The 72089-nt window shown below is 37.2% G+C and overlaps 1 protein-coding gene across 2 annotated transcripts; it reads left to right on the plus strand.

The window, feature by feature from the left end:
* The first annotated feature begins 17246 nt into the window (after positions 1-17246).
* LOC131028877 (uncharacterized) lies at positions 17247-57742 on the plus strand. 2 transcript variants are annotated; one of them, XM_057959251.2, is made up of 4 exons: positions 17247-17506; positions 17629-17746; positions 47790-48563; positions 57359-57742. In XM_057959251.2, exons 1-4 carry the CDS (start codon positions 17430-17432, stop codon positions 57608-57610), a joined length of 1221 nt encoding a protein of 406 aa, XP_057815234.2. In that variant the 5' UTR covers positions 17247-17429; the 3' UTR covers positions 57611-57742. The 2 variants fall into 2 exon arrangements, with proteins under 2 accessions (XP_057815234.2, XP_057815235.2); XM_057959252.2 differs by lacking the exons at positions 17247-17506; positions 17629-17746 and adding an exon at positions 47319-47378.
* The last annotated feature ends 14347 nt before the right edge of the window (positions 57743-72089 follow it).

Genomic DNA, 72089 nt, shown 5'->3' on the forward strand with positions numbered 1-72089 from the left:
GGTCACAAGACTATTTGGTGACAAATTTGATAAGAGAACCCTACGTGTCAATGACATAATTTACCCAGGGATTTATTAGAGTTGATTGTTCAACCCCACAGCTCCGAAGATCACCTGCAATCAAACACCTGCCATGAAACAAGAGAGAAAAAAATATCTATGGAGGCCAAAAGATTGTTGATCCAGAAAGATAAATCATATTGATTATCTAATGACAGAATGAATAATTACAAAGGGATCAATCTTTAAAAAGGAGACCAAAAAACCCTAATGCAACCCTAAAGGATGCATGTAAAAAAGAAAGAATTATTAAAATAATAATTCCTATAAAAAGCTTCCTAAATTTAGCTTAAGTGAAATAGAGAAAAGGTGAATTAATTATTAAATCAATATTATTTAATTAATTAAGTAAACTAATACCTTTACTCTAACACCCCCCCTTAAGATGAAGTTAGGGAGAAGCTAAAAAAACAACTAAGGACTAGATGCATGAAAGCCAAAAAATGGGTCCTAGCAACAAGGCCTGATGAGGTACCCAAGTACAATAAAATCTTTATAAAGTGGAGAAAAAGGAGAAAACCCCGTGGGAACAAAACTCCTCTCCAAGAAGAGATGAAAGCTCAAGTGAAGGACTAAGAAGCCTCCAAACAAGAATGTTCTAGTGAAGAATCACCAGAGCATGAAGAAGTTGCAAATTGTGTCATAAAGTGACTGCTAAGATGCTGAAATAAGAACCTTCACTGAAACAAAATATGATCAGGATCAAGAAGATATGAATCTGCATAAGTTCCCTCATTGACACTGCTTGAATCCGAATCAGATGGCAAACACAGGCAAAACATCTGGAACTCGAAGATACAGATGACACAAGTACCAATAGTCTAAAGAACTGATCGAATGAAAAATGGGAGGTTGCCTTCGAAAAAGGAATGCAAGAGTGTCCATATGGTAAGTATTCCATCTCACCAAAATGCATGGGTAACCAGCCGCTGCATCTGCCTAGTACATAGGAACAAATACTGAATACATAGCTCACTCCAATATGAAACCAAGGAAGCATTAGCACCAACAGTAGAACCCCCCCCCCCCCATAATGCTGACAAGGGAGAGGTATGACAAGTACACTGAATCTGAAAGGCATAATGTAGTGTATGAAGAAGAACTAAGAACATATGACCGTGCAAACATGAAAGTACAAGCAAATACAAAGGTTGTGAAAACCAAGGCACACATGCATGAGAAAGGTATGAAGGCAAACAAAGGAAAACATCAAACCACCACGACACTTTATGTCATAGTGCGAGTACAATAAGACACAAAACTGATGTGCAAGATCCCATAATATATGTGCAATATAGAGGTACCTCAGTGCGTTTACAAAATAATAAGTGCTTACAATGAAGCGAGTCTGCCATGTGAAGATGTGAAGGGACCACCAATTTTTTTTTAATCTAAACGTGCAACCACAAGCACATGGAAATGAATCGACCAAAGAATTGCCAGTCGACCAAGCTAAGACAACCCACCAAGAAGAATGCAAAGAATCCAAGTCGATCGAGGAGTTGTGATAGTTGTAGTCGAATAAGAACCCACCGATTCAAGGAAGCAATGCATAATATAAGTCACCTCGGGTCACAAAAAATATACCCACCAATATTGCAAGGAATCATCATGAAAAAAATGGCCCAAAGGACTCTGCATGGAGCATACAGAGCAAAGCCCATGGGAGAAATAAGCACTGTCGCATGGCTATTGATTAAACACCACCATGCATGCCATGCAAAGCTCTAGCCAATAGAAAAAAGTCGTCCATCCAAAATGGGAGTCACACACTCCAAAAAAGGATTTCGTCGCTGAAATAAAGAGACCGCTTATAGAACAAAAAGCACCAAAAAAACCAGATATGACTCAAATCTACTCTTCTCGCATGCAAGAAACAACACATGGGCCATGTAAAAAATGGTTAGAGCATGACCATGCAGCAAAGAACTTCTCTCCACGTCGCACTCAATGGAGCCTAGAAAATTGTCCATTATGTTCTTTAGGGCCTTGAAAACTAGAGGTCGACACATAAAAAAAATGCCTTAGCATCAACATAGAGTGGTGCCCAACAATGTGGGCTCCTTGTTCAGAATCCACGCTTGCAACAAGCCAAAAAAAACTCTGTGAATTGAAGGTGAAATCTCTACAACGTAAATTAGATGCCAATGGAGAAGACAAAAAATACCAACAAAGACTGTATTTAACAGCAAAGTTGCCAAACTTCATAAAAAATAAATTGCAATGCTATAGAGGAGTCGCCCATGCCAATATTGTAAGGAGGTGGATGCAAAAAAAAACACTATCTTAGCACAAACTATCGACCCAAAAATTTGTCAAAAAACATCAACACCGATGTAGAAGGGATAAACTACTGCCCAAAAAATAGAATCGATCTCACAAATCAATAGCCGCCAGGGAATAAAGAGCCAACCATCATGCAGAAACATGCAAACTTGCAAACCCACAAGAAGACAAAGGCCAAATTGTCTATGCCATTGACAAAAAATTAGCGAACCAAGTCACAAGAGCGAAGCCACCCATGAACCAGTCGATACATGCAAAGAAAACACGACCTCCAATCACCGAAGAAATTTGGACAGGGAATTGTAGATCCGCTCTGATACCATATTAGAGTTGATTGTTCAACCGCACAACTTCAAAGATCACTTGCCACAAAACAAGAGAGAAACAAATATCTATGGAGGCCAATAGATTATTGATCCAAAAAGATAAATCATATTGATTATCTAGTGACAGAATGAATAATGACAAAGGGATCAATCCTTAAAAAGGAGACCAGAAAACCCCAATGCAACCCTAAAGGATGCATGCAAAAAAGAAAAAAATATTAAAATAATAATTCCTATAAAAATCTTCTTAAATTTAGCTTAAGTGAAATAGATAAAAGATGACTTAATTATTAAATCAATATGATTTAATTAATTAAGTAAACTAATACCTTTATTCTAACAGTTAGGTACGGCACCATGGGGATTTCGTACAAAATTTATTACACAAATAGAGAAGGATCAACAACTACTACCACAATTCATACCATATACCAAATGATAAAATAAGGAAAATACTTTGATATTTGCAAAGTTATGTGGGGATAACTTCTCGAAAACCTGAAGAGGACAAAAGAAACTAGATATAACTTTAGGTATGGAACCTTAATCGTTTGATTAATGTTCTATTTTCTAAATGAGTTACCTAGGTTCAAGGGTAATATTTGGCAACCACAATTGCCATTTAATACATATATATATATGTTATCACATCAAAGTCTTTTTAGGGGTAAAAATACTTGCAACTAGGCATATTGGGGTTTGTATAAAGCATTTCAAAAGGACATGCAAAATAGGTATAGACTCCCTAATACCATGATAATAAAATATGAAGGATATATTACTTTCTTGTGGTTGATAAGGACATTTGTTATATGGAGGTTTTAGAGCATAGGACAGTAAGGATTATCACACTTCCCTATGAGATCACTGGAGAGGAGATGATTGGTTATGTTGATATCTTACTCAACTATCCTAAAGACCCTACTATTGAAATGTTTGGAACATGTGATGAGATTAGAGACAAGAGAATGAATAAAAATTTGGAGGAACACATAAACAAGAATAGAGAAAAATTGTATAAGATACGGGGCATTCTATTAAAACCCTCTAATGGAGCTCCTTCAGTGGTACCTAAATCCAAACCTACGCAACCGGAGAAGACTCGAGGACCTAAAAGGTTAGGTAGATCTACATTTGCCACCACCACCACTCCACAACCCTCTTGATCCATAAAGTCTACATCCTCAAGAAAGAGAGGTGTGTATGATCATCAGACACCAAAGAAGACCTCATAAGAGAGATATATTAGACAAAAAAAATTTCTAAAAGAGAGAAGGTGAAGATTGTAAATATTAATAGAGACGAAGAAAAAACAAAGTTGAAGAGGAGAGGAAATAAAAGCAAGAAAACTCCTTCGGTAACTCCTCCTCGAGATCCTCTCTAGTTGGAACTTGTCCTCAATGGAATTGAGCAATATAGTATTCACAAGGAGACAATAGACCTTTATCTAGAGACACCTCATTTTGATCAAGCTACTATTGAAAAGACAACTGTCATGTATATGATCAAATACAATGTGTCTCTTAGCGGCATCTCAGATCGAATTCTAGATAGCCTTACTCAAGTTTTGAGACAAAAAGGAGAATAATCCACACTTGAGTAAATAAAAAATTAAGGCAAGAAGCACAAGATAAAGTACTCTATCTCTAAAGAGGAAAAGAGTGAAGATAAAGATCATGTACCTCCTCCGGATAACACTAATGAACAATAATTACAAGGGGAGCAAGCCATTGATCTAAAAGATATACTGAAAGACTTCACACAAGATATATGTCTTTCATCCTTTGATGTTCCCACATTAGAAAATGATGAGTAAGAAAAGAAAGATAAACAAGGAAAGGGAATTGCCCCTCTGGTGAATATTGAGCAACAAAGCATGGATGCACAAAATGCAGGGCAATAAGGAGAGTTGAATGTCCCTCCTCTAAGGAATACATATCAAAATAAAGAACAAAATGTTTCTCCTTCAGAGCATATTGTGCATGTTGTTGGACAAGAGCAAAAGAAATATAATGACACCAAAGATAATCTTGAGAAAGGTCAAGAAACTCCAAAGGAAATAGTTCAGAAACAAACAAATGACATTCCTAAGGGTAACTTTGAAATAGGTTAGGGATCCTCTTCTCCCTCAACATATTCATTTAAAGACCTCATGTAATTACAAATATAATTCCAACCGGTAGTGACTTTATAATTACTTCAACTGCGAACACATGATGGACAAATAGATTTGTTCAATATTTGTCCCCTCCACAAAATGCAACTTGGAAACATTTTGCATTCATCAACAAGAAAGGAGATACTTCAAAAACATTTGGAGAATACAAAATTATTAGATGAAGCTATGAAGATAATTTAGGAGGACTTGCCAAGGGTAAATGTTGATTCATCTCTACCCCCTGTTCAATAATTGAAACATTTGTTGGTTTCCTTCAAAGTCCATTCATTAGATGCTCCCCTTGTAATTCTTGTCATTAGTGTTATCCGGAGGAGGTACACGATCTTCATCCGCACTCTTTTCCTCTTGAGAGATAGAGGCTACTTTATCTTGTGCTTCTTGCCTCAATTTTTAATTTACTCAAGTGTGGATTATTTTCCTTTTTGTCTCAAAACTTGAGTTACTCCAATGAATTATTTTTTTCTCAGAAGTTTTTTCAGCTTCCACTACTCCTTCCACTTGGTCACTCCTCCACCTCACCCGACAAAAAACACATTTAAGTTCGAGTTTTCCCTGCACAAATTTTAATATCCCAATAAGATCGGTCAAACAGATCATTGCTCATCAGTTCACTTACAGATAAAACATTCCTAAAATCAAGGGATTTGGCAGTGTAATGTGTCCATTGCAATTTTGTCATTTCACAAGCCTATAATTTAGGCATTAGTATGTTCAGGATAATGTTCATTCTCCGATACCTTTTGCACAAATCAAACCATCTACAGAGTGACAAATAATATCTTTACAAGTGAGTAAATGCTTCTAATCATTAATTGGTTGGTTCCCATAAATAAAATTCGATTTCTTTTTTCTTTCTAAAGTAAATTATTCAAAGTATAGTTATTTTTTTAGCACTTGCCATTAGGTTAGTACCATTGCAATCAATTGCATTGTTTTTTGTTAACTCATTATTATTTAATTGTTTCTCCACCAATTAGAACTATGTATTATTTGTTTTGATCTATGTTTTTTTATTTTTTATAAAGTTAAGATGCATGATTTTTAAGTTTATAAATTATAAAAATTATTTTTCTCCAATCTAATTGGCTTAAAAAATTTACATCTTATTAGCGGATTTTCGGGATCCACTATCTGAATGAATTTTTTTAGGCAATTTTTTAGGTACGTTAAAATAATATTAGCATGTTTAAATTTTCTTATCAAATTTATTTTGCACATCCACCAAACAAATATTTAACAAATTCTAAAACTTTTAAAAATTATATTAAATTTAGAGGATTTAAATTTAATCAAACTTTTTAAAAATCAATATATAATATACACAACATTAAAAATATAAAAGTTAGATTGGGGTAATCCTTATGTAATTTAGTAATATAATTTTCTTAAATATAATGAAAACAATTTAATTAAATATTATATAATAATAATACAATACTAGAAAAAACAATATAATAATTAAAATGCACAATATAATAATAGAACATTGAAGTGTAATTTTAATTGAGTTTTAACTTCTTATCTTTGTTTTCAATTGTAAATGTCATGATAGTCTAAATGTTTATCCAAGAACATTGACATTAACCCTAATGCAACTTTAAAGCTAACTCTCTCTTTAATTCAACCTTAACATAAACTTAAATTGAAGATTTAAACAAAACCTAACCTAATGATAATTTTAAAATTAATCATAACTTAACACTAATCCTAACTCTAATTGAATCATAAACTTAATTATTAATATATCATATTAATATTGGGTATATTATTATTATATTAATTATATTTTATTATAATGTATTACGCCGAAAGGCGTATTAATATTCACATTAAGGATTGATAGATATACGAAGTTAAAAACCCCCTGTGATTAAAATTGACACCCATCATAATTATAATTAATTTTACTATTTTTTTTTGGTCGGTAATAAGATTATTTTATTAATAGAACCGGGATTGAAACTAGCCCGAACCAATGGTGGCTACAATTAGGGAGCCACCTCCCCAAGAACACCTCCCCCCTCCAATAGAGGGGCGATACAGTCACTCCCAACCAAACCCTTCTTACTTTTCTTCCGTTTCACCTCAATCCATCCATCCACTTGAGCATTCTCTAGCAACCTTAGATTTTGGATCCCAAAATCCACTTTCTGAATAGTATGGTGCCCCTCCCTAAAACCTACAAAACAATCTCTTTGAGGACCAGACCTATCCTCCAACTTCTGATCAACCACAACTTCACCCTCCATCTTCTGCTCAAACGCACAACCAACCTATGTAGAGCTGCCAACCAAAGGAGAACCTCCATTATTTGCACACCCCAAACCACTGACTGCCCTTTGCATATTAATTGTTGGGTGGACAAACCCTTATCACTGGAACGATCCCCCATGATTTTGGGGGAGACGGATCGCCGACCACCTTATCCACCGTATAAAAATGTGGAGTAACTTCTTTCCACCAAGACGCTGAACACTTCACCCTAAGCCTAGTGCAAGAATCAACAGTATGCCCCATCTTAAAACATCACCTACATCTGAAAGGAATCCCTTCATAATCTATAGACTGAAGCCAGCTCGCTTTGGAGGATGTAATAGAAATTTCAAAAGGGAGGCCCATGGTTACATCCACCACAACCAACAGACGAGCGAAAGTAGTATGCAATAGATTTAAAGAGTCTTCATCCACCATTAAAAACGTACCTAAGGAGTTCCCGACAACTTAAAAACAGGCGTCAAACCAATACTGCATTGGAAGGTTTGGAAGTCTAATCCAAAAAGGAGTCTGATCGAAGGACTTTGATTCTAGGTTGAGATCCGAATGCCACAGTTTCATCATAAAAACGTGTTTGTCCTCCCAACTCCAATGACCACTGCCAAGGACTTTGTTTCTGTCTGCCACACTTTGGAAAACCACAATGAAAAAGCTACGAGCATGTGGGTAAATCTGAACATAATCCTCCACCAAAGGGTTCCCAATTAACTGAGATCCATTTGTGTAAATCACCAAGACTCGGCCATCTTCCTATGAAGTACCCAATAAGCTCTAACTCTAAGAAAACCACTTCATTGTGTTCAACTTCCTTCTCAACCTCCTCCAACAAAAAAATGGAAGTAGATTTGGTCATGGGGACCAAAGTCATAGCAGCAAGGGACGGGTTACTCATTCCATGGGAAACACCTCTCGGCGGAGAACGGGAAACCCTCTGGATTAACTCCCTCCCAATGCTTCTCCCCTCCCACCTGTCCTTCGCGGAAATGGGCCAGGAGTGGGTTTGGAAACCAAAACCCTGACGCAAGCCATCAACCCGAGCGTCTAAGCGATGTTGGTTTCATGTCGCCATAGAACCGCCAGTCGCCTCCACACCCAGTCGGATTTGAAACCCACCTCCCTTCGCCACAGTCACCTAGCTTCGAGCCATATGACCAGGGGAAGCAGGAACCGTAGCCCACAAGACAACGCGACAGGACATCGCAGTCCGCAGTTTTTTAAAGTTCCAAATTGAAATGTTCCTAATGAATGCTACAATTAGTTTTACTATTACTTAAATAAAAATAATTTAAATAACTTTAAATAACCTAAATTAAAATAAATGCATGAAAAACTAAAAAAAATAATTTATTTATTTTCTCCTACTCAACTACCACTCACTTTGAGTTTAACTATTAATCAATTCTATTTATATCCATCATACTAATAGTTAACTTCATCAAAATAATATTATAATAATAATATAAAGATATGATAATATAATAATAATAATTAGTCTTAATAGATTTTTTTGCTTTGGTGAAGAGTTTAATAGAAATATAAAAATATAAAAATCATAGTAATATCTCAATAATAATATAATATTGATTACAATATCATAATATAATAATAAATTAATATTAATTATAATACAATAATATAATTATTTTTTAAGTAGAATAATAAACAAATATGATATCTTTCGGTGTACTTTACCTGTATTTCTCTAAAGATAGGTATACTAGTTATTATATTACTGACATATTAATATATATATTTTTATTATTAAGTGTTATCAAAAGGGGATAGTTCCTGTACATTCAGCTCATACGACTCACATAGAAACTTAAAAAACAACCACTAATCAGACACTAATCCAAATAATGGAGAATGACATATACTCTTTCCCCAATATCAACCACCCGAATCGTCACCACAACAGTGAGATAATTGTCCGTGGAGTACAGTTCAATCTCCTAAAAGGCCCCAGATCACGGTTCATAACTCCCACCCAAAATACCTCCCATGCCTCAGTAATGAAATTCTTCCTTCTCTCCCACTCAGCCCTAGCCTTCGGGGCCTCCTCATCTTCAGAATCAGAGCACTCATCCAACGAGTTAGTAATATAGTGGACGTGATTAAAATAACACTCTAGTAATATGCTTGTCCATACGTCTTAATCTAAATCCAAAATAGCACTAGCGACAACCTGCCCATCCATCGATCTTATGAATTCATCAATTTTTTGAACACAAACTTCATTCGAATCCAGAATGTCAACCAGAGGGCATAGCACCGCCTCATAATTAAAACCATCGCATCAATGTCTCTTGCCACCCATAATACCCCTCGCCAGCCTCCACACCACATCCCATGTTCTCTCATCCGAATGGAAAAGCCTCTGACATTGTTGCTGGAATGTCTCTTCCTCGCACAAGCAGCTCAATCCAAAATGATGAATCATCCTCACAACCACACCCCTCAATGCTCTCCAGAGACTGATCTAGCCATATATTTATAATTGGGCATTATGAAGCTATTTCAATATGGCAAGAATCTCGATAATGACTCCAAAATCTTTCCATTTACGGTTTGCAGGATTCTCATCATTATCGATCAGTGAGCTCTGTCTAAAAATTAGAATCCTCGTGAAAACTGAGCACTCATTATACCAAATCCGTCCATGGATTCTTGACATATCCCAAGCAAAATCAATTGATCCCTTGATTGACGACTCCTATTTTAGTCCTAATTTGAAGCAGGCAAGGTCTGGCTGGAATCAAATTGTAAATTGAGTTCCAGATGCATGCACTTATTTTGTCCTGCTTTATCCGATGCTTGTCTTGTTCCTCCTGCACAATCCACAATAATCGTCCTTTAGGATTTTTGTTTAATTCCTTATTTGGATTTCACTCAAAATTTGTTCTTCTTTGTCCCTCAAGCCTACTCCCAAATTCCCCATGTGATCCGCGACCCTATTTGCCTCTCGGAATATATGGGAAACTTTGTAATTCAAAATCTTATCAAGAAAGGTCAAAATATCCTTTAGTAACCTCTGAATCTTCCAATTAGGTGTATTTTCATTCTTAATTGCATTAATCAAAATCTGTGACTCTCCTTCTATCAGAATTGAATTTAATGCCAAATCAGTACACTGCTTCAAACCTCTTGCTAGTGCCATACCTTTCGCTTCGTTATTTGTGGCGACACTGAGGTGACCGCATAAACTGAATATCATTTTACCCATTTCATCTCTAACTATACAACCATACCCAACGATGCCCAGATTGTCTTTTGCAACCCCATCAAAATTTAACTTAAGCCACCCACCACCCAGAGCTTGACCCAAGAATGTTTGACCTCCTTATACATGATATTGATATTAGGAGACTTCAATGATCCCCATTCCTTTTGAATCTGCTTATCCCACTTAGAGATGAATTCTATTTTCATACCATAGGTCTTTGAATTGGCTACTTCACTTATTCTTACTTTGATTTTATCAATCACTTTCTCACTGGGAAGCTCTTTTTCTTCAAAAATTATTCGATTCCGTTCTTTCCATATTTGCCATATCAACATCGATGGTGATATCTTCCATACAACCCCCCAAACCGAATTCCTATGTAGTCTTGGCCATCTTTTAATACAATTTACTAGACAGTCATTTGTTGCGGATACCCATTCTAAACTCTGACATAACCAATTCCAATATTGCTTTGCAAAGGGACAGTCGTAAAGTAAATGGTTAGTAGTTTCCTCATTTTATTTGCATAGTACACATACCGTTGGACCATCGATACCATACAATTTCAACCGCTTGCCTATAAGAATCCTTTCGTGTAATGTTGTCCACAAGAAGGTTCCCACCCTAGGAGCCACCATCTTGTCCCAACAATGATGGATTGCCCAGTCTTTATTCCCCTCTTCTAAACATTGGACATGATAGTCCGATCTGGCAGAGTATTCGCTAGACCGAGAAGCGCACCATACAATTTCATCGGCAACATGTCAAATGGTAATTCTTCTATCCCTTAAAATTTCATCCAATTTCCTTTGATCATCGCTGGTCATGCTCTCCATCCGAATCGAAATTCATTCATAAATTCCACTGCTCGGCTATGTTTCTTTGACATAATCCGCGATAAATTCTCCGTAAGCTAACTCTGCCTCCTTCATCCAATCTGTTTGACTAAACAACTTGCTTATGTTCTCATGTTCGTCCCAAGAGTCAAACCAGAAATTCACCTTTTTCCCATCTCCAATTTTCCATGTCAAATGCTCTGTTATTATAGGTCTGCATTCCCTCATAAATTTCCATATTGCTGACCCACCATTAGTGTTGTTCATTGTGACGATTCTACTAGGATCTCCATTATCTAGATACTTTTTCTGCATAATCTTGCACCAAATCTTCTCAGGGGATTTGTACATCTTCCATATGAGTTTCGCCCCTAAAGCCAGGTTTTGCATTTCCATACTTCTCAATCCCGTCCCTCATTCGTCTTTGATTTGCACACCAACTTCCAGTTAAGAAGTGGGATCTTCTTCACTTGTTTAGCTCCCTCCCATAATTTTTTTTTGAAAAATATTTCCAACGCCTGTAAAGCTTTGTTGGATAATTTGAAAACTGACATGGCATAAATGGGCATAGCCACCAATATTGACTTGATGAGTTGTATTCTACTAGGTAGTGAGAGTCATTTGTGTTTCCATAATTCCATCTTGTGCCTGCACTTCAAGATCAGATCTTCCCTTATTGTCGTTCTGGCAGCTCCAGAGAACAGTGGGACCCCAAGATACTTAGCCAACAATTTGCAAACTTGCCACCCCAACAATTTAGCAATTCTCCTCTGTGTTGTCATTTTTTGTATTGAAAAAAATTACCTTTGTTTTCTTCTCAATAATATGCTGCCCAACCGTGGATGCAAAAAGTTCTAGCGCTTCCTTGATAACCTCTGCCTCCCTAACAGTGGCCTCACTAAACAACGTTGTGTCATCAACGAATTGGGAATGCATGATTGAATTCAACCCTTCATGAATTGTGATCCCTTTCCAAATAGCAACCTCTCTTAACTTGATGATGTGTCTGCTAAAAGACTCCATTGTGAGAACAAAAAGGAAAGGTAAAATTGGATCACCTTGGCTCAAGCCATTCTTATTCTTGAAAAAACCATATAGTGCTCCATTCACAACTATAGAGAAATGGAGAGAGTGTGTGCAGATTTTGATCATTCTGATCCAGCTTCTGTCAAAGCCCATTCTTTCCAACACCCTGAATAAGAAGTCCCAATGCACTTTGTCATATGCCTTGGAGATGTCAAGCTTAACTATCATTGCCTTTTTTTTTTTTTTTTTTCTATCAGTGACTATGGAGTGTATTGTATCAGATGCAAGAATGATGCTGCCAGCTATTTCTCGTCCAGGTACAAAGCCATTCTGCTCCAGAGAGATTAGCTTCGACAATATTTTCTTTAATCTATTAGCTATAACCTTGGTTATTATCTTATACACTGTGTTACATAATGCTATGGGCCTATAACATTCAAATGTATTCACACTTTCCTTCTTTGGGATGATAGTGATTACAATATTATAAATCTCCTTGACAAACTTACCTTTAGTTCGTACCTGCTCGATAACTTTGCACAAATATGATTTGATGAATTCCCAACAATTTTGATAAAATCTTGCAGGGAAGCCATTCGGCCTGGGAGCTTTATCCGGATGGAGCCCAAATACCGCAACCTTGAACCCCTCTTCTGTAAACGGTGCAATTAGCATCAGGTTGTCCTCTTGTGATATCAACTTGGGGGTGGCCTCCAACATCAGCTCCCTAAGATTTTCATCTGTCCTCTCATCTGTATTCAAGATTTTCTCAAAGTATTCCACGACCGCCTAACCAATGTTATCCCTATCTTTGATATTGACTCCATTCCCTGAGGTAATTTCATAGATCAGATTTTGTGCTCTTCTTGCTTTGATTGAAGCACAAAAGAATTTCATATTTCTATCACCTTCATTAATCCACAACTCCTTGGCTTTATCTCTCCAATAGATTTCTTCTCTGAATAACACCTCAGACAACATCTCTTTTAGCACCTTCTCTTGACTGAAGTCTTCCGCATTCATCCCATCAGCAAATACTTTCCTATTGAGGGCTTCCAATTCTTCTTTTAGTCGTTCTTTCTCCGAAAAAATATTCTTAAAAACCTCCTCATTCTGCACTCTAAGTTGATCCTCAATAAATGATATCTTTTTCAAAAAGCAGAAACTAGGCGTACCTTTAATATAGCTACAATGGTGCCACCATTCTTCCAATTTCTCCCTTAATGATTTGTCTCTCCACCACATATTATGGAACTTGAAACACCTACTGCCACCTTGAATAGCTACTCCAATGTCCAACTGTATCGGGTAGTGGTTTGAGATACTAAAGTGCAATATTTTCGATGAGATCTGAATCCCTTCCTTCATCCAGTAATTGTTGATCAAGAATCTATCAAGACATTCCGCAATGTTGGAGAATCCTTTCCTCCTATTCATCCATGTGAACCACCCTTTCATCGGTTTACAGTCTATGACTTCAATTCTCTCCACAAAGATCCTGAAATCCAACATGTCCTTTGTGATTTTGCTCGCCCCACCATTCTTTTTCGTGAGATCCAAAATTGCATTGAAATCTCCCCCCATTATTACCTTTTTATTACCGCTTGCCAATAGAGATTGATATATCTCCTCCCAAAGATTCATTTTCTCCTGAGATTGGGTAGGTCTGTATACATTTCACAATTCGAAGTCACATTGTATGCATTTTTTGTGCACCAAACACAATAACCAATTGCTCCCACCTTTCAGACATTAAACTCCAACATAAGCTGATTTCCAAAGCAACCCCAATCCTCCAGCCTAACCAATTGCCAGTTGGAAGAAACCATTCCGTTCTCTATAATAAATAATGAATTTATCACCCTCCTCTTTACTACATTTCATTTCCTGAAGCAATATAATATCACATGCTAACTTCACTAGATGTTGCTTTGACATCCGACACTTGTCAGGGGCAGTTATGCCCCTGACATTCCATGTCGTGATCTTCATTGCTTCCCAAGGGAGACCATGAATCCCTTGGTACTTTTCCATCTAAGAAAGTTCAAAACACTGATTAAGCCCATCTCAACCGCCTCCTCTTCTCTCTTAGTTCTATTCGATTTACTCCCCCCGTTCGACTTAGATTTCTCCATAATAGTACTCAATGATTGGCCAATACTTAGTTTGTCCACAATCCCTAATTCATCACCCTTCAATTCTGGATCAAACAACTCTTCATTCTCCGATTGCACCACATGGTTGATCCCGTCCCCGAACACCACAGGTTCAAAATTTTTATCCATTTTTGGGTCCTCTTGTGTCCTCAACTCTTCTGACTTTGAGGGGATAGTTTGCATATCATCATCCATATTTTTATATTCAAGACATGACACATTTTCATGGATTTCGAAGTACTCTTTTTGCTTTGGCCTCCATTCCTTCTTCTCTTTCTTTGGAATCTTACAATTTCTTGTGGAGTGGTTTCGTCTACCCCAATTCAAACAATAATATATCTCCTCCTCAATTTCCACCGACTGTATCCATTACATCCCATGAGCACATAGTTTAACCTGCGAGGGGATTATTCTAACTATGGTAATATCGCATAGATGTAAGAGTCTCCTATTGCAATGTCTGCGTTGATATCCATCAAAATCCATAATAATCTTTCAATTTTTGTAAGTACTTCGTCTGTCCAATACTCCATCGGGAGATTGTTTAGGCGAATCCACAATGGTTTATCATACGGATATGTTTTTAGTGGATTAAAATTCTCGTGACAGCATTGAATGTATAAGGGTTTTGAATCCATAGTCCACAGATCCCCCTCCAATACCTTTTATCGCTCTTCTTCAGTCATGAAGATGACAATAAAAAACCCTCTGGGCAGGAATTTGGTAATCTATGGTGTCTGCTAGGTATCCTCAATCCATCTGCAAATACTCTTGCGATCCACCCTGGCACCAATAAACCTATAGATGATAGCCAAATCCTTGAGATACTCCACATCTTCCTCAATTTCCCCCTCAACATCGATTGATTGGATGAATTCCCACTCAGTGCATTTCGAATTATTGCCCTTCCCAGCGTCGTTGGATGATTTGCTCTCCTTGCGAAATTTCGCTCTGCCTTTTTTGCTCCATTTTTATGTTGAAACCTTATGACATATTAATATATAATTCTAATTATAATTAGATATAATAACATAATGTAATATAAAACTATATATATATATATATATATATATATATATATATACTAATTACCAATAATCATAATTTACAAAACTTTTACTTGGGTACGTTTTTCAGGACGCTTTTCAATTTGCTTTCCACAATGTTGATGATTATTTCGGATTAAAAATTTAATGGACTTTTGTAAACTTCTTAGGGAATAGATTCTTTATGCTTGAACACAAGAAAAAATGATTTTGAATGTGGAAATCCAAGACTTCATTTTTCTCTTACCTGGTTAAATATTTTAATGGTTAAATGTATGTGGATTTAATTTTTAAAATTATGATTAAAATTAAGTTGAAATATTTATAATTTTAATATAGAATTAGAATTATATATATTATTATAATTTCATAATTATATAATTTTAAAGTTAGAACATAGTAATTATTATTTTAAAATTTAAAATAACTATACAATATAAATATTTTCATCAATTATATTATAATTATGATGTTAATTAATAATTATTTTAATTATTTAAATTAAATTATTATTAATTAAGATTAAGATAATAATTAGTAATTTTAATGTTATAATTAAAATAAATGATTATAACTCAAGTTATAATTATTAATTATATTATAGCTCTAATCTTCTTAATTATTAGTACTTGCCATTAGGCAATATTATTGTAATGAGTTTTTTGTTTTTCCAGTTAACTAGTTATTAAAAAAATTAATTTGAACCAATCACAAACAAATTTTAACTTTTAATTTTTTCAATCTTTTTATTTACCAAAGTCTAATTGTACAATTTTTAACATTATAAATTACGAAAGTTATTTTTAAAATATAATCATTATTAAAATATAATCATAATTATAATTAAAATTAAATCATTATTAAAATTAAATCATAATTATTATTAAAACTATACTAAAAACAACGCAAGTACTAGCCACTATGTGGCACTTGTTATCAATTATTATAATTCTAAAATCAATATAGTTAAATATAATTAAGACAATTGTAACACAATTTTTTTTTTTTTTCACAATTTTTTTTTTTTCACAACCACTATCAATAAAACTATCTACATCTAAATATGATATTCTTAAAACAATACTATATATATAATATTGTAAGGATAAAATAATACAAATGAATAACCAACCAACTGTCAATGAAAGCATATCAAATCATAAGACTGAAACAACTCCAAAGGAACATACATCATAGCACAACATAACACAACTCCCCCTGGACCGTGCTAAAGAGAAGCCAACTAGATGCAAAACTATTACAATTGAAATTTAAGCATTTGCTGAAGTGACTCATAGAACAAAAGACATCACTTTGATGAAACAAAAAAAAACTATCTAAAAAATTAATAATAGATAAAATAACATATTCCCTATTTATATAATTAATATTGATAAATGAAATAACATTCCCCACTCCATTTCTTAATTTATATTCCCTATTAACAATCACATCAAATGTAGCTACTTACATCTTTATGCCAACTAAAATTATACAATAGAAAGTAAATGTTCAACCGAAAATATGAGACTTTAATTAAAAAAAGAACTCCCACTCCCATGTGGAAATACATTCCCCTAGAAATACTCCTAAACATTATAGGCACAAATAAAAATGCAATTCCCACAAATTAATTTAAAAGAAGAGAATATTAAACAATGGCAATATATTAATTAAATTTAAAAAGAACTTGGAAAAAACAAAAATACTCAATAGCACTAAAACATTAAAGCAGAGTGCAGATTATATACGCCCGAATTCGTATTCGTAACAAGTACGATACATTCATATCGTATAAATACGCCAGATATAAATAAATATTGTTATATTTTATTTATTAACAAAAAAGCCACTGAGTATGTATATTTTACCAGAAACAAATCAGTAGGCAGGGGCCGAGGAAACAATAAACATCAATAGCAGCAGGAGCAGCGGGGATTCTGCACAGATTGCTTATTTCATATATGCCACGTTTTCATGTCTGGGAAGGCGTGATGGGATTTTGACGGTTGGATGAATGGGTGAAGATTATACATTGTGGGAGCTTAATCCCCTGTTCTCTGCAGCAGAAGATGTTCAGCAATCCGCAGAGAGGTACATTACGATTCATAAGCCGCCATGATCAAAGAATATTTTATATTAAATGATGTGATATATTCATATTTTTTAATTTGGAATTAAAAAGGAAATGAGCTGTTAAATTTACACAAATGCAGGTTAGAGTCAGCCTATAGAGGTTGGATCAATAGCACCTGTAGCGACCATGTAATCCCACGGAGCCCTAGTGCTTACAGAAAGGAGCTTCTCACAGCATTTGAGACCACAAAATGGCAGGTGAGCTCAATACCTTTTTTATTTTTCTTGAATATATGTGTATTTGTAACTTTAATTTTACTTTCTTTGCTCTGCTTACTTGGGGCAAAATTTAGTTAGAGGTAGGAACAACTTGTCAGCTTATGTTGGGTAAATTGCTAATCTGCTATCTACAAAACAAAGACGAATTGCTTATGTCGGGAAAAATGCTAAAATTTCGTAGGGTCAGATAATTTTAGACGATTTTCACCTGCCATATGCAAAACAAATGCTAATTGTTTAAGATTCATCGATTTTTTTAATATTTGATTATAGATGACCTTCGGTATAGCTGCCATGACCGAATGGGTATCCCCAAGGCCTGTCAAGTGGCGCATACCATAGCCAGCAGTTCGGGTATGGTATTGTATCCAGTTGGGACACTATTTGGATGTGGTTTTTACATAACTATAATGCTTTATTATATCTTGTGGGGATTTAAACCTAGGGCTCCCCTTTGGAAGTCCTGTATATTTATTACTTGAACTCAATCCATCTGGTGAAATTTTATAAGGTATTTGTTTTAAAATTGCAAAATAGGTTTTGAAGCCTTCATCCGGTTAGAGCAAAGCCTACAAGTAGTCTTAGGCGTTTGCTGTTTGTAAGGTGTAATTCTTGGGCTATGTTTGACTGAGATTCCTTTCCTGGGCAGGGAGCGAGGGAATGCAGGAATTTAAAAAGGATACGCTTAGATGTAAGCTTAGTACACCTTAAATCTTATAAGTTTATAACTGATATTTGAATAGGAAAATAGGGGCGGGGGTGAGGATGGGAATGGGCATCAAAACTGAGGGCGGGGAACTTGGTTATCGAGATTTTATCATGTGGGAAGATCGGTGTGTATTCCTGATCCAAGTACGAAATCAGAGGTCATAGATGTTGGAGAAGGTCTAGGATTGAATGAGACATCTCAAACCAGGCTTTGGCAATGAAATTGATGTAGGAACATCCTAGGGGTTGAACAATTTTGCATCATTATTTTTTCTTTCTTGCTTTGTTTCTAGGTTTAGGTTTTCCCTGCACAAGTTTAGCCTGCATTTGCTTGTGTGTTTTGATGTTTTGTGTTAGTGTGTGTTTGTTAGGGTAGATTTGGTGTGAGTGGACTTGCACAATTAACTCCTGCATTTTTAAGCAGAACCCAGTTGAATCGAGTTGTTCCGTGCATTCCATGCAAGCTTTGGCAAGCACAATTCAGCCCGTTCAGCTCACATTTTACTGCTCAAGCTTTTGCAAAACCTTTGCAATCTTTAGTGTTACTGTGTAAATTGGTGGATGGTTTTTGTTTTTTGCACAAGTCACTGCACAGACCTTTGTTTTCCGTGCAACCTTTTTGCCATTTTTCAGTTTTCTTACAACTTGTGTGCAAATTTCATAGTGCTGCACAATGACTGAACACGAATTCCAACGGTTGTAGATGGTTAAATTTGTTTGTGCAAGACACTAGCCTCATGAATGGTATTTCTAAAAACTCACCATCCATCGGTTGCTCTCATTAGATAGCCTAAACTAGTTTGGAAGCTCCCTTGTTGTCAACAAACCTGCTTCTTTCAAATTCTTTATTGGTGCCTCCTTGGAGTGTTAGTTGCACTCACTTCTTGAAGTGGGAATTACATCAGACTAGTAACACTTGGCATAACCATTTCTTACTACTAAGCTTGTCGATGAAGGCCAAGTGTCATGTCCAATCTATTATACAATCATGTATGTTCAAGAAGAATGGGTTTGAGTTTTGGGAGTTAGAGTCCTATAATAGAGAAGCATTCCGCTAGAAGACCAATGTCGGAATATATTGGTTTGGAAATTTGAGGTAGGTTGTATGAATGAATGAATGAAAGAAAGATTTTAATAACGTCTATGAGGCTGAAACAGCCTATGCGACCCAGGAATAGCACACCCCCCAAAAAATAGGGCACCGAAGCTTTATACAATTTGTAAGCTCCTCTTTAGATCTGCCCTTTGACAGTGAATTTTGATCAATAGGTTTTCTGTTTTGTCCAGCTTTGTTTCTTCAAACAGATTGCTTAAATTGTCCATTTTTATAATGTTCTCATAGTTGGTACAAATGTCACTGGACGCTGGGCACTCCATGGCAAAGTGTTGCTCTGTCTCTACTAATCCTATGTTGCAAAATAGAAATTCTTTTTTCCCTTTCTTCTTTAGGTACTGTTATCACAAAAGCTTGCACCTTTGCTGAGCTATCAACTCAGCAACCTTGTGAAACATGAAAACAACCCCGAAGTGTGGCACCTTGCGCAAGGGGGTTGAATCTCTGGAGAAGGCCGACTTCCTTCTCAATCCAGGTGCAGGTGTTGAACCAACTCAACACTTCAAAACTTACTCCTAAGCCTATCCTAACAACTTGCAGATGTAAAAGGAAGAGAGAATTGCTTGAAATAAAAGGAGGTGATGCATCAAGAAGAGATTGTTCCTCTTCCTACCTGAAATGACACAAAGAATCAACTGAAAAACCCAAGAGATGTACAAACTTCAGTTGTATGAGTGACCCCAATGCATGTATGAAGGTTAGAATTCGCTGAATGCCAAGAGGGGAGAAGGTTTCCCACAAGTCACACTCAAAAATAAGTTAACACAGCATAAATGAGAGAAGAGCCACAAAACATACACCTATGATGAAGGTAAGGAAACATACACAACGTACATAAGTTTGAAGGAAGGCAAGAATGGTGATTTCAATTCATTATAAGGCCAATGGCCAAACTTACAGTTGCATAAATGCAAGATAAATACAAGAGAAGTGAAAGAGCATAGAATAGCTCAAGTCAGCAGGGAGAGAACCCTTTCCAATGAGGCTTAACGGCCTTTATATAGAAAATTGGTTACAAGAGTGATCATGATCCTTGTGTGTGCACGGAAATGTCAGTCTGGGAGTGTAGAGAAGTGCATGCACCTTACTTCTGTACATGCAAGCAACCTTGCCATACTCTGAAAAGGCAACCTTGAGAAGGGTGGATTGCTGACCTTCCAAATTCAGAGCATGCAGACATGACATAAGTCACCACAACAAGCATGGCCCCGTACCTCTCTTGATGAAAATCCTGCCAAAAACATTAAATGCACCCCTGTGGCTCCACAAAAGAAGGTGCACAAGTCATAAAAGTCGTCGGAGCATTTAAAGCTTCGAGTGTTGATCGCGCCATCCGGAAGTGTTGCCAGCTGGAAATAAGTCCGAGGACTTCGGAAACTTGGGTTCCCGAAATGGGGAAGACAAGGAAAGAACCTCGGAACCTTGGGGTTCTAAAGTTCTGGGAAAGAAAGGAGAGCAGAAAGGAACTTCGGAACCTCGGGGTTCCGGAGTTTCGGGAAAAGAAGAGGGGAGGCATCAAAGGGAAGGAACTTCGGAACCTTGGGGTTTTGGAGTTCCGGGGAAGGGAAGAAAACGAAGAGGAACTTTAGAACCTCGGGGTTTCGGAGTTCCGAAGAAGAAAAACAAGAGAAGGCAAAGAGAAGGAACTTTGGAACCTCGGGGTTCCGGAATTCTGGGGAAGGAAGAAAAGGCTAAGGGAGGAACTTCCTCCGGGCAAGGCAACACCTCACACTTCATAATTCTTCTGCTTTTCTCCTCGATCAACTGGGGCAGTGTTGGTCCATGGATCGTATCTCTGATCGGTTCTTATTGATGGACCAAGGGTGTCATAAAATGACAACATTTTTGGCGATTTCTGTGGGATGCTTGCCTGCTCAGCATGAAGTCCAGAAGCCTTGAGCATCCATTGGGCACTGAGTCATTGAAAGTCCCAAAACATGTGTGCGCCATCACTTGGAGGAAAATTGGAAACTAGAGCGCACACCCTCTTAAGGAGAATGCGGCAGGTACACAAACGCTTATGAAAGCAAAACAACTTCTAGTCTAATATTTACATAGTCATCAACACCCTCTTCAGAAGCAGGGATTGAGATGAATCCCATTCACTGGGATCGGAAGATCTTCGCCATCAAGCCTGGAGAGATGAAATGCATTGGTCTCCTTGCAACTAGTGATGACATATGGACCACTCCAGATAGCATCAAATTTGGAGTGTTGCCCAACTTTGGCTCTGTCTGCATCCCACTTGAGAACTAGATCTCCCTCTTTGAAGACCCTATTAGTCACCTTTTTGTTAAAAACTTTCTTGACCTGCTCTTGATGAGTCTCAAGTGTATGCATAGCCTGACTTCTAACCTCCTCTAGCTCCATCAACTCAGCTAGCCTTACTGTCATGGCATCACTCTCTATCAATTCCAACTGATGTGCTAGTTCAAGAGAGGGTAACTCCATGGAAGTTGGGAGTCTTGCTTCCTTCCCATATACTAGCATGAAAGGGGAGTTACCGGTCGCCCTCTTGGGTGTGATCCAGTTAGCCCATAAGGCCGTCCTCAACTTAGTATGCCATGCCCTCTGATTGTCTTCAATCGTCCTTTTAATTATCCTGATGAGGTTCTTGTTGGAAGATTCAGCTAAGCCATTACCCCGAGGATAATAATTGGATGATGTCTTCAAGTATTCACCATGCATAATTGCCCAAGAACTGATTTGGGTTCCAACAAATGCCCTAGCATTGTCTGATATGATGGTGGAGGGGACACCGAACCTTGTCACAATCCCATCAAGGAATTCCAACACTGAGGCCTCAGTGGCATCCGTCAATGCGACTGCCTCTGTCCACCTAGTGAAGTAATCTGTTGCGGCCAAGATCCACTTATGGCCAGCACTAGAAGGTGGATTTATCATGTCAATGAAGTCTAAGCCCCATTGTGCGAATGGTTGATCTGCTTGGATGGGATGAAGAGGTAGGGCAGCTAGTCTTTGCTTCCCAGAGAAGAGAGCACATTTTTTGCAATTCTTCACCCATCTATGTGAGTCACTGAATAAGGATGGCCAGTAATAACCAGCCCTCATTATTTTGATAGCCGTAGTCCTTGCAAAGAAGTGGCCCCCTAAAGAGCCATCATGAAATTCCTCTAACAATCTGCTGACTTGGTTTTGCTTGATACATCTTAGTAAGACTCCATTAGAGTCTCTTCGAAAAAGAGTGCCATTCACTAAGACATAGGGAATGGACTGCAACCTGAAATGCCTTCTTTTGGTCCTGTCCAGACCTTGGGGGTATCTACCTTCCATTAAGAAGGTGGTCATGTCACTTACCCAACTGAATTGAGTGTTGTTGCCAGTTGGTTGATCCTCTTGTAACACAAGGGCGACCTCTGGAGTAGTCTCAAAAGATGAGACAAGCTGTTCACATAGGCCCCTGCCTTTTACAAGCTTGGTGATCCTGATGTTGATGTCATACTCCATGACCTTGGTTATCCACTCAGCCCTCTTCTCACCGATGTCCTTCTTTAGAAGGAAATACTTGACACTTGCATGCGAAACTAAGAGCTAGATCTTGTTGTTAGACAACATGTGTTTGAACTTTTTTAATGCCCTTACAACAGTGAGGACTTGCTTCTCTACATAGCTATACTTAAGCTCATAGTCCTTTAGCCCCTCACTAAAGAAAGCAATGGGTTGCTCTAAATTATCATCGTTCAGCTGTGTTAGGATAGCTGAGATGTTGAATTCTCCTCCAAAGGTATAGAGGATAAAATTCTTTTCATAATTAGGATTGACAAGGTGTTGTGACCATTTCACACATCGCCCCATTAAAATGGGGACCCCCTCTTTTTTGCTTTTGTTTTGCCTGTTCTTCTCTCTGCTTTTAGGATTTTGAGTAAGTGAGTGAGTCGTCTGGACTAAGGTTAAGCCTTAGGAGTTGCCTTTTGATATTTTCAAGCCGAGTCCAGTCTAATTTTGAAAGATTATTAAGCATCCTAGCTGAGATTGCAATTTTGAAATAGCCTGAGTCTGTTAGGAAGTTGAGTATGTCTCAGGATGGGTCCAGTCAAGATTTTGAAGGCAAATTCAAGTTAGGTCTAGGGGTTAGCATTTTAATGATGGAATTATACATTTTGTCTGGGCAAACTCTAACCAAAATTTTGGAAGCAAGGTAACCGATTCCTTGACTTAAAGACGACCTAACCCTGCATGATGAAGTGATTTGAAGACCTAATTTTTTGATATTTTGGCTTATAAGGGCAAAATCGCTCCTGTCCCTCTCTCAGGCACCAGGGCGAAAGTGATATTTTATGCATCTTGGTTATTGACTTGTTTTAATTGTTTTGTGTAGGATCGCCAGGGGATATGATCGAACGTGAATTGAAGATTTTGAAGATTTTGAAGACTCAAAATGACAAGTTTTTAAAGGTTAAGACCAAATCGCTCCTGTCCCTCACTGAAGGACCAGGGCGAAATGGTTTTCTTAGATCATTTTGGGCCTTGGTTGATCGAACTGAAGCATCAAGGACGCAATGAAGGATGAAATGAGCATAAAGGAGTATCCAGACTTCGTCGTTGGCAACGAAAGATTGAACTTTGGGCCTAGCAAGACAAGTTCGCTCCTGTCCCTCACCCAGGGACCAGAGCGATTTTCTTCAAACACACCTTCTTGGACATTTTTTGGATTTGGACTTTTGTTCATAACTTGCGAAATGATGGTATCTTCCCCAGCAAAGGAAATTTGAGTTGAAAATTGTAAAGACTTGACCTTAAGGACCAAAGGCGCTCCTGTCCCTCACTGAAGGACCGGAGCTTGAATGCCAAGTTTGCCTTATCCTTGCAAGATTTAAATGATTTCGCGATTTGAGAAGGACAAGGAAAGTACGTTTTGCTCATTGAATATAACTTGAATGGACCACAATGGAGAAAATCGGTCCAAATTGGCTAAGGCGCTCCTGTCCCTCTCTTAGGGACCAAAGCGAATTTCAAAGGTAGCTCCTGTCCCTCTCCCAGGGACCACAGCGATTTTCTCAAAAGACAAGTTTTTGGCAAAGGTGAAGCAAGTTTTACGTTTGGGATAAGTAAAGGAAGGCATAATCGATCCATTGAAGATAATTTTGAAAGTTTGCAAAACACAAGTGGAGCCTATATTGGCCAAGGCGCTCCTATCCCTCACCCAGGGACCAGGGCGAAAAATGCATTATCAAGTCTCCCCTTCCAAATTTGGTCGAATCCAGGCCAAGGCATAATATGGCGATGATATTTGAAAAGCTTCAAGGGAAAACAAAGTTGCAAAGACCGCAAAACTGGACGAATAATGGCCAAAGCGCTCCTGTCCCTCTCCAAGGGACCAGAGCGAAATATTCAAGTATGCCTAATTTTAAAATGCCACTTTCGTTTCCAACATTCAAGATGGAGTAAGCAATGACGTTTTTCGCCTTGAAGGCAATTGGAAGTTGACACGATCAAGGGTTTGTACCAAGAACTAAATGGCACTCTTGTCCTTCACTCAAGGACCAAGGCGATTTTTATAAAAACAATCATTCCCTTTCAAAGCCACGCCAAAGCAAGGTTTTACAAAGTCAAAAATGTCTTTCGAAGGGCGATGAACAAGGAACCAACCCTAAAAAATTGACTAACTTAAGCCCAAATGCAAAATCGCTCCTGTCCTTCACTGGAGGACTAGGGCGAAAATCCTAAGAAGGTCAATTTTGCCTTGAGAAAACAAGCAAAACATGCATAAAACAAGAGATGATGATCATTGCCTACCTCACATCATGAATTGGCGATTTGGAAAATGAAGTCCAAAGATAAAAGGTAAAGCGCTCCTGTCCCTCACCAAGGGACTAGAGCGAAATCTTCAAATTTGCCTAGTTACCTAACATTTTGGAGTGCTACTTTCGTTTGCAAGACTCGAGATGGATTAAGGAACAATGTTTTACGCCTTGAAGATGATTTGATATTGATATGATTAAGGATTTGTGCCATGGACTAAAGATCGCTCCTGTCCTTCACTGGAGGACCAGGGCGATTTCTATAGAATCAATCATTCCTTTCCAAAACCATGTCAAGGTGAGGTCATGCAAAGTCAAAATATCTTTAGGAAGATAATGAACAAGGAGTTAACCTCAAGAGTCGACAATTTTAAGCTCAAAAGCAAAGGATCGCTCCTGTCCCTCTCCAAGGGACCAGGGCGAAAATGTTCCAAGGTACACTCCTTCCAAAGATGGAATAAATCAAACTCAAGATTCCAAGCGAAAAGGCCATTTTTGATGTCCAGGATAAGACTTTGAACGTGAAAAGCGAGAAATACAAGGCTAAAATGCATGGGCGCCCCTGTCCCTCTCCCAGGGACCAGAGCGATGTTGATAGATGTCCCTTATTCCTCCCATGCTTAGGTGCCAATATTTTTCAAATTACATTAAAATGCCAAATTCGCTAAAAACGTGAAATATTTAATTAAATGGGCATTTAATGAGTTCGCATAAGGCATTTAATAATTAATTTAGCCTTTTAAAAAATCGAAATTTTTTAATTGCAAAGGCATTTAAATTAATTATTATTAAATTAAATAAAAAAAGAGAGCGCTTGGGATATTATTTTTATAAAGGTCGGCCTCCTCTTTTATTTAATTTTTGTTTATTTTAGGCTTATTTTCCAAGTCGGCCTATGGGCAATTGCAATGCATGAGCGCCTATATAAGAAAGGTACTTTGAAACATTTTGATCCATCATTCAATCATTGTTTACATGCGATTTGGAGAAGCAATAGAAGGAGCGAAATCTCATCCAAGGAGAAGTGCGAATTTTGATCCAAGGAGAAGTGCGAATTTTGAACCAAGAAGGAGTGCGAACTTTGTTGGAGGTTGGAGGTGGAGCGAGTTTTCCTCAAGGCATTGAAGACCCAAAGGGTGGTGAAGTTGATGAAGGAGGCGCCTTTGCTAGAAGACTTCGATCTTCATTTTGCCTAGCGAATTTCTTAATTTTTGCATCGTTTTTTAGAGCTAGTTCTCAAAGAGAGGTATGGTGAAGATCTTCCTAGCCCAATTTTCAAATTTTGAAATTTTGAATTTCCAATTGCGTAGTCATATTTAGGAAATGATAATTCAAAGATTTATCATGAAGTTTCCTAAATTTAAAGCTTAAATCCAATCTATATTTCTACGTTCCAAGGTATATTGCTCATTATGAAATGTTGTGTAGGTGTCAAGATGGCGACCCCAAAGGCAGGAGCATCCACCAGTCGTCCAGCCCTTATGAAGGAAGATCAAAGGAATGAAGAAATGGAGACCAAGATCGTGTCAAAATGGAGCAACATTGGAGATACCAACTTGGGAAACTTCAGTGTGAAGAAGTTTCGAGAGGTCCCTTACATTGGAAAGCCATCACCTGTCGCAAGGAGAATAATTGAAAGTGGCATTATCAAGGCGGCCGGCTTCCCTCCAGCAATCTAGTGCCATGAGCTGATGATCGAGTGTGCCCGCCATTATGACCCACAGTCAAGATCGATCGTGTCCAAGGAAGGAAACACTTTGGCTTATCTTTCAGATGAGGCTATTAGTGAAGCTCTCCATCTGCCAGAACATAAAGATATGATTTACAAAAGCTTGGAAGGAGCTAGATCCATGTACGAAGATGATCCAGACACTTGCTTGAGCATCATCAACAAGAATTGGTTACTCAAAAGTCGTCCTCGCCTGAGCAAGATTCCCAACACACCACATAGGATCGGCTTCCAGGAGGAGTATAGAGATTTGATAACCTTACTCAATCGAGTTACAGGGGCTCCTCAAGCCTTCTATTTTGAGAAGTGGATGTTCTTCTTCATCCAAGTGATAGTTCAAGGAAAAGGAACAATTCATTGGGCTAGAATTATTAGCCATTGCTTGGACGTGCAGTTGAGAAGACTGAAGGCTACCAAGTCATTCCACATGAGCTCATACATCATATATGCCTTGATCAGGAGTTTTGAGTATGCAGGACTACCTCACAGAGGAGCAATTGGAAGAGGACCCGGAGAAGTCAGAGTTTGTGACTCTTATGTTCATTTGCATCATCCACCTGGGAGTAATTACAAGTTAGTCAATGATACCTTCACAATGAACATCACCAGGACACTGCAAGGCGGGATTCACAATCGGCTATCTCAAGAGGCACAAGAACTTGTAAAGAGGTATGGTGCTTGGTTTATCCAATTCCAGAAGTTTACATATATTAGAGTTCATGGGTGTCCTTCACCTCCATATATGTTGCCAAGATATCCGACAGACAGGATAGTGCTACTTGAGGTGACTAGGCAGTTGGCAGCTTATGCGAAGGCATTCAGACACAGGCATGGAAATGGGATTCCTGTACCTATCATACTAGGAAATTCAGTTGAGGTATGTCCTAATGCTCCAGCTTTAGATGATGCAGAAAGAGAGTTGGCCTTATATTCATTTTCATTCTTTTCATTGACGGAGAATTTTGATCCTTATGGGTATATAGAAGAGACAGTTGGTAGAAAATACAAGCATGAATGTCAGGTAGAGGACTTTTGGATGAATCTCTCAGATGATTTAGAGGTGAAAAGAAAGATGCATTCCAGATTGCCTTTGGATTTCATCAGGAAATGCAAAGTTTACAGAGTGGCCGATCAAGCTCAGGACAGTGGCAGGCACCTCCAGTCATCCTATGATAGAGAGGACAAGGCAGTAAAGATAGATTGGAATGAACTTGAGGTTGTGGACTTAAAAGCTTTGATGGCCCCAGTTTTGTCCTGTACTCGCAGATGGGTTGATGTGCAACATCAAAAGTTGAGAGAGCATAACATATCTATGACTTTTACTTTGGAGGAAAGATCGGCAGAAGGAGGAGCAAGCGCAAGTGAGGGCCATCCTCATCCTAGAAGCACAAGTGAAGGCAATCCTCACCACAGAAGCGTAAGTGAAGGCAATCCTCATCCTAGAGGTGTGAAGAGGAAGGAAAGACCTGAGAAAAGAGAATCTTCCAAGAAGAAGCAAGAAGCCAATCGAGATCGCTCATTCGGCACATCTTCTCGACAGGAGAAGAGGACACTTGAAGTGGAGGAATCTATGGAATCAATGGTTCAGAATGATAAACATGAAGAAAGACAGGCATCTCAACGTTCATCAAGTCAATCTCCCCAGGTCAATGAGCTACATGAAGACAAGAATGATGATGAAGCGACATCTCCTCTCCGGAAAGAAGAGCCACTACCTAAAGAAATACAAGTTAGAGAGACAAGGTCCGCCATTCCAGATTGGTTGAAGGAGAGACTAACAAGGGTGATTGTGATCGAAGACGAAGATAATGTGATTGATTTAGATAGCCTTGTTGGAAATTCTCAAGGAGTAACAGAAAAGAAGAAGGCCACCAAGATGTCCAAGATGATCAGAGATGAGACAGGGTCCAGGAAGTTGCAGATAGCTACACCGGCAGTGGACAAATATGAAGGTGAGATCCTTGCAGAAGAGTATGATGTAGAAACCGTTGAGCTTGGTCCACTCACCACCGAGCAGGCATTCGATGAGGCAACTGATTCATTTGAGGCACTTAAAGACAAGCTTAGAGGAGAAATGGAAAAGAATAGAAAACTTGAGAAAGAGGTCGGTGCTTGGAGAGGCTACTTTAGCCACCTCAGTTAGCCTTTGGGACGTCAGGATCCAGCAGTATCTCCTGTGCAAGCACTTCCCCTTGAATCAGTTGGTGAGGCAGAGAGAGTTAAGAGCTTGGTCCAGCTTATGAGCTCTTGGATTGACAAATCCCATACAGTTGCCGTTGAGTTTGCAACAAGAATGATGCAGACCATTCATCGAGCTATCCAGGTCCTTGAGATCATCCACAACCTAATGATAACAGTAGCCGCCTTTGCTCATACTAAAGATGTTATCATTCCTGTTCTTCAAGTAATCAGGCAAACACCAAGGAAGACCTTAGCACAAGAAAAGATAATGGATGGAGGAGCTCATAATTTACTCCAGTGGTCTACTTTACTCCAGATGAAGGAAGTTCTTTTCGAGGACACTAGCGCCAAATGCAATCAAGTGGAGGAGGTCATCCATCCAATCCAGGACAGGGTGTTTGGGGTTTTATGTACTATTCTTGGCAGAAGGATCGAAGCTGAGACAGATGTGGATCTTCAAGAGTTGGAAGAAAGGGTCAAAGTCATCTTTTGCAAAGATGAGAATGTTATTTCAGATGAGCAAAGAGATCAAATGTTCGCTACTATGCTCCTGATTGAGAAAATCAAGGAACTCGAACCTGAATGGGACGCAGCTCTTCTCAAGGCCTTTGATCAAATTATTCACTTGGAGGAACAAATGAGGAATCTTCCCGAGATTCCTATTGCTGAGATTGAGGGAATCGTGTCCAGATTCATTGCATATGCTAAAAAGGAGCATTGGAAAGGGAATAAGGTTCTAGAAGAGAGGTTGTTATAGATGACATGGCACCTTAATTGTCATTGGTCTATGTTTCCTAGATTTTTGTGCCAAATTAAATATTTGGCTATGCATTTAATATTGTTCAATAAAAAGGGAACTTTTGTAATAAAACCCTAATTAGGGTTTAGGTGTCAGAATCTCAGCCGTTGATCTTCTTTTGATCTGGGCCGTTCATTGTAATTGAGGATGCTATATATACCCTCATTTATTTTCATTTTGTAATTAGAAATAGAGCAATAAGAAATAGTTAGAAGTTTAGAGCTTTGGAGAGAAGAAAGTTATTTTGTAGCAAGATTGAGTTTTGAAGAAAGAATTTCAAGCAATTGTTGCCTATTTTGGCTTTGAGATCAATAAAATATTGAAGTTATGGTGTTTTATTGCAATTCTTGTGGCTATCTTCATGGTTGTTTACTTTCTTGAATCATTCTCAGTCAAAGTAGTATTTAAGTTTGAAGGACTAAGTGTTGGGCTTGATTTTGGTGAGATTCACGTTCCAAACCACTAGCTTCTTACTGATTGTAGGAACGCCTTGTGTGGTCAACTGGAGAGACTTGAATTGTTTAAACCTTCAATCGTCATTGAGCTGTGGATATGTGCCTTTGTGGTAGTGTCCATGATCCTTGATGAATTGAAAAATCATTTGTTACCTTAGAAGATCGCATCAATTTCAGTTAGGTTGTTATTTCATGGCAATATTGAAATTGGTAGAATCTTGCCAAGTCTAGCCTACATTAGGTCATTCTTAGGATTAGATTAGAATTTATCCCTTGCAAACCCTACCTTTGATCTTTTTTGAGAACTTGTTAGTTTAGAGAAATCTTGTTCCTACAACTTGGAGGACGTAAGGCCCCTTGATGAAACAGCATTCACAACGACCACTGGTGCTTATCCACACGTAGAGACCCTACATAAAAGAACATTGGAGTCACCCTGATTGATCCTTTTTTGCGACATCTTCAGCAATCAGAGGCTTTATTCAAGAGAGGATAAGGTACCCTTGGGTATTTTATTCTGTGTATGATTGTGTACAAAATACACGTCAACACAAGGCTAGGGGCCTGAGCAATTGCTTGTTTGATTTCTTCCAAACCGGCCCTTCCCTCCTTGGTCCAACTGAAAACCAAGTTATTCTTCAACATGGAAGTGAGGGGTTTTACCATGGTGGCAAGGTTGGGAATGAACCTCCTCACAAAGTTGATCCTACCAAAGAAACTTTGCAATCCTTTCTTGTGACTGGGGAGTGGAAGAGAAAGGATAGCCTCCACTTGCTCTGGATCAATGGTCAAGCCCTCCTTGGATACAATGTGTTCCAGCAATCTTCCTTGACAGTAGCAAATACACACTTGCTAGGGTTCAGGGACACACCATACTCCCTGCATTTCATGAACACCTGCTCAAGATGACCAAGATGGTCAGCTGCATGCTTTGAATAAACAGTTATGTCGTCAAGGTATATAAGCACAGATTTTGCTAATACACCCTTGAAAGCCATGTCCATTGCTCCTTGAAACGTGGCACCTGCATTGGTTAGCCCAAAGGGCATTTTGCAATAAGCATAGGTACCCCACTTAGTAGTAAATGCAGTCTTGTATTGGTCTGATTCTTGGACCGAGATTTGATTGTAGCCCGAATATCCATCCAAGAATGAAAATCTTTCCGAGCCATTGACCTTTTGGAGAATCTGCTCTATAGAGGGAAGGGGATAGTGATCGAGGGAAGCTCTATTGAGATCCCTAAAGTCTACACATAGTCTGATTTCCCCATTCCTCTTTCTTATAGGGACAAGGTTGGCCACCCAGGAGGAGTGCTTGATAGGGAAGATGATATTGGCTTCTATGAGCTTGGTCAACTCCTTCCTCATTAGTGGTTCAATCTTGGGGTTTATTGGCCTTTGCTTTTGTCTAACTGGCTTTGCATCCGGGTTTAGCTCTATGGTATGCTGGGCTAAGCTAGGGTCAAAACCCTTCAAGTCTTCATAGGTCCAAGCAACTATGTCATCATATTTTTGGCAAAGTTCAACAAAAGCCTCTTGTTCGGTTGAGGAACACACACCTTGCCCAAGTTTAGAGACCTACCTTTGGCGACAACAACTGGCTTGTAATCCCCCCTCTTTGCAGCCAAGTTCATCTTCTTCTTCAGTTGATTATCCGAGTTGAAAATGCCTTCCAAGGTAACTAGACCTTTAGGCAACTTGTTGGAGTTGAGCTGCATGATTTGATCTCCATACTGGTCTTGCAGCTTAGACTGATTTTTAGCATAAAATTCTGCTTCATTTTGCAAGAAGTTGACGATTTGCTGATCGCTTTCGAACACTTGCCAATTTACCTGATTGTCTGGGACAACAAGCCTCACAACAAGCCTAATGTGTTGTTCCTTCTCACTTGCAACATGCGCTGGTATGTCGAATTGAGCACCAACCGCTGCAAACCTATCAGCATGCTTGTTCTGACCTCTAGGAACACTCTGTATGTTGAAGGTCTCGAATCCTTCAATCAAGTCCCAAACCCTGTGTTTGTATGATTTGACCAGGTTGTTCTTTGTTATACTTTGAGCTCGGATGTGATTAACAACCAACTCACTATCTCCAAAAACTTGCAAAGATCTGATCTTTTTGCTTTGTGCAAGTTGGAGGCCTTGGATCAAGGCTTCATACTCAGTCACATTGTTAGTGCAACCAAATTGAAGCTTAAAAGAGAAGAAATATTTCTCTTTCTCAGGAGAAACAAGCATCACACCAGCACCTGCACCGTTCTTGTTTCTTGAACCATAAAAAAACATGCTCCATAACCCCTTTGAATCTCCTTGTGTCTTGATGAGGTTAGGGATAGTGTTGATACATGATAGCTTCGGTAAGATAAATGATTGAATGAGAGATAAATGAAGTCTCTCATTCAATCATCTATCTCATCGATAGACTATAATAGACTTCACTTATTAGTCCTTTGTTCTATCATCTGATATTACTATTATAATTGCTCTCCTTATATATATGGTGCATTATCGGTTTTACCGATTATAATTATACAAACTAATGTTAAATTTACGATCATTCTAGGATCGTATTTCACGATCTGTGTTAATATATAAACATTGCAATCTAACAATAAACAGTAACCTTGATATCCCAATTGTTATCGGGCTTCATTGTTAATGCATTGACACCGATTAATATCGACATTAGATTGGTTACATATTGCAAATGAAAAGGCATGATCAAGTGGCATCTTGATCGGCCATGTCTAATAGACATGTCTGATCAAGGTGTCACTTGATCATCCCTATTTTTTATATATATACCGATCAATGATAAATTGATAAGACATCGAAATAATTAATGCTCCATCTCCACCTGCAATACACAAAATATAATTAATCACCAGAACAATTATATTGTGATAAACATTTACATTGAAATACAACAACATTATATATATACCCTGATCATTGAATTGGAATTTGAAAAACATTTACAGATAGGAGTATCCTCTTCATGGATACAATAGGTGCCAAGCCCAGTCTCTTCAGTCTCAGCTAACGGATCAAACTGAAAAGCATTGGCCCATTCGTCCAGCAAGCAATCAGGGACCTCTTGCAAAAGAGTGGCAGGTTCACGGACAGTATACTCTTCCCCCTCATGCAAAGTGCAATTCATGTTTATAGGGTTGGGGATGTAGGGCTTAATGTGGTTTTGGGCAATGGGCTCTGCCCTTATGGTAACCTTGGTACCATACCTTGTTCGAAATAGCATGTGGGACCAATCAGAAAACAAGTACCCACCTATGTTGGCGGTGAAGTCTCTAGACAGGTAGATGGCAAAGAAGCCAAGGAGGTTGATGATTGATACGTCTTGCAAGATAGTGCAACCAAAGCATGCATGCAAGGTTAACTTCAAAATTTTAACAACCCCAACTGTCTTGATAGAAGTGCTGTCCAATTGGACCACCCCTTTAGTCACAGGTTCATATTCGATGCCAAGAAGATCAGCTACCTTCTTAGGCATGACCGAGCTACTAGCTCTTGAATCTATCATGCAGTTGTGAACCAAGTTATTTCCTATGATTAAGGAGAGATAGAAAGGGGGAGGCTTGCTGATCTTGCTTGAATCTTCTTCCTCCTTGGGTTGTACCAAACTGGTGGAGATTGCCTTTCCGCTGATTGCTACTTCGTCACCCGACTGATCGACGTCCTTCAGTGCCTCTTTAAGTAAATCCCTTTGAGATGGGATGGAAAGGGCCTCCCATATAGTGACGTTGAGGTTGTCCTTTTTCATCTGATCAACTATGTTGAAAGGAACACCAGCTGATTTTAAAGGCCCCTTTGAGGCTACAAGGTCTACTTTTGCTCTTTGGACGACTTGGGATTCTTCCTGCCTCTTCCTCCCTTGCAAGGTACTTTGGCTTGTATCATGGACATCTATATTGGGTGTTGGAGCTTGAGCTGATGTTGAAGGTGAGGTAGCCTCCATGGCTCTCTTCTTTGACCTTGTATATTGCAGCGTAGACTCACCATTTGTTTGGTTGAAACCACATAATTCTGCTTCCTACCAATTGACAAAGGTAGAATCCCCTTGCAAGTAAGCCTGAGTGCCAACACTAGGCTGATTCGGGTCATATTGCTGGCCAGAAGTGGTTGGCTCATCCTGCACCACTAAGGCTTGGACAAATCCTCCATTTTGGCATGCACCTTGGTTGTGTGGCTGATTGCATGGTTGATACCAATCCTGCTCTTGGGCGAGGTTATTTTGCATTGGAACTATCGCTTTTGAGTTGCTTGCAGTTGTGGGGTTCACACTATTCAAAGGCCTGGCGTTGCTCCATTGGTTTTGCCCTTGAAAGGGTGGCCTATTCTGCTGATAGTTCGGATTTTGTGCCTGATAAGGTCTGCTATGTTGGGCTTGTTGCCTCTTTAGTGTCACCAACTCATTGCTAAAATTTTGTAATAGAACCTTGACCTCGTGAAGCTCATTGGAGGATGTAGAGGATGTAGATGGTTGACCTATGGGCGCCATGGGGATAGGAGCCAAGGTGGGTTGCTGAGTAGGAGCTTCTGGGAAGAGAGGCATTGGGGGCCTTGGAGTTATCTTCCCAGCCTGTATCAAACAATTTTCTGCCCTTATGGCTATGTCCTATGCACTCGGTAAAGAGGCTCCACCCATGGATTGTATCATAACAGCTATATCGCTGTTGAGAGCTTTAAGATAATACAAGAAGGCATGATTTGGAGACGACTTCACTAGAGCAGGAATTCTATTCCATGTCTTATGGAATCTGAAATTGAAATCTCCCGTGAACTCGTGGGGTGCCTTTTTGATCGCAGTCAACTGCTCCACAAGTGACAGGTGATCACTTTTGTCTTCGAAATGGTTGCACAACCTCTCCCCCAATTCATCCCAATTGTGAATGGAGCTAGACGACAACCCTCTATACCACTGCAAAGCTTTGCCTTTCAAAGATGTGGCTAAGAGTCTGACGGCAACATCATCCTGAGTGATATTATGAACGGAGCAGATGTTTGCAATGTCTTGAATATGCTCAATGGGGGTAGTAGCTATTTCACTAGTGAAATATGGTATACTCTTCAACGCAGCCATTGGTATATCATTCCATTGAGTCAAAATAAGGGAACTCCCCCCATTGAAGGTAACAAAAACCTGATTTCTTGCCATGTGAAACAATGGTCTATTGATATGAGTGGTGGGAGCCCTTGATAGTAATGGTCTTGTGAATGGAGGGGTAGAATGAGACCTGAGAGATGGAGTGTTTACAACCCTGAACCTGGGAGATGGAGTGTTTACAACCCTGACCTCCCTAACTGGTGATAATGAAGGTCTACCTCTCCGCCTTCTAGAGCCTGAAGATGAGAGTCCTTCAAATTGGAAACTACCTCTAGAAGACGCCCTTGTATGAATTCGGGGCATGAAATTTGGAGCTCCAACAAGTCATGAGAAAGCAGTGGACTTGTTGAGCAGAGACTTCAGAACCTCGGGGTTCCAGGGTTTCAGACTTAAGCACTTCGGAACTTGGGGGTTTCGGACCTCCGGAGTTGCGATGACTTGGGAACTTGGGGGTTCCGGGGTTCCCAGAGTTATGAACTTCGTATGAACAAGAACTAGACCTTGAGCAGAGTCGCCAAGTGCTTGATAGGTGACTGCCTCTAGAGGCTGAGACACTAAGAACAACACTGAATCCCTAGCATGTATGTCGAAACTAACTCCCATTGGGCGTGCCAAAAACTGTTATCACAAAAGCTTGCACCCTTGCTGAGCAATCAACTTAGCAACCTTGTGAAACATGGAAACAACCTCGAAGTGTGGGACCTTGCGCAAGGAGGTTGAATCTTCGAAGAAGGTCGGCTCCTTCTCAATCCAGGTGCAGGTGTTGAACCAACTCATCACTTCAAAACTTACTCCTAAGCCTTTCCTAACAACTTGCAGAGGTAAAGGGAAGAGAGAATTGCCTGAAATAAAAGGAGGTGATGCACGAAGAAGAGATTGTTCTTCTCCCTACTTGAAATGACACAAAGAATCAACTGAAAAACCTAGGAGATGCACAAACTTCAGTTGTATGAGTGACCCCAATTTATGTATGGAGGTTAGAATTTGCTGAATGCCAAGAGGGGAGAAGGTTTCCCACAAGTCACACTCAAAAATAAGTTAACACAACATAAATGAGAGAAGAGCCACAAAACATACACCTATGATGAAGGTAAGGAAACATACACAGCATACATAAGTTTGAAGGAAGGCAAGAATGGTGATTTCAATTCATTATAAGGCCAATGGCCAAACTTACAGTTGCATAAGTGCAAGATAAATACAAGAGAAGTGAAAGAGCATAGAATAGCTCAAGCCAGTAGGGAGAGAACCCTTTGCAATGAGGCTTAACGGCCTATATATAGAAAATTGGTTACAAGAGTGATCATGATCCGTATGTGTGCAGGGAAATGTCAGTCTGGGAGTGTAGGGAAGTGCATGCACCTTACTTCTGTACATGCAAGCAACCTTGCCATACTTTGAAAAGGCAACCTTGAGAAGGGTGGATTGACTGACCTTCCAAAGTCAGAGCATGCAGACATGACATAAGTCACCACAACAAGCATGGCTCCGTACCTCTCTTGATGGAAATCCTGCCAAAAACATTAAATGCACTCCTGTGGCTCCACAAAAGAAGGTGCACACGTCACAAAAGTCGTCGGAGCATTTAAAGCTTTGAGTGTTGATCACGTCATCCGGAAGTGTTGCCAGTCGGAAAGAAGTCTGAGGACTTCGGAAACTCGGGTTCCCGAAATGGGGAAGACAAGGAAAGAACCTTGGAACCTCGGGGTTTCGGAGTTCCGGGAAAGAAGAGGGGAAGCGAAGGAAGAGAACTTCAGAACCTTGGGGTTCCGAAGTTCCCTTCTTAGAAAGGAAGAAAGGCTAGGAGGGAACTTCGGAACCTCGGGGTTCCGGAGTTCCGTGAAAAGAAGAGGGGAGGCATCAAAGGGAAGGAACTTGAGAACCTTGGGGTTCTGGAGTTCCGGGGAAGGGAAGAAAACGAAGAGGAACTTCGGAACCTCGGGGTTCCGGAGAAGAAAAACAAGAGAAGGCAAAGAGAAGGAACTTCAAAACCCTGGGGTTCCGGAATTCCTAGGAAGGAAGAAAAGGCTAAGGGAGGAACTTCCTCCGGGCAAGGCAACACCTCACACTTCATAATTCTTCTGCTTTTGTCCTTGATCAACTGGGGCAGTGCTGGTCCATGGATCGTATCTCTAATTGGTTCTTACTGATGGACCAAGGGTGTTATAAAATGACAACAGGTACCATTCATCTATCCGTTTCACACCTCAAGTGATGAGAGCTAGTCCTCAATTGAGCTATTAGCATTTTTGCCTTCCATTTAATATTTGCTCCTAGGTAGGCTTTTTCCTCATGGTCTCCCATTGGATTGAATTCTTTGATAAAATAGTCTTATTTATGCCCATTTTGTTTTGACCATAAGCTACTCCTGAACTTTTCCCTCACAAACTTTTTTATTTCCTTATTGGTATCTGGACATTCCTGAATATTAATGTCCCATTTCTTCATCCATTTCTCATTTTGTTTCATCCATGTGTTCTTCCTTCTATCTAGCCTTTCCTCCAAAATCATCTTAGGCCAACAGATTTTTTCCATATTTTGAGTCTTCTTTAGGTAACTTAACAAACGGTCCATCACTCATGCTTCCAAAGGAAAGGTGCCAGTTTCAGCCAATAAATTTCATATGGGACAGCAGTTTTAATTTTGAGAGTGCTTGTGATTAGATGTTTTTGAGTTCTTTTTACTTGCTTCCATTTCTGATCTGACATGCTACTGCCCCAAATTTCACATCCGTTGAGGATCAATAGAATGACCAACAAACCAAAAAACATTCTCTTGGTTTTCCAAGCCCATAACTCTGCATTCCTACATCTCTTTTGTAAGGAATATAGCGCTCTCCAGCCTCCTTGAATTCTTTTTGCTTTTCGCATTTCCCAATTGAGTTTGTTGTGAAAGTCAATCCCAAGGTACTTGTACTCATTCACCACTTCTAATGGATTGCCTTAAAAAAGAAAGTTATTTTGTGTCCTTTTATTTCTTTTCAAAGAGAGGATCATCACTTTGGTTTTGCTAACATTCACTTGCATCCCAACCTCTTGACAAAAGGTTTCAAGTGCCTTCAAGTGTTCTCTCAAACCATAAGCTGTTTTAGCAATTAAAATGAGGTCATCCGCATATAGAAGTAATATTATTACATATTTAGCCAAGAGTACTCCTCCAATAGTCTTGTTTAGCTATTCTTCTAAGTTATCAATGTATAGCCCAAACAAGGTTAGGGAAAATGGACAGCCTTGTTTGACACCAATATCACTGCCAAAACACACTGACATCCCATCCGTGGTTCTGATTTTAGCCTTGATTTGCTCATAAAGCCTATGAAGTACTGCTCTAAGCTCATTTGGAACTTGTAGTTCCTCCATTCTATTCCAAAGCTGGTCACGTGGTACCGTGTCAAAGGCTTTTTTAAAGTCTACAAAGCAACAAAAGGCCTCACCACATTGTTCATTCCATATTTTTTCAACCAAGAACCTAAGGGTAACACCATGGTCAATAGTGGAATTCTTTGGTCTAAAACTAGCCTGCCCTTTAGCTCTTTTTCCTTATTTTTTTGCACAACTATTAATTCTGTATTCAACCATGCTTCCAAAAAGTTTCCCAAGGAGGGGGTTAACCATAATAGTGCAGTAGTTTGATGGGTTGTTTATATCTCTATTTTTGTGAAGGGGAATCACAACATTGGTCGTCCAATTTTCTGGGAAGCCCTCTTGATTGACATTGTTAAAGGTATGATTGATATGAGGTGCAAGGACCTCAATGCCCCATTTTCAGTTCTCTGCTGGCAGACCATCTATATCCTGCACTTTTCCCCCTGTCAGCCTCTTTATGCCTTGATTGATATCTTCAATAGTGAAAAGTTGAGTAGTGGTATTGATTACCAAGGTTTTATGAGTATCTTGTCCACGTTCTTATAACATCTTTGCATACTCAAGCCATTGAGATCTCATGATAACATTTTCTATCTGTTTTCTCTTTTGTTGCAGCTCTTTTCAAAAGCTTTTGGGATTATGTTTTCCTAGGGTAATCAGCTCCACCCTTCTTATGTTCACATATTTTTCTTTTTTACATCGTAACAGTTTTTCGTAGTTGTTCTTGCTTTCCTTGCCCATCCCACCTTTTCGCAGATCTCTTTTTGCTAATTTGCACTCATCATCTAACAAAGGATTTACCAGGAAAGTATTTTTTGTCTCTCTTTTGGGTTTAGTTCTCTTACACTCATCTAAAGCCTTGCGAATTAGGGGAACCAGCGTATCCTTGCTTACAAGATGATGTTTCGTATAATCTGAATTAATCTCATTCTCCCTAATAAACATTTAAGGGCACCCTTGAAGATTTTCTGTTTTCTTGATTCATGAGAATTCTACCATGTGAAGATGCTTTCTTTTGTTTGAAATGGGTTTGCCCCCCCTACTGCATATTTATATGAATGGCCAGTTTTAAACATATAAGATTATGATCTGATTTTAGCCCTATCTGACATTCTCCTATCTCTATCTCCTTTATCCTTGATGTGTAATCTTGTGAGCAAATAACATAATCCACAACGCTTTGACCGTTGTATGTTTTACAAGTGATGTTTCCTGAATTTGGCCACGCCTTCATATCATTGCATGTGACCATGTTGTAAAATCTGCATAATCCCAGTAATTCCCCCCCACAGTGAGTAACATTACCCTTGTTATCCTATCAAGTTCTTTCTCAAATTTGATCATTGGGTTTGGTAGCAAGGATTGATGGGTTCCACAATTTGGATTGGCCATGTTTTTATTTTGTTCTTCAAAAAATTAATATATATGTTTTTGTTTGCTAAGTCTCCATATTTTCTTCCTAGTTTCTTTTTTTGTGTATTCTAAGTGTTTGGCTGTTTAGTCATTTGACCCACTTACAATATTGTACTTATTGGTATTAGAGAAAGTGTTGAGTCCTAAGAATTGGACTTATGAGTGCTCCATAATAGTAAGTACATTTGTGCACTTGTCACATTGTAGGTTCTCTAGAGAGCTATGGCTTATAGAGTTGGAGGAGGTGCATGAAGCAATTGAGTGCCGAGTGTTGCTTATTTAGTTGACATGCTAAAAGCCATTTATGTGAGGCTTGAGTTGAATTCATGGAGATTGTGTAGAGGAGAGGAGTGGTTGTGATTGATGATGTTAGTGATGATGAGATGTTAGTGATGATGAGAGGATAGATCATAATGTACAAAATGTTGCCATAGATAATGATTTTGAGGAGGAAATAAATGCAAAAGATAGATTTGTGATTGGCTTGCTGAAGATAGGGGCAAGGCAAGGTTTGATCTTCCAAGCTACTTGGGAAACTTAAATCTAGAAGAAATGGTACTTGGGATCATTGAGCTTGAGAAATATTGATTTTGAGTATCAAGGACCCCAAGAGAGTGAAGAACACTACCATGAAGTTGCAAGGGCATGCTGCCTTGTGGTGGGACTTTGTTCAAAGAGATCATACTTAGAGGAACAAGAAGATATTGTGTTGGGATCACTTGGTTACTAACTCAATGGGAAGTTTATGCGGACCAACTACAAAGTGGATTTGTTCAAGGAATTACAAAATTTGCACCAAAGGGAGACATTTGTGAAGGAGTACATGGAAGAATTCTTTAAGGTTACACTAAGCATTCACATTGGTCACATGGAAGATGACAAAGAAAACTCTTTTGCTATGTGGAAGGTTTGCAAACTTCCATTGAAGATGAGATTTGTATGCTGCACATTCATTCAATAGAGGAAGCTTATCAACTAGCAGTTAGAGCAAAGAGGAAGGTGTCTTGAATACAATTAGAGTGTGTAAGGCAAAGTTAAAGGTGGAAAGAGAAAACAAGGTGGCGGAGGGAAAACCGAAGCCTAGAAAAAGGTAGCTAAGTCTAGTGATACCATGGAAAACTCAAATTGTGAGTAGACCTCCAGCAAAGGTGGAGGATGATGAAAGATACGCCCCAACAAACACTTCAGTGGGACTTGCTTTCAAATGTGAACAAATAGATCATTGGCCATTTAAGTGTTACATGATATCAAGGCCATGCGGAGAAGTGTGTGCATGTTGTGCAAGTGAAGAAGAAGAAGAAGAAGAAGAAGAAGAAGAAGAAAGTGAATTATAAAGCATAGTTCTTGAGGCTGGAGAGAATTTGTTGACATGCAAAGTTTTTCTCAAACTAGTGAAAGAGGACAATAAATTGTGGTTAAGGAAGAATCTCTTTTACACAAGTACAAGTAAAGCATAGTTCTTGAGGCTGGAGAGAATTTGTTGACATGCAAAGTTTTTCTCAAACTAGTGAAAGAGGACAATAAATTGTGGTTAAGGAAGAATCTCTTTTACACAAGTACAAGTTGGGAGGTAAGTACTACAAGTTAATCATTGATGGTGGTAGCACTGATAATTTAGATGGTGGTAGCACTGATAATTTATTGTTCATGTAAATGGTTTAGAAGTTAGGGTTGATGATTGTTGCACACTCCACACCATACATAGTCTTTTGGGTGTACAAGGGGCAACTGATGGTATTGAACAATGTAGAGTTGCATTTTGCATTGGAGGATACATGGATGAACATGGTGGTGCAATGTGATTGCCATGGGTGCATGCCATGTATCTTTGAGTAGACCTTTCCATCGTTATGGATTGCAGATCTGAAGCTTTTACCCTCATCCTAAATCTCTTCCCTTGCGTAGTTTGGTGTCATTCCCTTTTGCAGCCATCCTTCATGCACTTGCACACACTACCTTAGAATGGAGATCCTCCTAGGGTTCAGTTTCCTAGTCTTACAATATCTGCACAAACTACTTGAACACCTCATTAGGAACCACATACACTCCAATTTTTCCATGGGCTATTATGGAGGCTAAAATAAGCATTAGAGGCATTCTCCCAAAAACACGAATCAAAGTTTCCTTCCCTAAAACATTTTGCTAAAAAAAGCTCACTGTTAAAGGATGATGCGAAGAATTTGTGGGCACAAATAGGGTTAGAAAGTTAAGTGAACAACTTTGGGAAGTTGTGGGCCATTCAGAGAAAAAGACATGAGCTCCTGAGATGGACTGAGTGCTTGGGGTTTAAACACAAGTACTCAATACCAAGACACAAGCACCGCCAAATTTCAATTTCTCAAATTCAACCCAAAATTCATTGGGATGATCCTCCAGCCACTTTGAGCCTATTTCCACCATTTGTTTCTATTCCATACACATTTTATAAAACCTTTTTTGAGTGTTTTCCAATAGCTCAAATCTTCACTATTTTTAGTCCTAGCTCTATTTAGTTTTGTATTGAATCAAATTCGATAGCTTTCTGTTTATAAAATAAAGTAAATTTGATTTGTTGTAGTATTTATTACTCATAAAAAGAAATTTTATTTCTTCTTAAACACACATTTAGGGAGGCTTAAAATTTGTTTTTTCATTTGGTGAACTTGGTTCTCCTATACATTACCAACTTTTGATTTCTATATTAGATCAGCAAACATAAGACTTTCAAAACATTTTTACCTTGACTAGAGGATTTTTTTCTCTCAACAGCTCTCTCTCATCTTGATGATGGATCATGGAGTGTGATCCGAAATGTTGATGCAAACAAAATTCACACAGTTGAATCCAGAAGCATTTCATAATATTCATCACGAACTGTGGAAATTTAATACCTCTGATAGAGACACCTTTCCTACCTTTTCCTCTCTCATACACCTCACTATACCATTAGCAATCCTCTCTAACTTTCTTCCATGTCTTCTTTCCTTCTCCTGACATTCTCATCACTCTGTATTTTCACTTTCACAACCCCTACCAAAAACCTTCACAATACCTCTCAAATTTGTTCTAACACTAATTTTGCTTTTCCTAGTATTTATCTCTATTAATTCTTTTACTTTCCATTTACATTTACCTTTCCTCTTTGTTCCACCCGTAATGGATGGAGGGGTCATTGTAGAGTTCACAATCCCTTCTCATTTAATTCTTGAATATTGATCCCACAGTGTCTAGAGATGTCTACGGTAAGAACAGTTGGATTGGGGGTTGTCTTTGAAGGTCTGGTCTTTGGAATGTTTTTCAAAACTGAATCTATTAGGAGTGACTATCTACAGTCTATTCTGATCCATTCTAACTTATTCTAATCTATTCTACAACTCTAGGCTTAAAACTTGGAAAAGCTTATCTAAACTATTCGAGTTTCACAAAGATCAATTTCCACTTTCAGTTCAATTCAACATTATGGTTGTTGTAGTTCACTACACTATGAACACACTTGCATAAATCAAATCTAAAACTAATCACACTTGCATGTAAAGAAATTCTATTCTAATTCACACATTTGTATAAAAGGAAACAACTCCATTTTCCATCACATTGCATCAAGCTTACAATTTCCATTTCTCTGCTGCAAACTACTAACTGAAAAAAAACATTATAAATCTACTTCTAGATTCAATCAAACTGATCAACAGATTAACTGCTACAGAATTTAAGCTAAAGCTGAAATCAAAGCACACAAATATATGACTGCAACTAAGAACAATTTATCAAATACTAAGATTAAAAATTTTCTAATCAAGACAAAACTAAACTGATTTGAAATGAAATAAGAACTGAAACAAATAAGTAAATGAACTAAATAGAAACAAAACACAGATATCACCTCCTTTGGTAGAGCGGGCCCTACCTTGCCTCCAGAGGGATCTGAGACGAATTGGATTAGAAAGCTTCTCTTCTTATTTTTTTGAATTGGCCCCAAATGGGGGCGTACAACAAAGATTGCAACAGGAAAGCGGAAATTTCAGATTGAATAAAAAATGCTTTAATGTGAATGCTAACCTAAGACTAACTGGCTAGGTTATATTGGCCTTATTTTGGAAAACAAAACTGAAGAAGAATTAAAGAACCTTCTCAGTGGAACTGAAGTGGCAAGTTCGGAGCGCTTAAGATCACATCTGGCAATTTCTGGAGCAAACAAAGGATCTTAGTGTGAATGCATGGAATGAGGAGTTCCATAAGAGGTTTGTGGATGTTCCAGCTCACCACAGGTTAGGGCTGTCACTCGCCACTTGGCCAAAGCCATAGTGCAAGCAGTTTGAAAAGATTATGAAACATAATAAAAAAACCAGGTTTCCCGAAGCTGTCATATGCTTCAAAATTAAATAGATCATAACTGCAAAAGGAGTGCTGAAACAGTACACATATGCGATCATTCCATAATCATTTCATCAGAAAAGTAAGCATTTATATATAAGTAATAGTTCCTAAATTCATTCATCATTATATCAAATGTAGTGCATAAAAGAGAGTCTGGATCATAAATTTTAGTGCCATGACGTCTTAAAAACATTTAAACAAACTTAAATAAGTCTTCGAAACTGTGAAATAGAAATGCCATTCTAGGAACACATCATAGTTCACCTTTTTACCCACTTGTTCATGTTGTCTTCTTGCTGTAGTTTTGGTATTTCTTGATGTGACTCTTTCCCTCTTTGTTGAATCTTTTACCATAATCCTATAACGTCTAATCTTCTTCTTATCCCTACTATTGAACAAGCCAACATGTTACCTCCTTTTGATGATACTTTTGACCATGACAATTGTTATGATCTTTTAAATGTCAAAAGATTGCCTCACACTTGCAAGTTTTCAGAAATGAGGTTAGCTTCCATGAGGATGGCCTTTAAACTTTTGTTTTGGTTGATGCCTTAAGCCAAATGATCTTATTGCATTCCTTGAGAATTGGCATCTTATAGTGTATTGGTCATATTGCCTATTGGCTCTCAAAGTTGTAGCTCACATTCCTAGAGGTTGGACCAATCCTCAAGGCCAGTGAAACGTGTGTTCAAAAGGATAGGGTTGGAACTCATCAACAAAATATGGACAATTAGGGACCAATGTGAAGACAAGAAAAGATTAAAGGTAAATAACATAGAAGATAATGCAAAACATACGATAATTTCACATAAAATCCTTCTTTCTCCTTAGATAGAGCTGAAGTAGAGTGCACCCTAGCTCCATGTGATTTTCTCTTTTGATATATGAATTTGGTTGCTTATGAAACCAGTAGCATGATGATATAATTAAGATGATTTAAGAGAAAATTGGACAGCATAACAATATATTGATGCCCAAATGGGATGAGAGGCCACTAATTTATAAAATTTCCAATAAGGAAATCAAGGGCCAAGATTATTTTGCTGATGGATGGCCAGGATTAATTGAGGATTAGGGTTTGGGTCAAAAGTTGCAGTCATGTGACAAGTGTCACATGAGGGGTCAAGGCCAGGTTCTAGGAATGGATTATGGCACATCCTTATTTGAATGGTTGAGATTTGGAGATGTAGTATGAAATGGATGGTTGAGATGGAAAGTTAGTTTGACTTTTGCATCCTTTCACATGTGAGAGGATAAAGGCGGGAGATGCTTGCCACATGATGACAAGTTTAGATTGTGATCCATTTGAATAAATTCAATGGATAGGATCAAATGGACAAGGATTGAAGGATAAAGTGGAATTAAATATTGGAGGAAAAGGTGGTGGGGATTAAGTACCCTAAATCAATTAATTGATATACTTGGAGGATTTTCGGGATAAGGATAGACTCAATTAAATAAATCAATGGAGGATAAAGGCAAAGGTTAAATTAATTAAATAAATAATAAATATTTATTTAATTAATGTCTAGGATAGGGTAAAGTCAAGTGTGCTAGGGTATGGACAGATTTAGGTGTCTACATAATGCTTGAAAGTGGGTAATCTTTTCTTCACTTTAGGCTCAGCCAAACCTAGGAGGGTAATTCTAAAGGTTTCCTAAATAGGACAATTTAAAGAGAAACAAAATAATATGTCTAAACTAATTGGTAACTATACCCAATTTATGAGGAACCTCAATATTTTGTCACTGTCTTCATTGCATACTAACTACTTATAAGACCTTTGATTAAGTTGATAATCTACTATTGCATATGTGCCAAAATATAATAGTCGATTAATATATGCTCAAGTGAATCCATTGAGTAGAGTATACACATGCAAGAATAAACACACTCACATGGTCTTTCACACATTTTCTAGTTAATTTAGTTTTATTTTGCATGAGATAAGGTGTATTTGTTTACTCGCTCTATGGATATACACTTACTAAACCACAATTAACTGGTTTACACATACATAATTGATTCACATGAAAACGATAGAGTAATTCAGAAGATATAACAATTGTTTTATTATTCATTCAATGCTTTTATGCTCTTATACAAAATTGGGGAAGTGAATGATTTTCCATCAACACCCTCCCTTTTCCTGACTACAAGAGAAGTATATAAACTTGCCGATGGTTGCCAAAGAATTCCAACCATTGGTAACTACCCAAAATCAATTTCAATCAGTCAACTAAGTATAACTACACTCGTTGACTAACCAAAAGTACAATATAAGTATTGTACTTTAGCATTCTACATCAGCCTCCCCAAAAAGAAATTCAGATGACAAAAGTTAAACAACCATTACCAAGAAAACAAAAAAGTGTTGGCTCATTGAAATGAAGATTTACCTCATTTTTTGTGAATTTTGTATTTCATCGAATCTAATTTTGAAATCTGTTTCACTTTTTTTGCTAATCTTATAGAATTGAGAATTCAGTATTAAAAGATATTTTCCTAGATTTCTAAACTTTAAGAACTTGTTGTCTGGGATTAGGTCAGCTGATAATTCACCTGCTAACCTGCACCTTGAAACAAAAATGTGCAAGGGAATTTTTTGGGTAAGTAAAAATGTTGACTATTCATTTTTTCAAGTAAATCCTGATCTACTTGTAGGAAACTGTAAGGGCAGTCGTTTTTAAAATATACTATGGGCTACTCCCAAGCACATTTAATCAACACTACAACAAGAAATTACTTCCCAAGCATGTTTAATCAACACTAGACCATGAAATGTCTTTTTTTTTTTAAGATATATTTAATACTTCTAAATTTCTAATAATGCTTAGTTTTTATGGCCAAAAAATTTGCTAAATTATCAGAACATGGGTGTTATTCATTTATTCACTATACAGTATTTAATCTGTCAAACAACAAACAAGTTATTTGATAGCATCACATTAATGGTACAGTTTTTATATCTTTCTGCTTCCAACTTCCAAAATTCTAAACTATTTGTATTGCTGATTCAGTTGGAGGAGTTTGAGAGGGCATTTATGAATGCAAATTTGAAAGATCTTAGAACAGAACGAGCTCTTGCAAGATACCGTCCTTTTATTGAGGCTATAAGCCACCAGATATCTTTAGTAGAAAATGATTTAAGGAATTCAGGAAATGAAGAAGATGGATATTGTCTACATGCTGTTAGCATTGGTGATGGGGAGAGAGACGAACTTGCCAATTTTTTGTCGGGAAATCGAATTACAGGAAAGAATGATCAGAATGGGTACACTTGTCCAAGAGATGAATACCAAACTAAAGGATCGACTTTTCAAGAGAGGGTGCAAGCATCAAGGGCTGAGGACCTTCATCAAAATATGTTGTTTGGGTCACAACTGCATGGTTTTCAGGAAGGAAATGATATCATGGATTGTATACAAGATGTGGAAACTACTCTTGTTCCTGACAGGGTGTTTTGCTCTGCAGATCAGCCTCTTTCAGATAAGAATATCAAAACAGGTGAAGTCAGTCGTAGGAATGGGAGCATTGAAAATGGGTTTTTTGATTGGAATGATGGAATAAATTTTATCTCTGATAGAATGACGGATCATAGAAAACATAATAACAGATATCAGAGCTGGAATTCATGGCTTCTTTCCAGTTGGCAGTACCTTGGAGGCAAGCTACAGCATTCAAAAAGTGGCCTGAGAAGATATAAAGATGGAGAATCAGATTCAATCGAAAATTCTCAAAAGAAAAGTTTTATTGGCTGTGTTCGAAAAATATCTTCTTCCGACTTGGAGAAGGTTATGCTCTTTTTCTGAACAAGCCTTGCATGTCTCATATTTTTGATGCCACGAAGTAGCACATACTGAATAAAAATTTGCTGTTTCAGGTAGTAGATGCCAGTCATCTTTTCTGCATTTATTGTTGGTAGTAGGCCACATCCGAACCAAAGAAGGGTTGGTCCTATAGGGGCCAGTAGCTCAGTAGTAGAGCACCCCAGCAGCAAATGGAAGGTCCTAGGTTTGAGTCCGAGCTGGTCCATGTATGCTGAGCATGGTATTAGAGCTAGGCCCAGGCTAGGAGTCCCAAGCATTCTACTAGAGTGGCTTAAGGGGGGGGTGTTGGTAATAAGCCTCATCTGAACCAAAGAAGGGTCTTATAGGGGCCAGTAGCCCAGCGGTAAAGCACTCCAGCAGAAAATGGAAGGTCCTAGGTTCGAGTCCTAGCTGGTCCATACATGCTCAACATTTATTAGGCAATATACTTATACTCATCAGTTTTGAATTGTCATGTGGCATTGCTGTCACACCACATTTTCCTTTACTGCACCTGACCCAATTTCCATGGAATGAATTTTTATACAAATATAGAAATGAAAATAAGGAATGAGCATAATGATGTTCTTGATGTCCTCTATTGTTATTGGTTTTATGTTTTAAATCCCATTAACCTACTTTTGGTCGTCTGTGGACTTTAATATTCTTTCTTTCTGTGAGCAAAAGCTTGTATAGATATTTTATAAAGAATTAGCCTTTTGATTTGAGAAGCCAAACATTTGTAGAATGAGAGTAGTCTGAGGGTGAATGTTCAAGATATTGTCCCATTCTGTTATGGTACATTTCTTTTCTTTAGCAGGACAGATGCAGCATATGGTTTTGCATCGATTTTTCTACATATTAAGGAACACAAATGTAGTTAAATTACATTGATTTTGCTATTGTGCATGCATAGGACTTGATCAACATCTGTATAATGCTTACAGCAAATACAATAGCTATATGTACTGGAATATCAGGTGATACGCAATCTTTTGCCTTTTTAACATTTGAAGGTTAAGATTTCTTAATAATTTAATGTTAGGCTCATCACAAAGCAAATGACATGATAGAGAAAATCTGAAAAACTAAGAAGTGCTTTTTCTTTTCTTGTTTCCTTTTTTCCATGATTCAACATGATGTGTTGGTTGCAATATGAGGAGTTGAAGATGAAAGTGATTTTATGATGATTTCGTTCACGTGATACTGGTAAACTTTGTTGAGTCGGCTCCTAGGCAGGAGCATGTTTGTGATTTCCTCATGGTGGCAATTTAGGTTTGAAACTTGAGGGCTGCAATCCAATACAATATTTCTGCAGTATGCATATTTATTTTTTCCAATTTATGATTTGGGTTAGAACTTCATATATGTGATGTCATAGGAATAGAAAAATGGCATCATAAACATTACATCAAGACACTTTTAAAGCCCGCACAAGTAGCAGAGTTGGTTTGGGCTGTGGGTTTGCTTCCCATTGGTCATGGGTTCGACCCCAAGGCCTGAATTTCACCCGATGCACCTGGCATGCGGGCTGCTTGTTACATCTCCAAGGACTAGTCTTGCCTCAGCTCGCCCCAAATGGGTGCTGGGCTCTGGGTCGCAGGGATACCCTGGGCGACCAAAAAAAAAAGACACTTCCGGAAATGGATAAATAATTATGGATTGATATATTTATTGCATTCACTGTTTTACTCTTTTATATGATAAAATTAAAACTTGAAATAATGAATAGAAATAACAATGCATACCAAATAGGTTGTTGGTGTTGGAAATAAGCCACACCTGGACCGACGATGGACTGGTCCAAGAGGGGCCAGTAGCTCAGTGGTAGAGCACTCCAACAGCGTTAGGGAAGGTCCTAGGTTCGAGTCCTAGCCGGTACATGTTTCAACATGGTATCAGAGCTAGGTCAAGGAAAAGAACAGATCAGATTTATATAGGCGAGACTACTCTCTATGTATCCTCAAATTCCTCAACTCCCTTCTATACATCAAAATGGTGAATGGTGTTAGATTTGAGGATCGTCTTGAAGGAGCTTCCAACTTTGTATCTTGGAAGTTTAGGATCATGCTTGCTTTAAGAGACAACAAATTAGAGGAATTTGTAAAGATAGCTATACCTGTACCTGACAAAGAAAGTGAAAAGCTCCAATGGATGAAAAAGAACAATAAAGCTATGAAAATGTTGGTGGATGCAGTGAAAGATCATATTGTACCAATTATCTCAAAATTGGAAGTTGCCTATGACATGTTCAAATCATTAGAAAGTATGTATGAGATAAATAACACTAGTAGAGCTCTCGCATTAAAACAACAACTCCACCATGTTAAAATGATCAAGGGCGAAACTATCACCACATACTTCATGAGGATAATAGAACTAAGAGACCAGCTCCCCACCATTGGTCACACAATTGAAAGTAAAGAGTTAACCATGTTGGCCCTCAATGGTCTCCCTTCTTCTTGGGAATCATTTATTCAAGGAATAATTGCAATATCTAAACTTCCTAAGTTTGATCGTCTAAAAACTGATTGCATTCAAGAAGAGTCAAGATTGGCTATAAGAGGCATTGGCCAAAGCTCCATAAATGAAGATATTCATGTTCTTGCCTCACACTCCTCAAAGATGAAAGGTAAGAAAGGATATTTCAAAAGGAAGAAAGATAAGGAATCCAATGGTGCTCCTACATTCAAAAGAAGGAAGGATATTTTACAAATCCAATGCTTTAGATGTGACAAATATGGTCACTATGCGATGCAATGTCCAACCAGGACTATGCCTCAAGCTTCCATTGTGGATGTTGGTGAAACTCTTCCACAAAAGGATTCAGATGGATTCATATTCTGACTTGAAAGAGATAAGTTTTTTTATGGTTGAATAATGTACATGAATTCCATATCTAGTTATTATTTCATGCAATTACATTATGCATTTCTTTTGTGAATCAACATTGTCAACAGATGTCTGTTTACGACAAGCTGCAGTTGGATATCTTATTTACTATGAGAAACTTGTCCCTTACATATAGGACATCTTTAGAACCACAGGCTGTTGGTTTTCAGGCTATAGTGTTTTTCAGTGGAGATTCTGAGATTTTACATTTCCATTTTTTTATATTTACCTGCTAAAGTGCAATAGTCCATTGGAGGTAATTATCGAGGCATTCGTACAAGGGATGATGACATCTAGGGTTACAAAGCAAAGTTGAGACAAGAGGGCTCTCCAAGTGAGAGGGAGCATACTGCTAGGGGATTTTGTTCTAAATCTCAGGACAGTCATATTCCTGTCTAGGGCTTGATCTTATGACAATAGTTCCATTGTGATTTTGGATCTTGCACTTTCAGACATATGAGGATCATACTAGAAAATGAGAGTCTCTTGAAGCAAGATATCTTCTATTATTGGGTCCATGTGAGCAAGGGATGCTTTCGTGACAGAGGGAGAAACTAATAAGATATGCTTCGATTGATATCTGAGAATCTTGGTCATATTGATTCAGAGGGAGTGGACTATGTGGAGATGATTCCTTTAGTGATCAGTCAAAAGATTATGATTCATGGGATGGATTCCCATGTAGACTGAAAGGCCCTTTATGCTGACTCCTAAGTCATGATATTTCTAGATAGATGAATACTTGATGAGCTTGGAATACACCAAGAGTGATGCAGACTCCAACCTTGTATTTCATGAAAGGTCAAAGCACGTGGAGGTCAAGTGGAAATATATGTTATTCTGTTAAGAAACATTAGTACTAATGAATTGACGACAAACATTCTCACCAACCCTCTCTCCAGAATAAAGTTTGTGTACTTTCGAGATAAGCTTGGTATGGTGGAAAATGTAGCCCTAACTGAGATTGAGTCTCATCATCATTGATTTGGTTGTATTGTTTATTATACTGATGTATTCCTTCTAATTATAAGATGTTTAAAGTGTAAAATCTTATTAATGTGTATTAATCTGATATGGTTCATGATTAATGTCATGTGTGAGACTCCATGACAACATCTCGTGAGAGAAACCGTGATGACCTTCTTGTACTTGTGTGTTCACCCTCTGTTTGAGCCATGGTGGATATCATTGTGAGGTGATGATCTCTCAATGATAAACACTTGTATATCTGATCATTATCATAAGGTGACGATCTTACAATATTGATTGATCACACCATTATGATGGATATCACGAGATGTGATATCTATGGATATGTCATGATGATTGATATCTCTAGAAGTAATATCTATGGATATACCATAATGGTGGATATCATGAGACGTGATATCCGTGAATAATCCATGATGGTGGATGTTACATAAAGAGATATTCATGGTGGATATTATGTGACGTAATATCCGTGGACATGCCATGAAGTAATATCCTTGAATATGCCATTATGGTGGATATCATGAGACATGATATCCGTGGACAAGCCATGATGGTGGGTATTACATTAAGAGATTTATGGTGGATATCATGTGACGTGATATCTGTGGACATGCCATAACACTTGATATCACAGTGAGGTGATATCTTTCTCTTCCACATATAGATGTAGCTATTGTGGTAAATCATCACTATGGAGTGATGTAAGGATGAGAAGGATTCCTCCCTAGCTAAGAGGGAGTGTTGAAGTTGTAGCTTCATTTGGAATCCTAAATACCAACTTTGTAGATCAAATGTGTAAGTGGCCTATCAGCCTTACACATTTGATCAATCAATTAACCTTATTAAAACTATTCAGACTTCCTTACATAACCATACTTCATCATTCATGTCAATTCAATTGACAAGTATTATGATAAGGTTGATTATCTATTTGTGTCACATAGTTGATTATTGTTTTTATCTAAACTGATTCTATCTATCAAACTATTGAATATATTGGTTTAGTTATGTATTACCATTGTATATCGGGTTAGTGAAATATCTTGATAACTATCATCAGTTTAGTTATCGATTTGGTTTATATGCATCAGACTCTTGGTGAAGAGTCGTGATTCCTTCGTGGGTCTTATATTTGTATGCATTCATTTAGATCGATAAGATAATATATATATATATATACACTACAGCTTGATGCAACAAGGAATTAATACCAAGCAGCCGGTGTCTATAGCAAACCGAACATATAGCACACAGCAGATAAGTATACACACAGCAATTGAGATTGCAGAGTCCAGACAACAGATCCATTGAATACCATATATGTTCTATCAGTAAGAGATACTGATTGATTAATTACGGGATGAACGTAAATAGTAGGAAGCCATGCACAATAGTCTATATTGTAGTCAAATACAATTTTGAATTCGATGAAATTCAACAACATATAAAGGTTTGTAATCACCAAGAGATCAATAGATGAAAAGAAGATCGATCTATTGCATTAATTGGTCTATATAAACTATCCACCATTATAGTGATCTTTATTTGAAGGATAAAAAACACAGCAGTGATAGAAGTTTGATAGAACAAGTGATACCAATACACAGTTCGTGATAACTCAGTGTTTGGCATATAGGAATAAATAATAGTTTTTGATTATTGTCAAGTTGGAGAAAGTTGATAACCTACAACACTTGGTGAACACAACAGTTCATAATTATCATTAACCTGTAGGAGGTCAATAATATACTGCAATTCATCATTACTAAAGATTGTGGCTATATATATATATATCCTGAAGATCATTTATATTGTGACAAATTGAATTCATACCTTATATAGGTTGAATTAACATCAAACTGAGATCAAAGTTAAATAAAATTTAAAATTCCCTGCTCCTTCAAATCTGATCAAAATTCAACATGGTATCAGAGCCAGGTCCAGGCTAGGAGCCCCAAGCACACGAGAGGTGTGGCTTAAGGGGGTGTGTTGGTGTTGGAAATAAGCCACACCCGGACCGATGATGGACTGGTCCAAGAGGGGCCAGTAGCTCAGTGGTAGAGCACTCCAACAGCATTATGGAAGGTCCTAGGTTCGAGTCCTAGCTGGTACATGTCTCAACATAGGTATTAGAAATATATCTTTATTTATATGAAGTTTTTTAAGTAGACCAAAGACGATCAGTCAAGGATTAGATTGCTTTTCTATGACTATGAAAAGTCTATTTAAAGCACTTGAGGGTTGTCAAACAAAGCACTTAAGCTGACAAGTGAAAAATACATAGTTGGGTACAAAGCATAACAAAGGCATTTTACGCTAACTAAATGAAATCACAGAAAATTTCTTTTTTAATCTTATTTTTGTTTAAACACAAACTGTTGTTGGCAATAGGAATATAGCTAGAATATTACCATTAACTTGATAACATCATATTTCCATAACACATCTGAGAGATGAAAACTGAGTCATTAAATATCTCATCAACAATTATAGATCTGATTACAAGGTGTCAAATAGTCCTTAATTGCCTACATAATGTTCACTGTACAGCTCATTAATGACCGCAGCCATTTGACACTGTTTGGGAGTTATGCCACAATAGATGCTAGTTGAGCATAAGAATGACATTCTGGAACAGTTCAGACCAGCGCTCTGTTTAGACCTGGTAACCAGCTTAGGTGGAGGCTGACAAGGTGAGTAATGTCACTGAATTTCACTGGCTCCCACTGGAAGGGGTGCACCCTCTATGAATCTCAGATCTGCAGGAAACCTGGGTGATCAGCCTTCCAAACCTTGGTTTCCAAGGCCAAGTAATGATCAGTCCCAAGTCTGCAGCTCCAGAAAGTGGCGATCAGACCTTCAGTTGCAAACGCAGCCCTTAGAATTATCTTTGAAGTTTGATAGATCCCTTCTCCTGTGGCGCTGGAATAACCTGGAAATCCTAGCAATGGTGACCAGGGCAAATTAAACTACAGGAATTTAAACTTACAAGCAGAAAAATGCACCAGGGCAGGAAGAATTGACAAGATAAGGCCAAGGGTTTCGTCCTGACCTTGAAGTCTGCTAGGGTTTGCGTCCCAGCAGCCTAATCTTGGAAAAAACTTCCAGTCTGCCTTTCCCAGCTCATTAAGAATAAATTTTTACCTGCTATTTAGGGGAGCTATGGCCCAAAATGTGGCGTCAACATTAGAAATTCAAGTTTCAGCTTTATTTTGATTTTATTATTTTGTATCTATATATTTTATGTAATATTTAAATATATTTATTAAATATTTGGTGCTTAAAAGCATCTTAAAATGCTTGCTTGCCAACCAGCAAAAAGAGAAATATGACCTCGTCTTCTTAATCTGAATATTGGCATGAAAGAGTTTGGTAAGTTCATCTTTGTCATGAGTGTCATTGCTACTCAAGTATACCTCTCTATGGATGGAATTACACAGTCCTCTTATCCACATTGAAGTTGCACCTTATCTCTCTTCTTCCAAAGGAGTTCATAGCTTTCTTCTTCTTGTTCCTATATGGAAGCAATCCGGATATAACTTCCAGCAAGTTTCATCTGTATGACTATCAACAACACAATTTTCAGAATGTTTCCTAGAATCTTTCTTCTGAAATAGCTGCAGTATTACGGTTACCTTTTTGTTTACCTTTTCTGGCTTGGAACCACTTGGCCTTGTTTCTATCTTAAATGTTGTTAGGTAATAGATTGTTCCCATTCATAGAAAATAGGAGAAAAATACATTTTAATTGATCTCTTGAATTCATCACATTTACAATTTGACAGTCATTTTAGTTATAGCCAAAGAATAAGCATCATTCAAGTGCATGGCTTATCAATCTCAATCTTGCAAAGGAAATTTGTAGTTCTTTATTAACATTATGCAAGCCAAAATATACCTCAAGCTAAGCCATATAACCTTCATATAACAGGATTTCAGTCTTAGCTTCCACTTTGAATGGAGGTGGAGTTCGAGTTGTTAGGCTGGTATGGCACTGCACCATCTTATCAGCTTGAGGCTGCTCTCTGCTTGGCTCGCTTTAGGGACCTCTTTAGAAATTCCTAGCTTTCCCATGAGAATCTCTATAATCTTTTCCAATCTGTCAAGCTTCCCAACAGATTGAGAGCTGCATACCACATTTTCTTCCAATTTGATGAATCTTGCTTAATCATCTTGAGTCATCCCATTTTCTTCATTGAACTTGCTTCCCACTTCTCTATTGCACTTCTTAGTGGATATCTCCTGCTGCAATGGAAATTATCTACCTTCTTATCTTGCACTAACTATGCTGGTGCTGGGCATCAATTTGAAGAAGCCACACCACAGGAAAAACCACAAAACTCAATGGACACAACTGCCCTAATACTAGTCTGATCCATACATTATATAAATATTCCATAACTAATTCACCAGCATAATTTTTATCAACCACTCATAATAACTTAATTTTATCAGTGGACTCTTCTCTCATAAAGAAACTCTTGCCATTTCCAGTATTGTTTCCAACTTTCCTGTTGTTTTCTTATGAAGTTTACCTCAAGTTTTTCATTGTTTTCTGACCTGACATACCTTATGTCTTGCTAGTTGACCTTAGTAAGCTATTTGGTTGTTTTGAGGCTTGTCTGACTGAGAATATAAACATTCCTTTCTCACTTGTTTTGGCTATTCCTTTTTTTTTTAACTAACCCAAACATAGACATTCCTTTGACATTCATTCTTCATTCTGATTGCTTGTTTTTATAATTTCTGCTATATAATTTCCTTTTGCTTATATGGAAGAAACAATGGAATTTGTTTTATTTAAGCTGTTTGTCTGGCTTTTGTGGATGATTACTAAGCTTTGGGAACATTAGCTGACAATTTATTGTATTCTCATAAGTTTTGTGATTTTTGCAGGGTGAAAGCAGCAGCTTATCTACAAGTGGGAAAAGGTGGAATGGTTTTTCATTTGCATTCCGCAAGGCAAAACAATCAGCTCTTAATAGAAACAAAATTGAGCAAAAACTGTTACATAGTAACGGTGTCCCTTTTTTTCATTTTCCATTGAAGTGTCTTTTAGTACTGTTAGTCATCACTGCAATTAGTGTGTACTGCTGGCTTCTTTCTAAATCAGTTTTGCTTAGTAGTGGAGATGTACAAGGCCATTGATGTTAAAATTTTTAACTTGTATTCTTCGTAGCTCATTGTATCATTCTTTTGTTTCTTTGCTTCTTCTCTTAGCTGGAGTGATGATAGTTAATTATGCTTGAGGGTAAATAAAGCAACAAATTTTTGATTGCTGATTTATGAAGAATACGCATCAATTCATGTTCTCGGTAAAATTTATTGCATTTTGTTAACTATTTTATAATTTTTCCTATATTTGTAAAAAATAATGAAAGTTTCATAAACTCTTGGTTTAATTTCATATCAGGAAGTTTATGTGACATGTCATACATCTTCTGCTACATGATTTACAAAGTATATGTTTCTTCTGCTACCTGATTTTCAAAGTATATGTTTAAATCTAATAGTTTTTTGGGCCCTGTTTCTTATCTCAAAACTGATTCATGTCACTGCTTTTGGAAGTAACCTGTTTTCTGTAATGATGACCGATTTCATTTAGGAAAAAAATCTGGATGTTATTGGTCTTTTCAGCAACGATTTTTTTTTTAAATAACAATGGCATACTATATGTCACATGTTAAGGAGTCCCAGTCACTGTACCAAAAATATTTGGCCATTCTAGGCATCCATTCCAGCCAGAGCAAATATAGCACATAATTTTTGTTTTGTAGTTGAAACTTGAGATATGAATTCCTTACATTTTTTGAAAAAACATTGAGATCTCATATATGCTTTTCTTATTTGGAAACTGTAAAATCTGCAAAGATGGCAAAAATGTTGGACATTTTATAGAAAATGTGTAATCCATGTATATTTGTTTGACACCTTTATACAATATCAATGATTTTCTATATTCCTCGGTCCACCTGTTCATTATTTAGTTTAGATTCTAGAGTTTAGTTCATGCCAAGTGCGATTGTGACTACTTTTTTCCTATGTTTGTTAACTTATTGTGTATGTATGTGGCAAATCACGTGTAATTCTCCATGTAGGGTTATTGATGACGAACCTAGATTATTATTCTGTTTTTAGGCTTCCTCGTTCACTTAAACTTGCTAATTATCTGCCTTTAAATCTGGGATCCTGGCATAACTGCTATGCAGATTTTCTCAAAAGTCCTGTCTCAGTGTTAAGAAATAATATATTGTGGTGGTTGTTGTTGTTTGGGCCTTAGATAGCAAAATATTCAAGGATGTTTTCTTTAAACTTTATCTGTTTTTCATGTTCCTGATCAGAATGTTGCCCTCTTGAAGCTGGGATTGTATATGGGTGTTAGATTTTTGGTATTTTATTTTGCTTTTATAGATTACATTTACTTGGTTTGAGCAAGAAAATCTTCATGTCTATTTACTTGTTGCCAGCAATAGATATGGGAACAATCTCGTTCTAGAAAATCTAGTTTCAGTACAAAGACTTGCATAGTTTCCAGAGAAGGCTAGTTTATACATACAAAAAATGCCAAATTTGTTTTCCTTATTGTGAAAAAGTTGGATAATTCATTTAATTCTACTGGAAGGTGTTGCTAAAGTATTTTATTGGTTGTCTTTTGAGAAGAAAGATTGTGTGGACAGAGAATGTTTCCTATCAATAAATGTGTGAGAATATTTCCAGCAGTTTTGGGTTTGCAAGGCAAGCACCTAACTGCTTTTATTGCTCTTGCTGCAGAAAAGGATATATTGAATATGCAATTCAGATTTGGTTGTTATTATTGAATCTCAAATCTTACATCAAATGTTGCATCAGAGACGTTCATTCTGTGTACTTCAATATCAAACTATATGTCAATTGTTCATGTCATAGTTGAATAATAATGGTATGGTTTGAATATCATCTGTGCCTTAGAAAAATATCTGGAATGTTTCTCTTAATGATCACATCATTTTAATTAAAAAGCATTAATGCTCTTTCCAAGGCAATGTTGTAATATGCAATTTATTCAAAAGCCATTTAACTTACTATACAAAGTATTGAAATGGAATTCAAGTATCTTAACACCAATTTTGTTCTCGTCTCGATTACTATGACAGATTACCACTTTGATTTTTTCCGTAGAACTCCAATCTCTTGAGGTGCAATATAAGACTTGTGCTTCTATCATTTCGTTTGGGGAACGATAATGGCAATTTCCATCTTCAATGCATGCCTATCTTGAGGCAAAATTATTACTCTATAATCCAAAAACTAATCTAGTAGTAGTTTTGGGCTACCATGTCAATTCATCTGTATTGTCTATGTCAATAACCAATATATTCATACCATTTGTTCAGTAAACATGTATGATTTTTATTGCACTGCAAAACGCATGCTAACATAGAAGAATGCAAGGTGCTAGATAAACATGTCTGAACATTTTTGCATAGTGAGATACCATTTGTTCAGTAACATAGTAAGTCAATTTGTTTCAAAGTTAAAACTAGATTTTAAATGCTCTTTTCATGTGCGTTTCCAGCACATTTTTTTGAGAGGATCTCATTCTATCTGGCTCCTGTTTGAGTAATTTAAACTTAAGCACATTTCCTCTCGTTGCAAGCCAATTAAATAATACTAACCCACACAAATCTCCTGTAATTGTGGGATCCAAATTAAACTGAATTGTAATACCAATCTCCTCTTCTTTCTGACCAAAGCTAATTCAATATATGCCCAATCAGAAAGGAAAATATCTTTTCAGTTGATGCAATTTTTTGACTCTGGAATGTGCAAAAAGTTAGTCTTGTGGTATAGTAAGGATGAAAAATGGCAGGCAGTGGGAACATTGCCAATATACTACTCGGTCCCACAAAGAGGTTTTTCGTTTATTCCTACAGGTGTTTGGTTGCTGCAATTGATTTTATCACAGGTGGAACAGATAAAAGGTTTAACCGATGCAAATGATTGCTGCAATAGATTTGACCTGGGTCAATTTTGCATCTGTGGGTCTAAACCATGTGATTGTGGAGGTGGATGATGTAGGAAGAAGTTTGTCTCTTCCTAATCCTACCCATTCATTTGACGTTTTCTTCTCTACTTTAGATCCTCTCCTGCTTCCTCTTGGTCCCTCACTATGGCCCTATTCCACGTTATGTTAGCCCTTCTATGTTATCATCAATAAATATATATATATATATATATATATATATGTATATATAATTCCTTTTCAACCAATGGTGCCCATATCCTCCCCTTCTACCCACCATTTTTTCCTAACAATTCTTAGATGCATTCTATTCTGACTCTTGCTAACTCTACTCTTTTCTTTTTTTCATCCCCCATCTTATGGTTCTTCTCCTCTCCCTTCTCCCCCTCCCTACTATACTCGGAGTGTTGACCTTGTTATCCTCTGTCTTACATTGCACTCGGCAATGCAACAAAAGCTTGATTCTCTTTCATCTTCTCATAGAGAGGATACAATAGACTTGTATCATAATCCTCTCTTCTACAATAGACTTGTATCATAATCCTCTTTTCATATATTCTCTTGTAGCCCCTTATTTTGAGATGTCTAATAAAAAAAGGGATCTTATGTAAATGATGATGGATGTTATCATTTGCATTTACTCTATCTCTAGGGACTTATTACATTACCTACACCTTTATGTGCTCTTTCTTTTTGGATGACATATTTGGGGGCATATGCCACTCTAGTGATCTATGTACTTACATAGGTGTTTTTAGACATCAAAGTCCACATCACTATTTTATTACCCATGTTGACGGTAATATTATTGTTCATCGTATCATTTATAGCCCATGTGCATACATAGCGTATTCTTTATAGTCATTGATTTACATGTTATTTGATTACATGATTAAATGCATATATACTTACATGATTACATGCTTAGATTATATAATTTAAAAAAAAAAATATTGTAGACACTTAAATTTGACTAATTAGTTTGATCAAATTTATTTCCTTTAGTTGCTTATATTAATTAAATAATTCATATTATTTAATAAAATATAATGTCCCGTCCCCTTTGGCTAAGTTAATTTAATTAATAAAGCCATGTCTCGTAGCCAATTAATTAATTAATCTCTTAATTAATTAATGTCCCCCTTAAACCCTTCTATTAAATAAAATAATTCATTTATTTTATTTTCATCATTTTCTTCTAATCCTTGGATTAATTAATTAAACTAATTAATTCCCCCATGCCTCCTAACCTAAATCCTTCTTCTAACCCCTTCTTTTAATCCAACCCCTAGCCTAACCCATGAATTCTAATTATCCCTATCCACCTAACCAACTTTATCCCTTCTAACCTCCCTCCTCACATGTGTGTGCACATTCCTAACTTCCTAATATTTAGGAAATTATAACTAATTTTGGGTGGGCATCTCCTAATATGGACATGTGTCTTTGAGGACACGTGTCATGCCTCTTTTCTATTTAAACCCTCCATTTTCTAAGCAAAATGATCCACTTTCATACATCCATATTGTTATAATGCCAAAATATCCACTTTTGCACAATTATACCATCACAATGTTGAAATTGTTACTAACCTTGCATATCATTTTCATGAATCTCATCTTCACATTGTCAATCATGGAGCAAAATCGAATAACTTCATGAGCATACATCAAATCGAAGAACTCTCAAATTGAAGCAGGTTTTGGTTTGCATTTATTTGTTATTTCCAATTTCGTTTCCATTTTAGTATCTTGAGGTGTTTGGTTTATTTATGGTTGCTCGATTGTTAGCATATTTTCAATCATTTGTATTTTGCACCCACATTTTCATCACACATATTATTTTCTTTCTTCAAATAATTCGTTGTATCTTGTGGATACAACCAATTGTTGGGGCATACTACATCATTAATATTTCCATATTTAGATATGTAGATAATAAAATGTGGTTATAAAGACTCGTCTTATGGAAAAATACATACAGAAACAAAATAGCACACATGATCATATCCTCAAACTTCATTAGTATATATAAGCTGCATGCTGATATCCTTTGAGTACCTAGATATTTACTTTACATGTATGCTTGTCAGTGGATTGTACTTTGAGATGAACGATAATCTTAGGATTCACATGCACCTCAAAATGGGGAAAAAATGTAATGGTTAAATTTGTATATGTATACCATTTTCCATTTAGTTGTGTCCATTTTGAGGTAGTGTCTTGATATACATACATAGTGAAAAATGACAAATGTGATAAGATATAGACATTCACCTCATTATTAGAACCAAATCATCCCTTTTTAGTCACCTACAACCTTCCACGTACTCTTATCATGCTTAAATTAATAAGATTTTGTAATAAATTAGCTACAATTTGTCATGACCCCACCATGAGCAATAGGTACACAACTTGGAAAATCGTCCTATTGATAAGACTTCACAATTTTCCCTATGAACTAAGGCTTTAGGCGAAAGACATCATAAGCAGATTTGAAGGGCTACCATTATCGGTTGCATCGGTGCATACCCATTTTTTATATATATATTAAGTATAAGGATATAACATATTACATCATATCATATGGACCTTAAAAAGGTAGTCCATTAAAATGATATAACATGAGATATAGATATCAACATGTCATATGTGTACTTTGACAAAACAATATAGCCACTAAACAACCAATTACATCATTTATATGGTACTATTCCAAAAAAAATACTAATAGCTTGTTCTATTGTGGAACTTGCAACTCTTCTACCCACGAGGTCCAACCTTGTGGCCCATCCATCCAAATGGTATGTAAGACCGCCATTGGTTGGGGTTCCTTTTATCTTTCCATGCCCTCCTCTGCTTGCAACTGCTGAAGTCTATCAAGTTTTTTGCCTTCATTAAGTTCATACATGAATGTCTCTAATGCGTTGATGAACAAAGTCCTCTCTTGTAGCAAGATTAGGTGTAGCCATGAGATAGGTCCGAGATGTAGATTCTGATGGCACCATCTTGTAGAAACCTTTCAAATTTCCTCTTATCTAGCTTCAATATTATGATAACCGACAATACAACTTTAGAGATTATGAGTCTTCTTAAAGACTCAATAAGCAACCTACTTTTATCTTCATTTTTAAGTGTCCAAATTTGCTATAGTATTTCACTAGATTGCAGTCCTTTTTGAGACCCATTAAATGACCATAAATAATGTCATGGATAGAAATATTACTATACATATTAATATAAAAAAAAATTCAGAATTCCTTAGCCACAATGCAATCAAAGAAGATGTGAGTGATATATTTAGGGATCCTGCATATATTACAAACATATGTGCCTTGTGTATACACCTAAAAATGGTCTGAAGATAATTAATCAAATAAGCAATTATTTAATTAATCCCCCTTCCCAATTTAATTGAATTTACTACCAATTTGATTAAATTCCCCATTCATCTGCTATTTAATAATTCTAAGGATTTATTTAATAGGTTCATTTCAATAGTCCCCTTTGATTAATTAATTAATTAATCCTCCCCCCATCTAATTCATTTCTTCTAATCCCCTAATTAATTAAAACACATCAATTTATGAGTTGTTGAAAGTTAATTATCCTTTTCCTATTATTTGAATTTTTAAATTCAAATTACCCACATGCCACCTAACTTCTAACCACCTAACCTAACCACCCCCTAACCTAACCCATTCCACCTAACCCTAGGTTTAACTAGCTCTATCCTATCTTGCACATCCTAACCTCCTTATCCTAACCTCCTATGGGTTGGATATTCTCCCCTTGAGACACATGACACTTATGCCACATGTCTCCTCCCTTGGACACTTGCCCTCTTATGAGCAAGGCTCCTTGACACTTGTCACCACAAAGATGACAAGTGTCCCTCCCTCCAACCTCTTCTCCAACCTCCTCCAATTTAACCCTTGATATCTTTAGACTCAATCTTGACTGTTGATCCCTACCACCTCACCTCTGGCCTTGGAAATCCTATAAATATCCCCCATTTTGGAGCACAAAGGATCCCATCTCATATCATTTAAGCATTGTTATTATAGGCATATCATTTCTAGCATTCTAGTTTGGCATTGTTATCACGTATTGCATCTTAGATCTAGTTTAATTTGATCATATTCTAGCATAATAATTGAATCATATAGCATAATCCACCTCTTTTTCTAGCTTAATTGCATCCTCATATAGCATAATCATGCATATCATTAGCATAATTAGCTTCTTGGATCAATCTAGCATAATCATACATTCATCTAGCTTACACATCATATCATTTTAAATCCTCCGTCTAGGTGTAGTCAAGTTACTGGGATTGCTCATCTAGATCTGAGAGCAAATCCACACTCAGATCTTTTAGGAGGCAATAGGTCGCTTTGTCATGATTTATCTTTCGTTTGATTTCAATTTGCTAACCATGCTTGTAATGATATATTGAGTGTTTGTGTTGTAGCTGCAGGTATCCTACTTCACACGCACGATACCTTGCTCATTATTTTTAGCAGACAGTCTCTACAAAAGTAACAACCACTTGAAACATTTCCTCTTGGGCAAAATATTGCTGCCCCAGATAGTATATTGAAAAATTTAATCCAAATTTCATTAGAGAGATTGAGATTCCATATCTTATTAAGATAAGTAATTAAATTAGAATCACAACAAAGAGAATTATAAATAGTTTCAGCTTTGACATTCAAGAGAGAAGAATCATCCTTCCAAGTAAAAGACTTAAATCTATCAACATCTACGCTGCAATTTTTGGGGAGCAGGAGAGAGGGACAAGCCTCTCTCATGATGAGGTAAGTTCTCCAATTGGAGGGGGGAGGTGGAATTGTTGACTAAGGGTGTTCCAAGACACCGATTGCCCATTATGAGTGATATCTTTAAGGCAACTAATGCCTTTATTATTCCAACTTTTGGTCGAGCAGCCTTGGATAAGAGCAAGTGGTCTACCTTTGTGTGAAAGGTTCCATCGGATGGACTTTTCCATAAAGGGTGTTATTATCAATGCAAATTGCATTGTGGGAAACTAGACTTCGAATAATCTCCTAGGCCATCCATATGGCCTTGAACACATTGGATCTGACAAGAGAGACAAGGAACATACCAGAGATCAAGTCACTAATGGGGAGCAATTTCCATGATTTAGCTTTTTTTGGGAGTAGATAATCTGATGTTCTTGATGCGAATCTTCCATGTTTCGTTACCATCTAATACATAAAAACTCCATTTTGCACAGAGGGAGATTCCTTGTAGTTTGAAGTCTTTGAGACCCAAGCCTCCCATATTCTTTCTTAGACAACACCATTTCCAGTTAACTAAGTGTCATTTCCTATTACCTTTTCTGTTAGACCAAAGAAACCTCCTAATCTACTTTTGGATATCATTAATTTGATAGTCACTAAACAACCATATAGAGACAATATATACTATATGAGGATAAGATTTTCTGATATACTTGTATTATAACAACCATAGAGAGGTATTGTTTGTTCCACTTACCCAACTTATGCTCTATCTTGCCCTTAATCCCCATCCACATATCCTTTAGGCATGAGTTAATGGCAAAAGGAATGCCAAGGTATCTAACCTACTTGTTGGGTTCACCCCATTGATAATTATACTTGTCGAACCACCCCGGTGGAGAGTCTTCCTGACCCAATAAGATAGATTTAACAACACATATTTTAGCACCAAATGCTTTACAAAATAGCTCTAATTTATTTAATAGAGACTCCATATTCTTCTCCCCCATTTCCAAGAAGAGGGTCATGTCATTCACAAACTGAGTGTTTAACAAATCTTCTTTGTTGGGCAAGGAGATCCCTCTAATCCTTGGGGAGTAGGATGGATCTCTTAGAAGGTAGTAAATGACATCATATTCAATGACAAAAAGAGATGGAGCTAGCACGAAACCCTACATAATAGATCTCTCTAGGGTGAAACTGGTAGTTTGGAAACCATTAACTTCAATTTAGGCAGAGACATCCTTCAATAGGATCTAGATGATGTGAGAAAATATTGTAGGAAAGCCAAATACTTCTAGCATCATGATTAAAAAGCTCCATTCAACACAATCATAAGCCTTTTCAAAATCTAATAAGAACATAGCAACCTTGTGATTAGTCCGATTAACCCAATACATAGCTTCCTAACTAGTGATATGTTTCTCAAAGATTTTCCTACCCTTGATAATTCAGTCTGTGTGCTACTCACAAAAGTTGGCAGTATATTAACAAATCTCATACCTATAATTTTTGCAAGTATCTTATATGAGACATTCAATAGAGTGGTTGGGCTCTAGTTTTTGATGAGGGATTTTTCTCCTTCTTTGGGGAGGAACTTGATGAAACCTCTATTAATTTCCGCACCCAAAGATCCTATTAAAAAAGCCTCCTCATATACTTGGTGGAGATCACTACCTATCCATCTCTTAGCCTCTTTGTAAAATTCTATCGCTAGCCCATCAGGGCCATGACCTTTTTCATTATCGAGGGTTCTAATAGCCTTGAGGATCTCTTCCACTAATTGGTTTCTTGAGAATATTGACCTTCTTCGGGATGAGAGCTTTGCATGTCTCCCTAGCTTCCTGTCTACTCGGTGAGGAGTCTTCAGAAGAGAAAATGGTTTGATAATATCTAAGGAAGACATTCTTAATATCCTCATTATCAGTCAAATCTTGGCCATCCTCCCAGAGTCTATCTATTCTTTCCTTAAACTCCTTTTGTCTCAACAAATAGAAGAAGAATCTTGAACCTTTATCTCCCTGCATAAGCCAATTAATTATGGCCCTTACCTTCAAGCCTTAAATTTTTTTAGTTTGAAAACTCCTCCATTGGTTCCTAGTTAGAGTTAAATGCTTTTGCAGTTGTTCTATTGGTAGGGTCCAATTGGACAAGGGACTCAAGCGTGAGTAGATTATCATTGAGTTCATTCCCTATCCTCTTACCATCTTTATATTTCTTCATGCCAACTGTCTAGAATAAAACTTTCAAACTATTAACATGCTTATTCCACTTGTTTATGCCAGAGGGGGCATTGTTGTCCCATCTATTGAATTGTCTAATCATATATATTGCACTCATGACATCTTGATATTTGAGTAAACTAGTGTTAAGAACAAAATTGTCATTCCTAATCAAAGGCTTCCTCATAGAATTATTCTTAGTGACAACGACGTTACCTGGGTGATGATCTGAAAGAGTGTATGGGCACACTCTAACTATTCTACCCTCCCCATCCTATTTGAAAGAGCAATGATCCTGATTGGTGTAGAATCTGTCAAGGTGACAGTAAATCCTTTTATTTACTTGCTAAAAGTTACACCAAGAATACCACACAGACTTATATTCTTTATTTTTGCTTTCTAGGGGATCAAATAGTCTGAGTTTCTCTTTCATTCTGGTCCAGTGAAACTTCTCATTTCCTTTCCACTCAAATTCATAACCTCCAATTTTATCTTCTTGGTGTTCAACCATGTTGAGATCACCTCCTAGTATCTAGGGTACATCATTCAAGTTAAAGAGCCATTTCTAAAGTTCAATCCTTTCTCTATAGTCATTGGAGGCATACAAGGAGCATAACCCAATTCAAATCCATTATAGTTGATGATAGCCCAGACTAACTTGTTACATGGGGATACTCCATTTTCAGTTACCATATTTCTCCATTTGCTGGCTAGGAGGATAGTATCCCCCCCTTTACCTTTAGTATGTTTAGTAACATATTGGGTAACATCCTTCCAAATGTATCTTAAATTAACATCTAGGGTAAAGTTTGTGGCTTTGATTTCCAGCATGAACATAACATCCACATGCTTGCACTGACTTAAGAATCTTTTTACAATATATTTTTTGTCTGGGGACTCAAGTCCCCTGACATTCCAAGAAATACAATTCAATTCCATTCAACAACTATTGGAAGGTGATATCCTTGAAGCAATCAAAACACTTAGACAATTCTTTGTTCTTATCTTGCTTATTTGGTAGGGGAGACATTGGTTTTAGGTCTTCGTCTCTTTTTCCTCAATACAACAAATTGGCTACTCCTAGTTGGGATAAGTTTGTCTGAATTCTCCTTTATGGAGGACATTCTAGTATTACCGTTGGCAACTTGCTCCCCTTTTTTATGATATCACAACGATACGTGCCTATTAATTGTTTGAGATCTTCCAATTCCATGTTGGTTTCCTCAGTGATCAAGGGCACAATGGCTAGGTCTAGAGGGTCACCTACGTCATCATTACCCATAGTGGGATCTGCACTGATCACTTTGGCTTCAAAATAATCCATTTTTCCACCAAAGTTGGGGGACCCTAGACTAGCGACTTCATTAATTCCAGGGTTAAGGTGTAATGCCCACCAAAATACCCTAAGAGAATTAAACCAAAATCTGCCAACTTAATAGAGAATTTTTTTTTCTTTTAACATAACCATTACAACTACGCTATTACTAGCATTTAATAATGCAACATTACTACCATTATTCATCAATGCATTGTTAAATATATACATGAATACACAAATCAACAAGAACATAACCATAGAATCATATTACGCAAGCAAAATAACCATTTAATCATTAACATAACTCTATATAAACTCATACAATGCAAATCCATTCCCTAGGGTATCTCAACGTCACTACTTGACAAAATCTTAACACATCTCATATTCATCTTAGAACATCATATTCTATTATCCGTCTATTCATTTACTTTCCATACAACTATAATAAATCCTTAACACATGCATAACTTAGTCACATAACATACTCTTTAGATTCTCTTAGAAACTACCAAATCAAATACTCCAAATATCCATTCTTTCATTCATCATAAAAGCAACATAGATAATATAACCATTCTCTTTAAAAAGACTAGAATATCTTTTAAGTTTTTACTACAAATCTCTAAGACAAGAAGTTCAATCTTTTAAGAAAGATAATCCATCACACTTAAATGATTTCCATTACTTAAACAAGGTCTATAACAACAACTACTAATCTTTCATCTTAAATTTTCCTTAAGGTCATACATACAATTCCATATTACAATTTCACATAATACAACCATACAAATACTCTTTCTTTCACATAAAAAACTATACTCTAACATTACATAAACGAGTATCCAATACATCAATGAATATACAATGAGAACTCTTCCTAAATTACTACATCATATTCCCTTTCAATTACATCAACAAATACATGAAGATACATAACTTAGGGGCACATAATCTCATCTACAAATACAAATCATCATGATAAAATGTTTTCTATTCCAAGTACATAGAAATCAGCTCTAAAGAATATCCACATAATGAAGAATCCAAGAATCCAATCCACGCATGCTAACATCCAAGAAGAAGAATATCCCAATGGAAGAAGGCATCAAACCACCCAACCATGTGGAACCAAATAGGAACCACCCCCCGTGCATCACAAATCTTCCACAAGCCAAGTATTGTCTAAAGCTTTGCAATGCATGGATAATTGCCAACATTTTCTTATCATAAATGGATAAAATATTTTTAGTTTACTTAGTTTTATACTCTCAAATGTAATTAAATGTACCCTTTGGGTTAGGGAAACACCAATGCCTTCTCCAAGTGCATCACATTCTACAACAAAAGACAATAAAAAAATGGGAATATTAAGTACATGACATGAGCTCATTAAATCCTTAATTTTGTTTGAAGTTTTTGGAGCATCTTAAGTCCATACAAAAGATCTCTTCTTTGTTAAATCAATAAAATTAACAACCAAATAAGAGAAACCTTTCATAATTCCCTTGTAGTAAGAGCAAAATCCCAAGAATTTTTTCAACTGTGTCAGATTAGTGGGAGGTGGCCAGTTTAGATTTTCTTGGATCTTTTGTCAGTCCACTTGAACACCAATGGTACTTATGACATGTCCCAAATAAAATATCTCTTCAACAAAACTAACATTTGGATAAATTTTTAAATATAGACAACTACTCCAAAATACCCATAATTGTATCTAGATGTTTCAAATGCTTCTCCAAGTTTAACTATATATCAAGATATCATTAAAGAATACTAGGTCAATTTTTTTGAGTTATTTACTAAATATCTTATTCATGTATGATTGAAAAAGAGGCTATAGCATTAGTAAGATCAAACGGCATGGGAAAAAAAAGTTCCCATAATGACACTTGAAAGTTGTCTTGTCAACATCTTTATCTCTCACATAGATTTGATGGTATTCTAATCTCAAATAAATTTTACAGAATTACTCAACTCCATGTTATTCATATATGTTCTCATTTGTCCTTGGAACAATATATCTATAATTAATGATCTTCTTATGTAAATCCTTGTAATCAATGCACATTCACACAATGTCATCCTTCTTCTTCACAATAACTATGAAAAACACAAATGGACTAGAGATAGGTCATATGAATCCCATGCCAAGATGCTCTTTGATAGCCTTCTTAATATCCTCTTTATATCCTCTTAGGTGATGGTATGGTGTAGTTATAATAGGTTTATCCCTTCTTCTAACTCCATGATATGATAAAATCCTCTATTTGGTGGTAGACCTAGAGGAATATCAATAAAAACTACATTATGCTTATCTAGAATTTTTTGACTATCAATATGATGCATACCTTTCTTTCCTCATGGATATTTTGTGGGAAGAGTAATAAAACTAAATTTTCGATGTTCCTTAGTCTCTATGGAGGGTTATCTTCATCATTTTAAGTGTTACCACCCATGGATCTCCATTTGGGATCCCTCTAAGGATAATAATCTTTCCATCTTCTATGAACTTAAGCTCCATGGCCTAGTATTTTTTTAGGACTCTTAGAGAATGCAACCATTGTACTCCAAAAACCATATCAATATCTACTAAACCAACCACATAGAATTAAGTACCTACCTTATGGTATTTAAGGATTATATTGAGCTTTTTGGTTGTCATAGTACATGGAATGGTGAATCCATCAACTACCATAAAATCGAAACCTTTAAATTATTCTATCTTCAATACTCCCTTCATCACCAACCTTTCATCAATAAATTGTTTGGTTTTGGGGGTAGTGCCTAAGGTTGAAGGAAGTTATTATTAGGAGGCTTCTTATTTGGCATTATTGGTCTATTCTTATAGTAGAATTTGTTTTTGGTCACTGAATTCTCTGAATTTAGGGCTCTTCTTATTACCTCTTACAAGGAATGCAAATCAAATTCCCTTACCAAACAATTGAGTGGTTTGGATAGAACCACTCCAAAAAGAACTATGCATCTCCTTTCTATCACATCTAGGACCATCACTAATAGTCTATGAAATTTTTCTAGATAGTGCTCAATTGTACCCTCTTGCTTCAATTACACTAAATCCATAAAATGAATCTACATATACTTATAGTTAAACCTCTCTAGCTTTTAGGAAAATGGTGTCTCAACCTTGCATACACATAAGGTTACTTTATAGTAATTTTATATTTGAGCATGTGGATTGGTCCAAAATTTCTCTCAAAGCTATAGATTGGCTAAATAAGCATGCCAACAAATTTTCCTTCTAAGATCATGTCTAGATTTGAAGATATTAAAGTTTCAATTTTTTAAAGTTTCAAAGT

Source organism: Cryptomeria japonica, chromosome 8 (assembly GCF_030272615.1).
Source record: "Cryptomeria japonica chromosome 8, Sugi_1.0, whole genome shotgun sequence".
Taxonomy (NCBI): Eukaryota; Viridiplantae; Streptophyta; class Pinopsida; order Cupressales; family Cupressaceae; genus Cryptomeria; species Cryptomeria japonica.

Coding starts and splice junctions, on each gene's coding strand:
- LOC131028877 (XM_057959251.2), top strand. CDS start 17,430: ATGGGTGAAGATTATACATTGTGGGAGCTTAATCCCCTGTTCTCTGCA. Junction 17,507..17,628: donor GTTCAGCAATCCGCAGAGAG/GTACATTACGAT, acceptor ACACAAATGCAG/GTTAGAGTCAGCCTATAGAG. Junction 48,564..57,358: donor CTTCTTCCGACTTGGAGAAG/GTTATGCTCTTT, acceptor TGATTTTTGCAG/GGTGAAAGCAGCAGCTTATC.